This window comes from Triticum aestivum, chromosome 2D, assembly GCF_018294505.1.
Source record: "Triticum aestivum cultivar Chinese Spring chromosome 2D, IWGSC CS RefSeq v2.1, whole genome shotgun sequence".
In the NCBI taxonomy this organism is placed as follows: domain Eukaryota; kingdom Viridiplantae; phylum Streptophyta; class Magnoliopsida; order Poales; family Poaceae; genus Triticum; species Triticum aestivum.
Genome location: NC_057799.1, coordinates 357,090,287 through 357,162,375, shown reverse-complemented (window position 1 = coordinate 357,162,375; position 72,089 = coordinate 357,090,287).

The window sequence follows — 72,089 nt, the reverse complement described above, 5'->3', positions numbered from 1 at the left end:
CTCCGTAGTCGAACTGGGCAGCAGCAGTGTCGGTCTCGTAGTCTACCGGAGAGAAGAGGGGGAAGAAACAGTAAATACAATGCAAACATAAGCATGACGATGCGTGACATGACAATGAACGGTGCTAGGGGTGTCCTAACGCGACAGCAGGTGGTATCGGTGAAGGGGGGGACATCCGGGAGGTATTCCCGATGTTACGCGTTTTTGGACAGACGGACCGGAGGGGGAAAGTTGCTAGTTCGAAGGAGGTGTGGTGGACGAACGGACTGCGTATCCGGATTCGTCTCGTCGTTCTGAGCAACTTTCATATAGAAAACATTTTCATCCGAGTTACGGTTTAAAAGATATGAATTTTCAAAGATTATTTGAATTTCTGGAATTATTTATATTAAGAAAAATGAATTATGACGTCAGCATGAGGTCATGCTGACGTCAGCAAGTCAACAGGTCGGCTGACCAGTCAAACCAGACAGGTGGGTCCAGTGGGACCCACATGTCAGTCTCTGTTATTCTAATATCTATTTAAACTAATCTAACAGTATAATTAGAGGGGTGGGCCCCACATGTCAGTGAGTGATTAGTTAAAATAATTATTTTTATTTATAAAACATTTTCTTTTTCTTTTATTTTTGCGGCGGGGCCCGCATGTCAGTGACTGGGCCTGCCCAGTCAGCAGTTGACTGGGTCAACCCAGTCAACTGGGGCCCGTGGGGGCCACTGGCAGGGGCACTGGGGGTGGCCCCAGGCCTGCCACGTCGGCGGCCGGCGCCGGAGCAACGCCGGCGACCAAACGCACGGCGGCGCGGCTCGGGAGGGGTACGGGTTTCACCCACAGTGGGTTTGCGGGGGCGGGGCTTGGCGCGTTCGGCGCGGCTCGACGTCGCGCGTCCAACGGCGGTGGTCGGAGGGGCTGGAACGGCCGGAGACGACCGCTACGAGCTCGCCGGCGGCGAGGTGCTATGGGTGCCCGACGGAAGCTGCGTTAGAGCGCGCGAACGGCCGAACTAAGTAGCTGGGCGGGGGCGGCATGGTGCGGTCGGGCTAGTGGGCCTACGCCCGTGACCATTTGGTCACCGGAGACCCGCCGGCGGCGAGCTCCGCGGCGTGGCGATCGGGCGCGCGTGGGGGAGCAGCTACGGAGCGCGAGCGAGCTAACGGAGAGGGGGAGGAGATGCGGGAGCTCACAGCGGAGCTGTAGGGAGTGGCAGCATGCTCGGGGAGGGCGCGGGGTAGCCGGAATCGGCGACGAACGACGGCGGCCGTAGGTTGAAGACGAGCTCGGGGAGGCCGGTGCAGAGGCGCTCGGCTCGTTCCCGAGGGCGTAGTCGACGTAGTCGACGGCGGGGAGTCGTTCGGGCACGTCGTCGGGGCGATCGGGGCACGGTGGCCGCGAGTTCGACGGTGAACGGCGGCGAGCACGCGCGGGCAGAGGGGATCGAAGGGGAGAGAGAGGTGGATCTGGCGGGGGAGAGGCGCAGAGGCCGAGGGAGTGAGCGGGGTGAGTGGGAGAGAGGCCCGAGGAGGCGGGGGCCGCTGGCGCCCTTATCCTCTCCGGCGTCGGTGTCGGCGAGGGGGTCGGGCGGGAGCGCGCCCCTGTTTCGACCCGGTCGGGGGAACAGGGAAGGGGGCGAGGGAGGAGAGGTGGGCTGGGCCGGGGTCGGGGGTGCGGGGGTGCGGCCCAGTTTGGGCCGGGGGGGTTCGGTGCAGATGGGCCACGGGTCCAGTGGGGGGGGGAAGGCCTGCTCCTTTTTTTTCTTTTCCTGCTCTGTTTCTGTTTTCTGTTTTTTTTATTTGCTTATTTCCTTTTCTGTTTTATTTCATTTAAAAGTATTTAGGTATTTTATAAAAATGTGTTTTCTCCACCATAATTACCAGTGTAATATTTGGCACCCACTGAACATTTTTGTTTGAGTTTTTGAAAACTTTTATTTTTCACTTTAATTATATTTGAAGTTTGAACTAGGAGTTTGAAAAGGAAGGTGATTCAAATGTGATCAAGCCCTGTTTAGCAACATGATTAGCTTAATCACAGGGAGTTACTGTAGCATGATTCCCAGGGTGTTACATCCAACATGTATAAGGAGATTCCTGACAAGGCCTTGGAGACTCACTAGCTAGGCTCTGTATATTATCTGTCGTCTGGACTAGCCACTATTAACACCATCTTGAGGCACACCTTGTTGCCCAAATCAGGAGATCACAGGATGATCAGAGGCCACTCCATCAATTTGCTTCAGTTGTTTGATGTGCCCCAGAAGTTCAAAGTGATGAGTTTGATTGTTGAGACAATCAAGAGGACAGCTGCAGACCAGAAAAGATCATGTGGGTATGCTCCACATCTCCAGATGCTCATCAACTCCAAGATGGGCATAGGCACATACTTGTTGGATAAAGAACATCTTCCCTTGAGGCCTGACTTTGAGGACAACACATTTGTCATGAATGATGAAGATCCCACATCAGTAGAGGCTCAAGGGAAGAGGGAGAAAGCAAAAGCTGAGAAGGCAGCAAAAATGCCAAGTGTTGAAGAGGCTTCACAAGTCTTCCTCAAGTCTAAGCAAGATCAACTTGGATATCTTATTCAAGCCACCTTGAGGATTGAGAAAGGATTGGCCACCCTGACTCGGAACCAAGAGAGCCTGGAGAGGATCATTGAAACAAAGTTCTATGATCTTGACTTGAAGGTGACAGAGATGCAGACAGCAGTTGAGCAGCTCCAGGAAGAAGCTGAAGAGAGGAAAGGGAAAGCAACCACATATGCTTTTCAGAGAGTGCCTAGGGCACAGAGATCTGCAGCAGTGCCTGTGACAAACACAAGAGCTACTACGTCAGCACCTGCAACCACAGCTTCTGTAGCCCCTCCAGTTGCCACTCCACCAGCTCCAACAACTTCAGCAGATGCATTCGTCCTTGGAGTCCTCTCCATGCCACCTCCCGAAGATCAAGCCTAGAGAGACGCATAGCACTATGCATTTTCAAGATTTTTGGTAACTTGTTGTCAAAGGGGGAGAAAGTGTATAGATCATAGGCTTCTAGAGAGAGAAATTTGCTTCTTTTTGCTATCTCTTTTGCCACTTGCTTGATACTTATTTGTGTGCTTGCTTCGATGATACTCTATGTTTATGTGTGTGAGATACTTGTATGGTCATGTGTTTGATCATATCATACATTAATGCTTGTGCTTGAATGATGATATTATTTATCTCTCTTGTATGATCATTCACTTTGCCTTGGTGATGAGTGCATATTTTGTATTCTATCATTTTGAGCGCTCCACCAAGATGTATGTGACATGGAAGAGTAACCCATGATCCTAATCGATTGTGCATTTGCATTCAAAAGCAAATTTTAAATAAGGCACAAATTTATGGGGAGCTCTTGCTTATCACATACTTCTCAAAGCGACGATATATTTCAATCTTATTATCATTTGTCGAAGCTTTGATCTATATGTTGTCACCAATAACAAAAAAGGGGGAGATTGACAGTGCAACTAATCCCTACGTGGTTTTGGTAATTCTTAACAACATATAGCTCATTGAACTAATACCCTTTCAAGATGATCATTTTAGAAATTTCAATGATTGGATGGCATGGACTAGAGATATGGACCCCTCAAAATGCTAAGGACACATACTGGCTCATGCTCAAGACTCTACATTTTCATTTTAGTGATCCAAGGTCACATTGAGTCCATAGGAAAAGCCAATACTATTAAAAGGGGATGAGGTGTTGCTTAATGGCTTGCTTGCTCAAAATGCTTAGTGATATGCTCCAAAAGCCCTCAACCACTTTCTCATATCCATATATGTCCCAAACCAAAAGTAAAACTCAGCCCCACCGAATTGATCTATCCAGCGCCACCGAGTTCATTTGACATAGCCATAGCCAGAAATCCTAATCAGTTCAGTCTCACCGATAGGGATCTCGGTCTGACTGAGATGGGATTGCAAACTCTCTGTTTCCCTTCGTAACATTTTGGTCTAACCGAGATGAGCGATCGGTCCCACCGAGTTCGCAATGCAAACTCTCTGTTTCCTCTTCGTAATGTTTCGGTCTTACCGAAATGAACGATCGGTCCCACCGAGTTTGCCTGACCAACTCTCTGTTTGCCTATTAAAGAAATCGGTCTCACCGAGTTCATGTGACCGGTCTCACCGAGATTACGTTATGCCCTAACCCTAATGAAATCGGTCCCATCGAGTTGACATGTCGGTCCCACCAAAAATCCTAACATTCACATTTTAAACTAAATCGGTCTGACCGAGTTTGACTATTCGGTCTCACCGAGTTTGGTAAATTGTGTGTAACGGTTAGATTTTGTCTGGAGGCTATATATACCCCTCCATCCTTCCTCCATTCGAAGAGAGAGCCATCAGAACATGCCTACACTTCCAACATTCATTTTCTGAGAGAGAACCACCTACTCATGTGTTGACACCAAGATATTCCAATCCAACCACAAGAATCTTGATCTCTAGCCTTCCCCAAGTTGCTTTCCACTCAAATCATCTTTCCACCAAATCCCAATCTGTGTGAGAGAGTTGAGTGTTGGGGAGACTATCATTTGAAGCACAAGAGCAAGGAGTTCATCATCAACACACCATCTATCACGTTTTGGAGAGTGGTGTCTCCTAGATTGGTTAGGTGTCACTTGGGATCCTCCGTCAAGATTGTGGAGTTGAACCAAGGAGTTTGTACGGGCAAGGAGATCGCCTACTTCGTGAAGATCTACCCTAGTGAGGCAAGTCCTTCGTGGGCGATGGCCATGGTGGGATAGACAAGTTCCTTCTTCGTGGACCCTTCATGGGTGGAGCCCTCCATGGACTCGCGCAACCGTTACCCTTCGTGGGTTGAAGTCTCCATCAACGTGGATGTACGATAGCACCACCTATCGGAACCACGGGAAAAATCTTCGTGTCTACATTGCTTTTGCTCCCTCCAAACTCCTCCCCTTTACCTTCATATGCAATGATTTACATTCCGCTGCTATACTCTTAGAATTGCATGTGTGGGTTGATTTCTTGACTTGTGATAAGTGCTAAAATCTGCCAAGACTTAAAATTGGGAAAAGGCTAGGTTTTTATTTGGTCAAGTAGTCTAATCACCCCCCTCTAGACATACTTTCAATCCTACACTTACGCACTTGTGCATCCTGTCAAAAGTCCTTGTTCCGAGGCCCCGCAGTACTTCAGCATTTGCCCTTTCCGCCTGGGCGTTGCTTCGTGGATGTGCAACAGAAGCAAAATAGATCTTGCTGCCGAGGTTTTGGATGTAATGCATGAAGGTGCGGCTTGTGAACTGCGTGCTGTTGTTGGTGATGACTCTGTTTGGCACACCAAAACGACAAACTAGTCCCTTGAAGAACTTGACGGCTGATTGTGCTGTCACCTTTCTCACTGCTTTCACTTCTGGCCACTTCGTGAACTTGTCGATCGCAACGTACAAGTACTCAAAGCCCCTGACAGCACGGGGAAAGGGGCCCAGTATGTCGAGCCCCAGACCGAAAATGTCCGGGAAAGAGGGATCGTCCGAAGAGCTTGAGCTGGCTGATGGAGTTTCTTCGAATGGAACTGACACGCTTCACACTTGGTTACTAGTGCAGTTGCATCCTGAAGAGCAGTGGGCCAAAAGAAACCTTGCTGGAATGCTTTGCCGGCCAGGGCTCTTGATCCTATGTGAGCCACACATGCCTCCATGTATCTCTGCCAACAGCTCCAGTCTGTCCTCCCGGGGAATGCACTTCAATTCCACGCCGTTCGACCTTTTCCTGTATAGGACGTCGTCCACAAACTGGTACATGCCAGACCGACGAGCCACTTTCTCCGCTTCTTCCTGTTCCTCAGGGAGTTCCCCCGTTTGGAGGAACTGAACGGTGTGTTGTGCCCATGCCCGAGCCTGAGGCTCGACGGCAAGGACTAGAGGCATGTCTTCTGCCATGGGAGCAGTTGCCTCTACGGCAAGGGCTTGAGGCCCTGCCGGAGCCTGTCGCTCCCCGACAAACTTGGTGTCCCCGGCAACATCCTTGCTGGCAGCTCCTGGGAGCTCAGCGGGAAAGTACTTGTCGGGGCCTGACTTCCTTCGCTTGTTCTGTCCTGCCGATGGTTCAGCGGATGGCTGAGTCAATTGGAGCACAAAGGTTCCTGGTTCCACAGGTAACTTGAGGGCAGCATGTTTTGACAAGTCATCAACAATGATGTTCTTTGCTCGAGGAACATGCTCTGCTTGCAGACCATCGAAACGCTCTTCCAACCTTCTTACTGCATCTACATAAGCTTCCATCAACGGGCTCTGATAATCCTTGTTCACTTGCTTCATTACGAGTTGTGAATCTCCACGGACGACCAATTTTCTGATTCCAAGGTCTGCCGCGATCCTGAGACTGGCGAGCAGCCCTTCATACTCCGCAGTGTTGTTCGTCGATCTCTCTCGGGGAAAGTGCATTTGGACTACGTACTTGAGGTGCTCTCCGGTGGGCGCGATAAGTAGCACACATGCACCAGCGCCTTGCAGCGAGAAAGCCCCATCAAAGTACATAATTCAGACGTGGCTTGTTTCCTTGCCGGGGAGAGTGGTCTCTTGAATTTCTTCGTCAGGCGTTGAGGTCCATTCTAAGATGAACTCCGCCAAGGCTCTGCTCTGGATTGTCGAAGTGCTTTCAAACCTGAGATCAAAGCTTGACAGTTCCAATGCCCACTGCACAATCCTTCCGGTTGCATCTGGGTTGTGCAAAATCCGTTGCAATGGGAAGTGAGTGATGACGGTGATCTCATGTGCTTGAAAATAATGACGCAGCTTCCTCGAGGCCATAAGGAGGCAGAAGAGCATCTTCTGTACGCCAGAGTATCTTGACCTAGCCCCTTGCAAGAGGGAGCTGGCAAAGTAAACTGGGTGCTGCATCATCTTCTTCCTCTGTATCACTTCGTTTGCTTGCGAAGATCCTGCCTTGCCAGCACCAGACTCTGCCGGTGGTCCTGCCTTGCCAGCACCAGACCCTGTCGGGGGGAGCTCTGGCTCGTCATCCGACAGTCTTGCCAGTACTACTGCTTGATTCGTTGCCGCTAGATACAGCAGCAACGGTTCTTGCGGTTTAGGCGCGACTAGTATTGGCGTAGAGGGAGGTACCTCTTCAAATCCTGCAGCGCCGCCTCGGCCTCCGCGGTCCATTCCATTGGCCCTGCCTTTTTCAAAATCTTGAAAAAGGGGAGGGCGTGTGATACGTCTCCGTCGTATCTATAATTTTTGATTGTTCCATGCCAATATTCTACAACTTTCATATACTTTTGGCAACTTTTTATACTATTTTTGGGACTAACATATTGATCCAGTGCCTAGTGCCAGTTCCTGTTTGTTGCATGTTTTTCTTTGGCAGAAAATCCATATCAAACGGAGTCCAACCGGGATAAAAACCGACAGAGATTTTTTTTGGAATATATGTGATTTTTGGGAAGAAGAATCAACGCGAGACGATGCCCGAGGGGGCCACGAGGCAGGGGGCGCGCCCCTGAGCCTCGTGGCCACCCTGTAAGGCGGTTGGTGCCCTTCTTTCGCCGCGAGAAAGCCAATATCTGGATAAAAATCGTGTTCAAATTTCAGCCCAATTGGAGTTACGGATCTCCGGGAATATAAGAAACGGTGAAAGGCCAGAATGAGGAGCGCAAAAACAAAGAGAGACAGAGAGACAGATCCAATCTCGGAGGGGCTCTCGCCCCACCCATGCCATGGAGGCCATGGACCAGAGGGGAAACCCTTCTCCCATCTAGGGAGAAGGTCAAGGAAGAACAAGAAGAAGGGAGGCCCTCTCCCCCTCTCTTCCGGTGGCGCCGGAACACCGCCGGGGCCATCATCGTCACATAGTGAATACATGAACACCACCGGGAACAAAGCATTAACACATAGTGAATACATGAACTCCTCAAACTATGGTCATCACCGGGAGTGGTCCCGATTATTGTCACTTCGGGGTTCCCGGATCATAACACATAGTAGGTGACTATAGACTTGCAAGATAGGATCAAGAACTCACATATATTCATGAAAACATAATAGGTTCAGATCTGAAATCATGGCACTCGGGCCCTAGTGGCAAGCATTAAGCATAGCAAAGTCATAGCAACATCAATCTCAGAACATAGTGGATACTAGGAATCAAACCCTAACAAAACTAACTCGATTACATGATAGATCTCATCCAACCCATCACCGTCCAGCAAGCCTACGATGGAATTACTCACGCACGGTGGTGAGCATCATGAAATTGGTGATGGAGGATGGTTGATTATGACGATGGCGACGGATTCCCCTCTCCGGAGCCCCGGACGGACTCCAAATGAGCCCTCCCGAGAGGTTTAGGGCTTGGCGGCGGCTCCGTATCGTGAAACGCGATGAATCCTTCTCTCTAATTTTTTCCTCCCCGGAAGTGAATATTTGGAGTTGGAGTTTAGGTCGGTGGAGCGTCAGGGGCCCACGAGGTAGGGGGGCGCGCCCTAGGGGGGCAGGCGTGCCCTCCACCCTCGTGGATAGGGTGTGGGCCCCCTGACATGGCTTTTTCTACCAGTATTTTTCTTATTTTCCAAATAGATGTTCCGTGGAGTTTCAGGTCATTCCGAGAACTTTTTGTTTCTGCACATAAATAACACCATGGAAAGTCTGCTGAAAACAGCGTCAGTCCGGGTTAGTTCCATTCAAATCATGCAAGTTAGAGTCCAAAACATGGGCAAAAGTGTTTGGAAAAGTAGATACGACGGAGACGTATCACTGCTAGGGAGACAAACCGGATGTTTTTGAGAGTCATTTATTTCTGTTGTGTGCTTTTATAAAGTTTAAAAACAAAAATAATGTGCCAAGGTTTGCGTTTAGGATGTTTTCATTGCTTGTTGGTTTGTGCGGTGCAAGACAAAAACTTTGGCTGTAGTGTGCGATTTTACATTTTTTACTAGAATGTCGAACGGTTCTAAACTTTTTGCACAGTCTTTCTATACAAATTTTTTATTTTTGTTAATTTTTCAGAATTTTTGGAGTACCAAAAGTATGGTGAATGTTCAGATTACTACAGACTGTCCTGTTTAAGACAAATTCTGTTTTTGATGCATAGTTTGCTTGTTTTGATGAAACTATCGATTTCTATTAGTGGATTAAGCCATGGAGAAGTTATATTACAGTAGCTACAATGCAAAAACAAAATATGAATTGGTTTTCAACAGTACTTAGAGTAGTGATTTGCTTTATTATACTAACGGATCTTACCGAGCTTTCTGTTGAGTTTTGTGTGGATGAAGTGTTCGAAGATCGAGGAGGTCTCGATGTGAGTAGAAGGAGGAGAGGCAAGAGCTCAGGCTTGGGGATGCCCAAGGCACCCCAAGTAAATATTCAAGGAGACTCAAGCGTCTAAGCTTGGGGATGCCCCGGAAGGCATCCCATCTTTCTTCAACAAGTATTGGTATGTTTTCGGATTCGTTTCGTTCATGCGATATGTGCAAATCTTGGAGCGTCTTTTGCATTTAGTTTTCACTTTTATTTTATGCACCATGCTGGTTTGAGATAGTCCTTGGTTGAGTTATAGAATGCTCATTGCACTTCACTTATATCTTTTGAGTATGGCTTTATAGAATGCTTCATGTGCTTCACTTATATCATTTGAAGTATGGATTGCCTGTTTCCCTACATATAGAAAACCGCCATTTGTAGATTGCTCTTTTGCTTCACTTATATTTTTTAGAGTGTGGGCATATCTTTTATAGAAAGTATTAAACTCTCTTGCTTCACTTATATCTATTTAGAGAGACGACAGGAATTGGTCATTCACATGGTTAGTCATAAAATCCTACATAAAACTTGTAGATCACTGAATATGATATGTTTGATTCCTTGCAATAGTTTTGCGATATAAAGATGGTGATATTAGAGTCATGCTAGTGGGTAGTCATGGATTGTAGAAATACTTGTGTTGAAGTTTGTGATTCCCGTAGCATGCACGTATGGTGAACCGTTATGTAACGAAGTTGGAGCATGAGGTATTTATTGTTTGTATTCCTTATGAGTGGCGGTCGGGGACGAGCGATGGTCTTTTCCTACCAATCTATCCCCCTAGGAGCATGCACGTAGTACTTTGTTTCGATGACTAATAGATTTTTGCAATAAGTATGTGAGTTCTTTATGACTAATGTTGAGTCCATGGATTATATGCACTCTCACCCTTCCATCATTGCTAGCCTCTTCGGTACCGTGCATTCCTCTTCCTCTCCTCGAGAGTTGGTGCAAACTTCGCCGGTGCATCCAAACCCCGTGATACGATACGCTCTATCACACATAAGCCTCCTTATATCTTCCTCAAAACAGCCACCATACCTACCTATCATGGCATTTCCATAGTCATTCCGAGATATATTGCCATGCAACTTCCATCATCATCATATACATGACTTGAGCATTTATTGTCATATTGGTTTGCATGATAGTAAGATAGCTAGCATGATGTTTTCATGGCTTGTCCATTTTTTATGTCATTGTTACGCTAGATCATTGCACATCCCGGTACACCGCCGGAGGCATTCATATAGAGTCATATATTTGTTCTAGTATCGAGCTGTAATATTGAGTTGTAAGTAAATAAAAGTGTGATGATCATCATTATTAGAACATTGTCCCATGTGAGGTTATCAAAATAAAAGTGGCCAAAGAAGCCCCCCAAGAAAAGAGAGAGAGAGGCCAAAGAAGCCTACAAAAAAAGGAAAAAAGGAAAAAAAATAAAAAAAGAGAGAAGGGACAATGTTACTATCCTTTTATCGCACTTGTGCTTCAGAGTAGCACCACGTTCTTCATATAGAGAGTCTCTTGAGTTATCACTTCCATATACTAGCAGGAATTTTCATTATAGAACTTGGCTTGTATATTCCAACGACGGGCTTCCTCAAATGCCCTAGGTGTTCATGAGAAAGCAAGTTGGATGCACACCCACTTAGTTTCTGTTTGAGCTTTCATACACTTATAGCTCTAGTGCATCCGTTGCATGGCAATCCCTACTCCTCGCATTGACATCAATTGATGGGCATCTCCATAGCCCATTGATTAGCCGCGTCGATGTGAGACTTTCTTCCTATTTGTCTTCTCCACACAACCTCCACCATCATATTCTATTCCACCTATAGTGTTATGTCCATGGCTCACACTCATGTATTGTGTGTAAGTTGAAAAGGTTTGAGAACATCAAAAGTATGAAACAATTTCTTGGCTTGTCATCGGGGTTGTGCATGATTTGAATACTTTGTGTGGTGAAGATGGAGCATAGCCAGACCATATGATTTTGTAGGGATAACTTTCTTTGTCCATGTTATTTTGAAAAGACATGATTGCTTTATTAGTATGCTTGAAGTATTATTGTATTAATGTCAAATGATAGACTATTGCTTTGAATCACTCGTGTCTTAATATTCATGCCATGATTAGATTACTTGATCAAGATTATGCTAGGTAGCATTCCACATCAAAAATTATCTTTTTATCATTTACCTACTCGAGGACGAGCAGGAATTAAGCTTGGGGATGCTGATACGTCTTCGTCGTATCTATAATTTTTGATTGTTCCGTGCCAATATTCTACAACTTTCATATACTTTTGGCAACTTTTTATACTATTTTTGGGACTAACATATTGATCCAGTGCACAGTGCCAGTTCCTGTTTGTTGCATGTTTTTTGTTTCGCAGAAAATCCATATCATACGGAGTCCAAACGGGATAAAAATTGACGGAGATTTGTTTTGGAATATATGTGATTTTTGGGAAGAAGAATCAACGCGAGACGATGCCCGAGGGGGCCATGAGGCAGGGGGAGCGCCCTAGGGGGGTGGGTGCACCCCTGACCCTCGTGGCCACCCCGTAAGGAAGTTGGTGCCCTCCTTTCGCCGCAAGAAAGCCAATATCCGGATAAAAATCGTGTTCAAATTTCAGCCCAATCGGAGTTACGGATCTCCGGGAATATAAGAAACGGTGAAAGGCTGGAATCGGGAGCGCAGAAACAGAGAGAGATAGAGAGACAGATCCAATCTCAGAGGGGCTCTCGCCCCTCCCATGCCATGGAGGCCATGGACCAGAGGGGAAACCCTTCTCCCATCTAGGGAGAAGGTCAAGGAAGAACAAGAAGAAGGGGGGCCCTCTCTCCCTCTCTTCCGGTGGCGCCGGAACGCCGCCGGGGCCATCATCGTCACCGCAACCTACACCAACACCTCCGTCATCTTCACCAACATCTCCATCACCTTCCCCCATCGATCTGCAGTGGTCCACTCTCCCGAAACCCGCTGTACCCTCTACTTGAACATGGTGCTTTATGCTTCATATTATTATCCAATGATGTGTTGCCATCCTATGATGTTTGAGTATATTTTCGTTGTCCTATCGGTAATTGGTGAATTGCTATGATTGGTTTAATTTGCTTGTGGTTATGTTGCTGTCCTTTGGTGCCCACCATATGAGCGCGCGCATGGATCACACCATAGGGTTAGTTGTATGTTGATAGGACTATGTATTGGAGGGCAAGAGTGACAGAAGCTTCAACCTAGCATAGAAATTGATGCATACGGGATTGAAGGGGGACCAATATATCTTAATGCTATGTTTGGGTTTTACCTTAATGAACGTTAGTAGTTGCGAATGCTTGCTAATAGTTCCAATCATAAGTGCATAGAATTCCAAGTCAGGGATGACATGCTAGAAGTGGCCTCTCCCACATAAAACTTGCTATCGGTCTAATAAAGTAGTCAATTGCTTATGGACAATTTCGCAACTCCTACCACCACTTTTCCATACTCGCTACTAACTTTATTGCTTCTTTACCTAAAACAGCACCTAGTTTTTATTTACGTGCTCTTTATATTCTTGCAAACCTATCCCACAACACCTACAAAGTACTTCTAGTTTCATACTTGTTCTAGGTAAAGTGAACGTTAAGCGTGCGTAGAGTTGTATCGGTGGTCGATAGAACTTGACGGAATATTTGTTCTACCTTTAGCTCCTCGTTGGGTTCGACACTCTTACTTATCGAAAGAGGCTACAATTGATCCCCTATACTTGTGGGTTATCAGCGCGCTCAGCAGATTTGGAGATGAACCTACTCAAAGCAGCAACGCGGCCAGCAAGCCGACGCACGTCTTTGACTCGTCTTGGTGCTTTAACCTGCTCAATCGCCTTGATCTTGTCGGGGTTCGCCTCGATCCCATGTTGAGACACAAAGAACCCGAGAAGTTTGCCGGATGGGACACCGAACACACACTTCTTAGGGTTGAGCTTGAGGTTGATCTTGCGCAAATTTGCAAATGTTTCTTCCAAATCTTGCACGTGTGTTGCCTTGTCCTTGGTTTTGACCACTATGTCATCCATATAAGCTTCCATATTTCTATGGAGCTGAGGCTCAAAACCAATCTGAACCGCTCTTGCAAACGTCGAACCAGCACTTTTCAACCTGAAAGGCATTCGTATAAAACAATACGTATCACATGGGGTGATAAAGGCGGTCTTCTCTTCATCTTTCTTCGTCATAAAGATTTGGTGGTATCCTGAATAGGCGTCAAGGAACGACAACAGGTCGCACCCGGCAGTGGAGTCCATGATCTGGTCAATGTGCGGTAAAGGGAAAGGATCCTTTGGACAGGCCTTATTGATATACGTATAATGAATGCACAACCTCCATTTCCCATTTGCGTTGCGCACCACCACCGGTTTGGCCAACCATGTTGGGTGGAGCACTCCTCTGACCAAGCCTGTCGCTTCCAACTTCCTAATCTCCTCGATGATGAACTCTTGCCGCTCCAAAGCTTGCTTCCTGACCTTCTGCTTGACGGGCCGCGCATGAGGATAGACAGCAAGGTGGTGCTCAATCACCTCCCTGGGAACACCGGGGATGTCAGATGCTTTCCACGCAAACACATCGACATTTGCTCGCAGGAAGGCGACGAGCGCGCTTTTCTATTTGCTGTCGAGGGCGAAGCTTATGGTGAAAGCTCCGCCCATGCCATCCTCCTTGATGGGCACCTTCTTGGTCTCTGGTGGTGCTGCCTTGAATTTCTTGCTCTTGCCGGTGGAGCTCTCTGGCACGTCCTCGATGGGAACGCAGCACTCCGAGGAGGCGCCTTTGCTGGAGTGGGTGCAAGAGGCCTTGCTGGGGCCAGAAGCCTTGCAGGCGACTGAGGCCTTGATCTTGCGCAAATTTGCAAATGTTTCTTCCAAATCTTGCACGAGTATTGCCTTGTCCTTGGTTTTGATCACTATGTCATCCATGTAAGCTTCCATATTTCTATGGAGCTGGGGCTCAAAACCAATCTGAACCGCTCTTAGAAACGTCGAACCAACACTTTTCAACCCGAAAGGCATTCGTATAAAACAATACGTACCACATGGGGTGATAAAGGCGGTATTCTCTTCATCTTCCTTCTTCATAAATATTTGGTGGTATCCTGAATAGGCGTCAAGGAACGACAGCAGGTCGCACCCGGCAGTGGGGCCCATGATCTGGTCAATGCGCAACAAAGGGAAAGGATCCTTTGGACAAGCCTTATTGATATTTGTATAATCAATGCACAACCTCCATTTCCCATTTGCCTTGCGCACCATCACCGGATTGGCCAACCATGTTGCGTGGAGCACTCCTCTGACCAAGCCTGCCGCTTCCAACTTCCTAAGCTCCTCGATGATGAACTCTTGCTGCTCCAAAGCTTGCTTCCTGACCTTCTGCTTGATGGGCCACGCATGAGGACAGACAGCAAGGTGGTGCTCAATCACCTCCTTGGGAACGCCGGGGATGTCAGATGCTTGCCACGCAAACACATCGACATTTGCCCGCAAGAAGGCGACGAGCGCGCTTTCCTATTTGCTGTCGAGGGCGGAGCTTATGGTGAAAGCTCCGCCCGTGCCGTCCTCCTTGACGGGCACCTTCTTTGTCTTTGGTGGTGCTGCCTTGGATTTCTTGCTCTTGCCGGTGGAGCTCTTTGGCACGTCCTCGACGGGAACGCAGCACTCCAAGGAGGCGCTTTTGCCGGAGTGGGTGCAAGAGGCCTTGTCGGGGCCAGAAGCCTTGCCGGGGAACTTTGTATGTACTTGCGCAAGGAGTCGCCATCCTTCTGGGGGATGAGATGCAAATCACTTGCCTGGCCAGGAGCTTGGTGGCCTCCGGTAAAGACGCCAACAAACTCGTGGCACAGATTCGACCAAGAGGGGATGGAATCTACTGGCAGGTGCATCAACCACGACCTGAAGTTGGGCTTGAGCACCAATGGGAAGTAGTTGGTGAGCACCTTGCCGTCCCGAGCCCCGGCAGCTTGCATCGCAATGGCGTAAACGCTCAGGAACTCGGACGGATGAGTCTTGCCGTTGTACTTCTCCGGGACCTCTGGTTTGAACGTGCGGGTAGTGGGCCACTGGAACCGCCGCAGCTCACGGGTAAAAGCTGGACAACCTACCTTGTAAGGCAAGTCACCAGAATCCCCCGGCGCAGGCCTGTACGCAGTGGGCCCTGCACGCCTATCAGATTAATGGCGTGCTTCCCGTCACCGCTCGATGGTAGTTCGAGCGTCCTCTTTAACCCGCTCCTGAAGAACTTGACGTTGGTCGCGATGAGCTCGTGGATCGGACGATGCCGTGGATCCATCATCATGGGCATCGACCCGCTGAGCTGGCGACCGTTGCTGTCGTGGTGGAGGGGAGTGCACCATAGTTGCGGCGCCTCCGGCCCGTCTGCCATCAGCACGCGCCGGCTCGATGGACCGACGCAGCGAAGGGCCCGCCACTTGGTATCGATCTTTTTTGGCGTGGCCAATAAGGCTTTGGATAGCAGCCCTCCACTCTTCTTGCTTCTCCGCAGCAGGAGGGAAGTCGAGGAGTAGCTGCGCTCACGCTAATGCTTGTGCTGGCGTAGGTGGCAGCGACAAGCGCGAGGAACGGGAGGTGCTCGGACTTCTAACCATGTTAGAAGGAGCGTCGTCACGGTTCCATGGCCACGCGCCATCTTGACCAGCATCTTGGCGTGCATGCCAGCCCTGCACATCTCGAGAATGATGCAGAGGGCTCTTCCCACGATGGTGCCCGAGGTCACCAACATCGTGGCGCTACTCGTCGCGCACGACCTGGGAGGACCGCGGCGCGGGCGCCAGCGGGGGTGTCTTGGAGCTCGCCGCGCCGCCCGTAGGCAGCACGGCTCCGCCCTTGGAGGTCCCTGCGTCGCCCGTAGGCGGCACGACTCCGGTCTTGGACGCGACGGCGTGCGGCTCGTCGTCTCGGGCATGAATGATGCTGCTCGCCTGGCTTCGGTTGCCAGAATGTTGTGGATGCTCGTGATCCGCACCTCCGCCACCATTCGCGACTACTCCGTCGCCTGTCCGTGCTGGCACGGGCAGATCGGCTCCAGACGAACCGATCGCCGTGATCCCCTTCTTCTTGGGAGCCATGGTGATCAAGGAAATAACGTGCTAACCGCTAGATCAGGTTTGGAGAACCTGTCTTCCCCTACCTGGGACGCAAAAGATGTCGGGGAAACGACACCTACGGGATCCCGTGGATCCCTTCTACGGTTTAGCAGGGAAGAGGGGTGTGCAAAGAGCAGGTCTAACGATCAACACGATGGGTTTTTACCCAGGTTCGGGCCCCTCAGTAGCGTAAAACCCTAGTCCTGCTTGAGTGTATATTCTGTGTTCTTGAGCTTCGGCTAGCTACTATGCACGCAAGCTGGGCCAAGAGGTTCAAAAGTCTAAATCCTTCTCCAGTACGCCGTGGGCCTCCTTTTATATGTCCAAGGGGTTGCCACAGTGGCACACATGAGGTGTAAAGTAGCTACAGTGTCTATGTTTATCACCGGCGTCTGAGGACAAATGCATTAAATGCGCTCCTTACGTGCCCCCTAGCTTTATAAGGGACGGGAATAGAGCACGTCCCGTCCGTTGCCACCCCGCCTCGACTTGACGTGCGTCCAGGACGACGAGGCATGCAGTGCCAAGTTGGCTGGCCAGCTGTTGCGCTGGAGAGGTGGCAGGATCTTCACGAAGATCTGCATGCCACCACGCAGGTGCTTGCTAGGCTGGCAGGCCACTCGCTGTGCTGGGGTGGTGGCGGAACCTGGCCAGGCACGAATCTTGCCGGGCCTTGTACTCTGCCCCGGCATGGACCTTGCCGGGGGCTTCGCAATTCATCCTGGCAAGGATCTCGCCGGGGGCTTCGCGAGCCACCCTGGCAAGGATCTGCCGGGGCCTCTGCTTCTGGTCTTCTATTCTCTAACCACTGGCTTGACTGCTTCTCTAGTGATCTTGTTTTTATCCTTGATCATCCTCTTCAGGCCTTGCCGCAGGTGTGGCTACGACTGTCCGTGCACAAGTATGAGGTGCTAAAGGCCTAGAATTTAGTATGCCGACACATACTAGGCTCATTGGTCAGATCCACATAGCACTATATGGTCAACACAAATGACATTGAGTGTTAACTTAAAGGAGGGCCCACATGTTAGGGTCCCATCAACCCCTCGTCCACCTTCTATCCTCCCATGCCGCACCTCTCTTTCCCGCATGCACCGGCCGTCATGGGTTGCCGTCGCCGCCGCACACCGTCCGCGCAGACTCTACTACTTCTTGTCGGCGACTTCCTCTAGCGACGGGCCCGAGGCCACCCACCGCATGCGTTGCGCCCGTGGGCTGCCGAGACGGTGTCGCCGCCCCTCTGAGCAGCGGGGCCCGAGCTGCTCCAGCTAGTGCTGACGCTCAACCTCTCCTGCTGGTGGGAGGTGGAGATGAGGACATGCGGCCGTCCCACTCCTCCCGGTCGCCGCTGCCCCGCACGACCATGCTCACCCTCCCGTTGCCCCACCCGATCCACGAAGAGGCGGTAACACATCGATGGACAGGTAACAGGACAAGGCCACTTCGCCATCGTCTCACTGCTCTTCGCGCGACCATGATGGCCACCCCATGATTATGCCCCTACGACCTTCCCTATCGTCCGACCACCACCTATGTGCCTATGTAGCTGAGGTGTTTGATGGAATGCCCTCAAAGAGAAGAAGTAGGTCTGAGAGAGATGACCGTGCTAACGCATGGGCCCACCGTCCAACTTAACGATCAACAAACTGTGCGGCCAATATGTGCCATGTCAACGCTTATGGCGGGCCTGGTAAGGCAAAAAGTGGATTAATTTGCCCCAAACGGGCATTAGTGTTTATTGATAAAATTAGTAAGGAATTAGGCAGATATTTTGGGCGCCCAAGAAATGTGGTAGAAAATCCGGAATTAAACTTAGAATGTGGTGTTTTTTTTTGCAATTCAATCTACGCGAGTAGGCTGGTTTATTGTCAAATGTTCGTATCAGGCCTTGTTTCTTATTATTGCTTGAGGCCACAATGTTTAGAGATAGGGGGAGGGTTATCTATTATGGAAACTCACAAGGGCACGCATGCATATGCGCCATCCATTTTCGTTATGATTGGTGCATTAGTTTATGTCATTAACCCTTAATAGTTGCACTGTGGTCCATGTATGCCAGCTTTTGGTAGAGTTGCATGCATCACCTACCCCACCTCTCATGTTTTTTTATTTTATCTTAAAAATGAATCTATTGTATTTTTTGAACCAAAAGTTTAAATTATGTTTCATTCGCATATTTGTGATCATTGCAATGAGTCTTTCGAATAAGACCAATTTTGAATACATTAAGACATTTCTTTTTCAATTTTACCAAGTTTCTGATATTAAAACTTGTTAATCATAATATTAAGTTTTACAAAGTTGTCATTCGTTCTATCAAGTTTTACTAGTTAAAACTTTCGGAAGTTTTTAAAAACTTTTCAAAATGTTGGAGCCCTCAGATGGTTTTAAGTTTTAGTTCTATTAAGTTTCAACTGTTAAAACTTAGCAAAATTTTAAAAACGTGTCAAATGTACTCAAAATTTCTCTTCTAATAAAATGTATTCCAAATTGGTCTTATTTCGGTGCCCTAGTCACAAGGAACACGAATATGGAAACATAATATAAGTTGGACTTTCAATTCAAAAGATATATTAGAAAAATATATGGTAGATAGGGTGGGTGAGACATGCACTCTTCGTCAAAAGTTATACCAAAAGTTGCATGCATGCAATAATTAAACTCTAACCATAAAACCACTTCCCGGATCTTCGCGTAATCATATGGCTACATACATGTGTGCTTGATGGTGTCCCAGCTAGGGGCCTCTCATCATGACAACTCCTAGCCTAGTGAGCCGGACCGAGGACCCCATGTCGGTTCCGCCCTGGCCAGTTAGGACAGCCCATGATGATTACAACGGATAATCGGAAGACTTGATGTATATTCCAAGATGACGGATCCCCGGAGGACTATGCCTCCATGTACATAGATGAATAGGATCATGTAACCCTAGGACGCCCCGGTACCTATATAGACCGAGGGGTCCGGCTCGTAGACAACACATTACAATCTTGTGGTGGATTACCTGTACGTTGTACACCCAAACATAATAATACAATCTTGTGGTGTATTATCTTCTCGGAGATCTCAAACCTGGGTTAAACCTTGTGTCCTTGTTACCCTCGTTCCAACACATCTAGCTTAGGATCCCCTACCTCGAGGTCTACCAGATTTAACTCCGCCAATGGTGGCCCATGCTGGTCTTGCTGGGTGATCATCGTGGAACAACGGGAGTCAAGATCAACGAGCGCGTCGGGGCCAGAGCCACCTTTGTTCCCAGCCAGATGTCCGCCTTCGATGGCGTCTGATACGTCTCCAACGTATCTATAATTTTTGATTGTTCCATGCTATTATATTATCAATCTTGGATGTTTTATAATCATTTTATAGTCATCTTATATCATTTTTTGGTACTAACCTATTGACATAGTGAGAAGTGCCAGTTGCTGTTTTTTCCATGTTTTTTACATCACAGGAAATCAATATCAGACGGAGTCCAAATGCCATGAAACTTCACGGAGATTTTTTATGGACCAGAAGGAAGATATTGGGCCCTGGTTGCACCTGGGGGGAGTCCCGAGGAGGGGACAACCCACCAGGGCGTGACAGGAGGCCCAGGCGCGCCCTGGTGGGTTGTGCCCACCTCGGGTGCTCCCCAGACCACCTGTTTGCTCTATAAATACCCCAATATTCCAGAAACCCTAGGACGGTCGACGAAATATTCATCCAGCTGCCGCAGAGTCCAGAACCACCAGATCCAATCTAGACACCATCTCGGATGGGGTTCACCACCTCCATTGGTGCCTCCCTGATGATGCGTGAGTAGTTCTTTGTAGACCTTCGGGTCCGTAGTTAGTAGCTAGATGGCTTTGTCTCTCTCGCTGAATTCTCAATACAATGGTCTCTTGGAGATCCATATGATATAACTCTTTTGCGGTGTGTTTGTTGGGATCTGATGAACTTTGAGTTTATGATCAGTCATATCTTTTTATATCCATGAAAGTTATTTGAGTTTCTTTGATCTCTTATATGCATGATCTCTTGTAGCCTCATATTTCTTCTCTAATATTTGGGTTTTGTTTGGCCAACTTGATCTATTTATCTTGCAATGGGAAGAGGTGCCCGGTAGTGGGTTTGATCTTACAGTGCTTGATCCCAGTGACAGAAAGGGAACCGACACATATGTATCGTTGCTACTAAGGATAAAACGATGGGGTCTATCTCTACATAGATAGATCTTGTCTACATCATGTCATCGTTCTTATTGCATTACTCCGTTTTCCCATGAACTTAATACACTAGATGCATGCTGGATAGCGGTCCATGTGTGGAGTAATAGTAGTGGATGCAGGCTGGAGTTGGTCTACTAATCTTGGACGTGATGCCTATATAGTGACCATTGCCTGGATATCATCATGAGTATTTGAAGTTCTATCAATTGCCCAACAGTAATTTGTTTACCCATCGTTTTCTATTTTTCTCGAGAGAAGCCACTAGTGAAACCTACGGCCCCCGGGTCTTCTTTCTCATATATTTGCCTTTGCGATCTACTTTTCCTTGCATTTATTTTCAGATCTATTAAACTAAAAATACAAAAATACCTTGCTGCATTTTATTTCTATTTATTTTATTTGGCGTTCGATATATCAATTTATTATAGCCTTCTCCTGTCCATGCACCGTTTCTGGCGCCGTACCCCGGAAGGGATTGACAACCCCTTTAACACGTCGGGTTGCGAGGTGTTGTTATTTGTGTGCAGGGGCTGTTTACGTTGTGTTGCTTGGTTCTCCTACTGGTTCGATAACCTTGGTTTCATATCTGAGGGAAATACCTACCATTGCTGTGCTGCATCATCCCTTCCTCTTTGGGGAAATACCGACATAGCTTCAAGCGACATCAAAAGGAATTTCTGGCGCTGTTGCCGGGGAGGATCTTCAACATATTCCAGGATCCTAATCACAAATCTCATCTCCTTGCTATTTACATTATTTTCCATTTGCCTCTCGTTTTCCTCTCCCCCACTTCACAAAAAATTGCCGTTTTATTCGCCTCTCTTTTTCCGTTCGCCGTTTTCTTGCCGGATCTGTTTTGTGTGTAACCTAGTTTGCCGTTACTATGGATAGTTCTTCCTCTATCGTTTGCACTCCCGAGAATGAGGTTCTTAACTTTAAAAAAAGGGGAGGAGAAAATTTAAAATATGCTTGGTATAGAATTTGCAATGCTCATAATAGATCTATCTGTAAGCAATCTACCATTGTTCTTCTTCGCTGTTTTTATGTCGGCATCACCACTTGGTATAGATTCGTCCTTCATACGATTACCGGTGGAAATTTCTTTATGTGTCCCTCTCTTGATGCTTTTAATGCTATGGAAAATTTAGTGGGATCACCACCTCTCATGATTAATGAAACAATTTTGACTCTTGAGCATGTTATGGAAAGACTAGATGCTACTGAAAAGAATATGCTCACCAAAGATTATATGGAGATTATAGATAAAAAGATGCATAATTTTGCCACTAATATTGGGTCAAAAGCGGGAGATGTTTTTAAGTTGTTAAAAGAAAAGGGTACCGCAATCCATGAAAGAATGGAAGAAAGTCCGTCACGGATTGATAAATTGGAAGAAATCTTTACTAATCTAAGCACGCCTTTTTCCATTATACTATCAAGAAAACTCCCGTAAAAAGTAGAAGAGCCGCCAGGAACAAAGGTGCAACTTCTAGTGATAGCAATAAAGGAGATCTTAAGACTATTAGTATCCACCCAGATTTTGTTGAAGTGATAAGAGATCCTTTTTGCAAGAATGAATTCTTCCAATTTATCCTAGAAGTATTGTTATTGAAAATCTTTATGCTAAATCTCTTAAGGATCCTAAGTGTTTGATTGAAGAGTTGGACAAGGGTGACAAAACTTAGATCCTTGCTGTATGCCTAGCTAAGGGCGTAAAACTATAGCGCTTGTTGGGAGGCAACCCAATGAATAAATTTTATTTTTGCTTTTTGCTTTTTGCTTTGTGTTCTTGAGTGTTTACACAATTATGCTACTGTTATGATTGTGTTTTTTGTGTTTTAATTAGTGTTTGTGCCAAGTAGAACCAATAGGATCTTCTTGGGTGATAGTTATTTGATCTTGCTGAAAAAGAAAGAAACTTTGTGCTCACGAAAATAATTGTTAAAAATCACCAGAACGTGATAAAATGCCAATTATTTTTGCAGAATATTAATATACAAATTACCCAGGTCGTCCTAGTTTTTCAGAATTTTTGAAGTTCAATAAGTATTCTAACAAATCAGATTGCTACGGACTATTCTGTTTTGACAGATTCTGTTTTCTTTGTGTTGTGTGCTTATTTTGATGGCTCTATGGTTTTCTTTGATGAGTTTTTTCCATAGCAAAGTTGGAATACAGTAGATATAATACAAAAACAAAATAAGAATTGGTTTGATACAGCACTTATAGTAGTGATTTATTTTTCTTACACTAATGGATCTCACGAAGGTTTTGTTGAGTTTTGTGTGATTGAAGTTTTCAAGTTTTTGGTTATCTTACGATGGATGAAGGAAGGATGGAAGAGCCTAAGCTTGGGGATGCCCCGACATCCCAAGCTATTATCCAAAAATGAGCAACCAACTAAGCTTGGGGATGCCCCCGAGTGGCATCCCCGCTTTCTTCCAACAACTATCGGTATTTTACTTGAAACTATATTTTTATTCGTCATATGATATGTGTTTTGCTTCGAGCATCTTGTATGATATGAGTCTTTGCTTGTTTTTTTGTGTGTTTTAATTCATCAATCCTTGCTGGAAACTCTTATTTGTGAGAGCCAAATTTATGTCATGACTTGTTAGAATTGCTCTTTATGCTTCACTTAAATTTTTATGAGCAATGGACTTGCTCTAGTGCTTCACTTATATCTTTTTGAGCATGGTGTGCTTAGTTTTTTTTGAAGAAATGCTCTCTTGCTTCATTTAGATTTATTTGAGAGTTAGTAAAATTTTCAATAAATTCTTTCTTGCTTCACTTAAATTATTTTGAGAGAAAGAAGAAAAATTATGATCATGATCTTCACTTATATTTGTTTGAGCTTATGAAAAGCAACACATGAAAATTAGTATCAAAGTGATAGATATCCAAGAAGGATATATTAAAAACTTTCATGAAGATCATTGGACAAAATAAACTTGATTCTTAGTAATAGTTTTGAGATATGATGATGTCATATGTGAGTTATGTTGATGAGTAATTATGCTTTAGTAAGAATATTGGTGTTAAGGTTTGTGATTCCCTATGCAAGTACGAAAGTCAATAGTCATGCAATGGAAATTATCCTACTTGTGGTGCATTATTCGGTGTTATTTATGCTTAATGCCTGCTTATGAGATTATCCGTTTCTTGGTTGGTCGCTTCCCAACCTTTTGCTAGCCTTCAGTTTGCACCAAGTATGACCTCTACTTGTGCATCCAAAAACCTTTAAACCAGTTTTGCCACATGACTCCACTATATCTACCTATATGCGGTATTCTTTTGCCGTTCTAAGCAAATTTGCATGTGCCATCTCTAATTTTCAAAATAAACTTCTCTATTGTGTGTTTGTTTCGCTCGCGGAGCGGTTACGGGTGGCTAATATTTTCCATGCTGGATGTGTTATTCTCATGATGAGTTTTTATTCACTTGTCATTGCACGAGAGTAAGGAAAAGGTCTTAGGGATGCCCAGTCCCGAAATGCAAAAATGAATTTACTTTATGTTGTCAAATAATAAATTCCTTGGAAAGTGTTGGTATGGAGGGCACCTGTGGATACGGTTAGCCATGGAAAGTGAAAGTATGGTGGAAAAATGAATAAACTTTATTTTCTGTTTGGGAACCGCCTATGGCATATCTAGCATGGAAAGTGTTGGGAACTCTAAGTCGTTTTCGTTGGTGGGATGGATACACCTCCCAAAATGTTTTTATCTCTAATTTTTTTGCTTTGAGTTCTGGCACCTCTACAAATCCCTACTTCCCTCTGCGAAGGACCTTTCTTTTACTTTATGCAATTTTTATTTTTGAATTTGAGTCTCCATCTTCTCTTATAAAAGGACCAATTAGGAGGGAATATGATCATACTTAAGTATTGGGTGTAGCTAATATTCGAGTGTATTTCATGAATGGATCAATGTTTGAGCATGATGGGCTAGGGATAACTTATTTTAGCGTTGATATTTTGAAAGACAAGGTTGCTTGTTGATATGCTTGAGTATTAAAATTATCATGTCAAAACTAGACTATTGCTTTGAATCACATAAAAGCCCAAATGTCCATGCTATAAGGAAAAGAATATGATATTACATGTAAGGCAACATTCCACATCAAAGATTATGTTTTTATCACTTACCTACTCGAGGACGAGTAGGAGTTAAGCTTGGGGATGCTGATACGTCTCCAATGTAGGTATAATTTTTGATTGTTCCATGCTGTTATATTATCAATCTTGGATGTTTTATAATCATTTTATAGTCATTTTATATCATTTTTGGCACTAACCTATTGACATAGTGCCAAGTGCCAGTTGCTGTTTTTTCCATGTTTTTTACATCGTAGGAAATCAATATCAGATGGAGTCCAAATGACACGAAACTTCACGGAGATTTTTTATGGACCAGAAGGAAGATATTGGGCCCTGGTTGCACCTAGGGGGAGTCCCGAGGAGGGGACAACCCACCAGGGCGCGCCAGGAGGCCCAGGCGCGCCCTGGTGGGTTGTGCCCACCTCGGGTGCCCCCGGACCGCCTCTTTGCTCTATAAATACCCCAATATTCCACAAACCCTAGGACGGTCGACGAAATATTCATCCAGCTGCCGCAGAGTCCAGAACCACCAGATCCATCTAGACACCATCTCGGATGGGGTCCACCACCTCCATTGGTGCCTCTCTGATGATGCGTGAGTAGTTCTTTGTAGACCTTCGGGTCTGTAGTTAGTAGCTAGATGGCTTTCTCTCTCTCGCTGAATTCTCAATACAATGGTCTCTTGGAGATCCATATATGATATAACTCTTTTGCGGTGTGTTTGTTGGGATCTGATGAACTTTGAGTTTATGATCAGTCATATCTTTTTATATCCATGAAAGTTATTTGAGTTTCTTTGATCTCTTATATGCATGATCTCTTGTAGCCTTGTATTTCTTCTCCGATATTTGGGTTTTGTTTGGCCAACTTGATCTATTTATCTTGCAATGGGAAGAGGTGCCTGGTAGTTGGTTCGATCTTACGGTGCTTGATCCCAGTAACAGAAAGGGAACCGACACGTATGTATCGTTGCTACTAAGGATAAAACAATGGGGTCTATCTCTACATAGATAGATCTTGTCTACATCATGTCATCGATCTTATTGCATTACTCCGTTTTCCCATGAACTTAATACACTAGATGCATGCTGGATAGCGGTCGATGTGTGGAGTAATAGTAGTAGATGCAGGCTGGAGTTGGTCTACTAATCTTGGACGTGATGCCTATATAGTGATCATTGCCTGGATATCGTCATGAGTATTTGAAGTTCTATCAATTGCCCAACAGTAATTTGTTTACCCGCCGTTTGCTATTTTTCTCGAGAGAAACCACTAGTGAAACCTACGGCCCCCGGGGCTTCTTTCTCATATATTTGCCTTTGCGATCTACTTTTTCCTTGCATTTATTTTCAGATCTATTAAACTAAAAATACAAAAATACCTTGCTGCATTTTATTTTTATTTATTTTATTTGGCCTTCGATCTATCAATTTATTACAACTTTCTCCTGTCCATGCACCATTTCTGGCGCCGTACCCCCGAAGGGATTGACAACCCCTTTAACAAGTCGGGTTGCGACATGTTGTTATTTGTGTGCAGGGGCTGTTTACTTGTATTGCTTGGTTCTCCTACTGGTTCGATAATCTTGGTTTCATATCTGAGGGAAATACCTACCGCCGTTGTGCTGCATCATCCCTTCCTCTTTGGGGAAATACCAACGTAGCTTCAAGCGACATCATCGTCACCAAATCGGATGGCCACCTCAACCAAGTTGAGTCACTCACTCAGGGTCGGACCATCAGGTTCTGCAACATGGAGTGCACAGCGGATTGTGGCGGTGACCTACTCTTCACAAACTGGGTGTTGTGCCTAGCTGAGCATCAGCATGAGCCGCTTGGCCCAATCCCGATGTTAGATCAGGCTCAGGATTAATGTGAGAATCGTCTCTTAGGGTTGACCTCAAATCTGACACCGAAGCCGCTCCCCATGGCCCAGATGCCAGATCAGGTTATGGCTGAGAACGAAAACCCGAGGACAATGTAAGGTCATATCTCGGAGCCGTTTCTCCCGGTCGTGATATTGGATAAAGGTCGGGAGGAACATTTTGATTCTTTTCCGAGGCTGATGTTGGATCAGACCTCGAAGCCGTCTCCCCTATCTCCGCATCAGGTCGAGGTCAGGAAGAGCATGAGAAATTTCTTCTGGACGAGATTTTGGATCGGTTTTGAAAGATCGCAACATCGGAGGCCCCGATCTTGGTGTACGATCGGATTTGGGAGTCCGGGGATAAGTCAGATTTTTTGGCCTACCCACCACCCATCTCGCTACTAACATCGAAAACCTAACCACGTCCTCGAAGGTGCCACCAACGAGGTCGAGGACACGGAAGACGAAGTCCACGAATCCACTTATAGCCCGCGAATAGCCACGAAGCCTTCTGGCAGATGGACGGCAACCTTGACCTATGACATATATATGGAGGACACTCCCAACTACGGTAACACGGGAGGAGGCAGCGATGACGGTGATGGCCACGGTGCCAATGGCAACAACAACCCTGACCCTCCACATGATAATCTGGCCGGAAGCGATCTCGGCCTATTCGACGAGGACATGCTCAATCAGTAGCTCGATGGCCCGCGTCATGATGCATTAAGGCCTTCTTCGGATAGGTAGTGTGGCCGTGTTGTGCGGGTCTTTGCTCGATTTTCCTTTAATGAACCGAGTTTGTATCGGTTTTTGACAAATTTTCCTCATGAACCACTCTACCTCTCCTTAATGAATAAGTAAAGCTCCTGCTGGATGCTAAAACAACCGGTAGGATTATATCTTGTAAGGCTTTTTCTACGACTAACTTTGCATTTACTTTTAATCAAGAAAACTTTATTTAGTCTTACTTAATTTTTTCCGACCGGGAAGATTATATCCATGTTACAACATGTACAGTCGGACTTGGCAAATACGACCCAATATACATCCGCGGACGCGGCTGTCGGTGGGAACGACACCTATGGGGTCACTGGGATCCCTTCTATGGTCGGCGGGCGTGAGGTTGGGCAAAGAGCAGGTCTGACAGGAAGCACACGGGTCGTTTACCCAGGTTCGGGCCGCGAAGATACGTAATACCCTAGTCCTGCTTTGGTGGATGTATTGAGTGTTCTTGTGTTCTTGAGCTAGCTACAGGGTGCAACTTGCCCAAAAGAGCCGAATCCCTCTCCTGGTCGCCTCGGGCCTCCTTTTATAGGCAAAAGGGGTTGCCACAGTGGCACACAGGAGGTGGAAAGGTCTACAGTCGATAAGCTTATCCTCTGGGACCATCGGACAAACGCATTTAATGCGCTGCCAACGTGCCCCCCTTGCTTTATCGGGGATGCCAAGGAAGCACGTCCCAGCTATCGCCTGGCCTCGACACGCGTCCGAGCTGATGAGGCATCGCGGCGCCACGTTGGCTGTCTGCTAGGCTGGCGCGGTGGTGGAGCCTTCATGAAGGGCCGCATGCCACCACGCAGGTGCTTGCTGAGTCGGTGTAGAGGCCGCTCGTCGCCACGCAAGTGCCTGCCCAGCTGGTTGAGCTAGCAGCTGCTTGGGGACGGTGGTGGAGTCTTGGCTGGCGCGCGCCTGGCAGTGGCCCTGTTGATGCCGTCGGCAAGGGTCTTGTCGGGGGCCCGACAAGGGTCTTGCCGTGGCGTTGCAGTCGTCCCCGGCAATCTGCATGCCACCACAGAGGCGCCTCCCGAGCCTTGGTTCCAATGTGGTTGGTTGGGTTGGAAACCGTGGGCTCAAGGGTGGTTGCTCCGCTGGCATCGGGCAGGCTGCCCCGGCAAGGCTCTTGCCGGGGCTGCGGATGCTGCCTCGGCAAGGATCTTGCCGAGGGAGTCTACCTCGCCCTCTTGCCCTCCTGTGTTTCTGGTCTTGGCGTTGCCTTGGTTGTCTTGTGCTTTGGCTTCTCTCCGGCTTCCCTCCTCTGCCCTGCTAAGTGTGGCCGTGGCACGTGGCTCTGACTGCCCGTGCACAAGTAAAGGGGTCAAAAGGAGAGCCCCTACTTTTGTACGCCGATAGGAGCCCTTGGGTCTGGGCCACACATAAGCGCGACGCGTTGTTGGGCCAGGCCGAGAACGGTGCGCGGGCAGGTGGGGCGGATTTCCACCGTAGTAACTGTTTCGTCTACTGCGCTTCTGCACGACCCGCGTTGAACGCGCGACGTGGAGGGTCGTGTGTGACGTGGGGGTCATGCGTGGGGCGGTTTCCGCACGCATGCGTCACATCGTAGTAAAGAGGCGGCTCGCGCCTTCCCCATAAGAAGAGGGAGGCGCAGAGGCGCGGCTCATTTACTGAGCGGACTCGGGTCGTGGTCTTCAAGGCGCCCGGGCCCCACGATCACGGGGTGGGGAACGGTCGCATCACCCATCCCTTCGATTCTGCTTGCTCGCCACGTGTCCCTCATGCAGGTGGCAGGCGGTGGAGGCGGGAAACCGGGTCGTCGCCGATTGGGGCAGCTGGTCGGTCCTGATTCCCTGCGCTCCCGATGACCGGATTGGTTGAGTGGGGCGGCCGGGCCTTGACCCCGCCCCTTTATAAGAAGGGGGGAGGGGATGGCGCTCCCACATTCTTCCATCGTCCATCTTCTTCTACCTCCGCTCCTTTCTTCCATCTGCCATGGCGAGAGGGGGCGTCGGCCCTTCAACGGTGGCAGCGAGGGTCGCTGCTCGACAGCGCGTCCCTCCTTCCCAAGAGCTCGCGGCGGTGGATCCTGCCACAAGAGGAAGGGGGAGGGGGCGAGGCCGAGGTCGCCATGGCACTCGGGGAAGAGGTGGACGGCGAGGCGCACCGGCCCCGCCTCCGCCGGCAATGCCTCCCCCGATGGAGGGCCACGTCGGGGACCAGCCCCGTGAATTCTTCATCCGGCTGCTCCGGCCACCGCATCGTCATCTTCGTCTCCCTATCCCATTTGCTCGGGAGATGGAGCTCGATTCGCCCCAGACCCTCAGGTTGCACATGAGGGGTTGCGGGAACGGCGGCACGCGGGTCGACGTCGACTTCCCCGCTCCTCACGTCATGTACCTCCGTCGCGGATGGAAGATGTTTGCTCGCATCCACAGCCTGACGCTGGTGCTCGTCCTCTACTTCAAGTTAATGGAGGGCGGCCTGCTCTCCGTCAAGGTCTTTGGAGATCTTGGAACTCGCCTAAAGTGCTGCGTGGAGAGCTCCTCCGACGATGAAGATTCCTCCTCGAGCGGGAGCGACGAGGAGGACAGCGACAGCGACGACGAGGGAGTCGAGCGGCGGGACGCCGACCCTGACTCCGACTGACCGCGTCGCCCTCCCTCGGCCACGCGCCCTGCCGAGGGCCTTCCTCGTCAAGCTCTCCATCGGCGCGCTCCCCGTCGTCTCCTTGGGCGGCTGGCGTAGGTGGGCCGGAGAAGGCGAAGAAGGCGGGTGGCGGCCGTCAAGTCGGAGTACGCGGGCACCGACGCCTTCATCGCGTATTGTCGGCCCGCTGCCTCATCTTCCAGCTCCTCTCCTGGCACCAGGATGCTCTCTTGGTGCCTTCTGCTCCTCGCACCTCGCCTAGGCACTCTTTTTGCCCTCCCGCTATCTTGTTCCACCTTTTGAGGAGAGGGACAAGAAAGGGATTACGGGCATGTCATCTCTTTTTAGTTTGTAAGCCTGCGGGCACTTGTTAGATTTAAAATTTGTAATCCCCTTGCTCATGTTTTTCATCCCGTATGAACTGTACTTGTATGGGACGTTTTTAATGAAAAAGGGTGCTTGCCGGGTTTCTTTGTGCGTGAGCGAGGCCCATGCCAAGGGATGAATCCTAGTTATTTTTAAGATAAACATTGTCGCCCGGCAACAGGGCTTGCCGTCCCCCCACTTCAGTCGACCATTCTCACGCTCTTGGCGGAGGCAGGGGTGAAGTAGAGTTAGGCCCCTCGTTCATTTTCTTGCCACCGCGACTACGACCAAGTTCCGACCCAGGGGATAGCTCTTGGGTACAGGACAAGGGGAGCACGGTGGTTTAAGAATATAAACGAGGTTTCACATGTCCCATTTCCATACGGAAATGCATAACAGGGGATGAAAGACTTATCTGAATCCGCAGCCCCCGGCAACCTTGGCTTGCCGTGGTTGGATCCTTGTGTCTTCAGCCCCCGACAGTCTTGGCTTGCCGGGGCCGGAGCGCCGGTTCGTTCTCTTTCTTCCAAGTGGCTCAGCAGAAGTGTCCACGTGCCCTGCGAACCAAAGAGGACAGAAAGATGCACACTCGACCTCTAGGCTAGGGGTTAGTCGCCGCTAAGCACTATCAACCCTAACCGAGGGAAAGACTTAACCTAGCATGCATACTATAACTTAGGGCGCCAGCGCTTCATTTATTTATGCTCAGGGTCTGCGCCTGGCTTTGTATAGAGGGTTACATGCCTTGCCGGCAAAGCTTGTACAAAAGGTGGCTTGCCGGGAGGCCCGGCAACCGCGCCTTATGGGTAAAACTTGCGAAGATGTTCGATGTTCCAGGAGTTGCTCACTGGGACAACATCTTCGGTCTCCAGGCGGACTGCGCCGGGCCTGGTGACTCGTATTACCCGATAAGGGCCTTCCCACTTCGGCGTCAACTTGTTGGAATTCTTGGCCGATTGAACGCACCGAAGAACAAGGTCGCCTTCCTCAAAACTTCGGGCATGAACCTTGCGGCTACGGTAGCGGCGCAAGGCTTGCTGGTAGCGTGCTGCTCTCACAGCCGCCCAAAAACGATCTTCCTCAAGGAGCGTTGCGTCATTTTGTCGCAATTGCTCTTGCTCAAGCTCGTCGTAAGCGAGCACTCGAGGTGACCCGTATACGAGTTCCGTGGGGAGAACTGCTTCTGCCCCGTATACCAGGGCAAAGGGTGTCTGGCTGGTGGCTCGATTTGGCGTCGTCCTGATCGACCAAAGAACCGCCGGCAACTCATCAATCCAGCGCCTTCTGCTCTTGTGCAGCCTATCAAAAGTCTTTGTCCTCAGGCCTCGCAACACTTCAGCATTTGCCCTCTCTGCCTGGCTGTTGCTCCGTGGGTGTGCCACGGAAGCGAAACAGACATTGCTGCCGAGGTCTTGGATGTATTGCATGAAGGTGTGGCTTGTGAACTGCGTGTCGTTGTCGGTGATGACTCTTTTTGGTACACCAAAACGGCAAACTAGCCCCTTGAAGAACTTGACGGCTGACTGTGCTGTCACCTTCCTCACTGCTTCCACCTCCGGCCACTTTGTGAACTTGCTGATCGCAACGTACAAGTACTCAAAGCCCCCGACAGCGCGGGGAAGGGCCCAGGATGTCGAGCCCCCAGACCGAGAATGGCCAGGAAAGAGGAATTTTTTGAAGGGCTTGAGCTAGTTGATGAAGCTTCTTCGAATGGAACTGACACGCTTCACACTTGGTTACTAGTGCCGTTGCATCCTGGAGGGCAGTGGGCCAGAAGAAACCCTGCTAGAACGCCTTGCCGGCAAGGGCCCTCGACCCTATGTGGGAGCCACATATGCCTCCGTTTATCTCTGCCAACAGCTCCAGTCCTTCCTCCTGGGGAATGCACTTCAATTTCACATCGTTCGGTCTCTTCCTGTACATGACGTCATCGAAGAACTGATACATAGCAGACCGACGAGCTACTTTCTCCGCTTCTTCCTGCTCCTCAGGAAGCTCCCCTGTTTGGAGCAATCGGACGGTATGCTCTGCCCATGCCGGAGCCTGGGGCTCGACGGCAAGGACCAAAGGCATTTCTTCTTCCAAGGGAGCGGTCGTCTCTACGGCCAGGGCTTGACGGCCTGCCGGAGTCAGTCGCTCCTCGGCAGGCTCAGAATCCATGGCAACACCCTTGTCGGCGGCCCCCGGGGCCTCAGCGGGAAAGTACTTGCCGGGGCCTGATTTCCTCCATTTGTTCTGCTCCGTTGATGGTTCGACAGATGGTTGACTTAACCGAAGCAAAAAAGTACCTGGTTCCACAGGTAGCTTGAATGCAGCGCGCTTTGACAAGTAATCGGCGATGTCGTTCTCCGCTCGGGGAACGTGCTCCGCTTGTATACCGTCAAAGCGCTCTTCAAGCTTCCTCACCTCATCTACGTAGGCCTCCATCAACGGGCTCCGATAATCTTTGTTGACTTGTCTGACGACAAGCTGCGAATCACCCTGACGATGAGCTTCTTAACCCCGAGGTCTGCCGCGATCCTGAGACCGACAAGCAACCCCTCGTACTCAGCAGTGTTGTTGGTGGACATCTCCCTGGGGAAGTGCATCTGGATTACATACTTGAGGTGCTCTCCGGTGGGTGCGACGAGCAGCACACCAGCACCGGCGCCTTGCAGCGAGAAAGCCCTGTCAAAGTACATGATCCAGTTGTGACTTGCTTCCTTGCCGGGGAGAGTGGTCTCCTGGATTTCCTCGTCAGGCGTTGAGGCCCGTTCTGCAATGAACTCCGCCAAGACTCTACTCTGGATTGTCGAAGTACTTTCAAACTTCAACCCAAAGCTTGACAACTCCAAGGCCCACTCCACAATCCTTCCGGTTGCGTCTGGGTTGTGCAGTAGTCGTTGCAACGGGAGGCGGGTGACGACAGTGATCTCGTGGTCTTGGAAGTAATGATGCAGCTTCCTCGAGGCCATAAGGAGGCAGAAGAGCAATTTCTGCACACCGGAGTACCTTGACCTAGCCCCTGCAAGAGGGAGCTGACAAAGTAAACCGGGTGCTACATCATCATCTTCTTCTGCACCACTTCACTTGGCTGCACGGGCCCCGTCCCGATGGCGTCAGACTCTGCCGGGAGCCTTGCCTTGCCGGCACCAGGCCCTCCCGGGGGAATCTCTGACGTGCCATCTGCCGGTCCTGCCGTTGCCACTGCCTCTTCGTCGACCTCCCTCTGCGCCATCAGCGCGACGCTGACCACTTGATTCGTCATCGCCAGATACAGCAGCAATGGCTCTTGTGGTTTAGGCGCCACCAGTACTGGTGTAGAAGAGAGGTATTTCTTCAGATCCTGCAGTGCTACTTCGGCCTCCGGGGTCCACTCCATTGGGCCCGCCTTTTTCAAAATCTTGAAAAAGGGAAGGGCGCGCTCGGCAGACTTGGAGATGAATCGGCTCATGGCGGCAACGCAGCCAGTGAGCCGACGCACATCCTTGATCCGCTTGGGCGCCTCAATCTGCTCGATAGCCTTGATCTTGTCTGGATTTGCCTTGATCCCACGCTGCGACACAAAGAACCCGAGAAGTTTGCCGGACGGAACGCCGAAGACACACTTCTCAGGGTTCAGCTTGAGGTTGATCTTGCGCAGGTTGGCAAACGTCTCTTCTAAGTCTTGTACAAGAGTTGCCTTGTCCTTGGTTTTGACCACTATGTCATCGATGTAAGCTTCCATATTTCTATGTAGCTGGGGCTCAAAACCAATTTGGACCGGCCTTGCAAACGTCAAGCCAGCACTCTACAACCCGAAAGGCATCCGTAAAAAGCAATACGTACCACATGGGGTGATGAATGCTGTCTTCTCTTCGTCTTCTCTTGTCATGAAGATCTGGTGGTAGCCTGAGTAGGCGTCGTGGAATGATAACAGATCACACCCGGCTGTGGAGTCAACAATCTGGTCGATGCACGGCAATGGGAAGGGGTCCTTAGGACAAGCCTTATTGATATCTGTGTAGTCAATACACAGCCTCCACTTCCCGTTTGCCTTGCGCACCACCACCGGATTGGCCAACCACGTCGGATGGAGCACTCTCCTCACCAAGCCTGCTGCTTCAACCTTCCTGATCTCCTCTGTGATGAACTCCTGCCATTCCAAAGCTTGCTTCCTGACCTTCTGCTTGACGGGTCGCGCATGGGGGCAGACAACAAGATGGTGCTCAATCACTTCCCTGGGAACGCCGGGGATGTCAGATGCTTGCCATGCGAACACATCGACATTCGCCCGCAGGAAAGTGACGAGTGCGCTTTCCTATTTGCTGTCGAGGGTGGAGCTTATGGTGAAAGCCCCTCCCGTGCCATCCTCCTTGACGGACACCTTCTTGGTCTCTGGTGGCGCAGCTCTGGATTTCTTGCTCTTGCCGGTGGAGCTCTCTGGCACGTCCTCGATGGTAGGACAACACTCCGAGGAGGTGCGCTTGCCGGAGTGAGTGCGAGAGGTCTTGCCGGTCTTCTTCTTCCCTCCCGGGGCTTCAGCGGCAGGAGCAAGTGCCTTGGCGGCAGCTGCTGCAACTGCTTCCCAGTAGAGTAGGTCGGCGCAGATCAACGCATCCTTCTTGTCGCAGGGAACGGTGATGATGGTCATCGGCCCAGGCATCTTCAGCGTGTTGTAGGTGTAATGCGCCGCCGCCATAAACTTGGCTAGTGCCGGGCGGCCCGGGATCCCATTGTAGGGCAAAGGGATCTCGGCTACATCGAAGACAATCCTCTCCGTCCTGTAGTTCAACTCGCCTCCAAACGTCACAGGCAACGTGACCTTCCCCTTCGGCTGGCTCCTTCCCGGGTTGACCCCTTGAAACGTGCCCGTCTCCTCGAGGTCTCCGTCAGGAATTTGTAGCCTTTTGATCACAACGGGTGAGATTAAGTTCAGACCGGCCCCACCGTCAACCAGAATCTTGTTCACCTTGAGGTTGCGTATCGTTGGTGAAACCAACAACGGCAAACACCCGACCGCAGTTGTGCGATCAGGGTGATCCTCGGTGTCAAAAATGATGGGCGTGCTGGACCACTTCAGCGGCTTCTGAGCGTCGAACGATGGCTCCGCTGCTGTGATCTCACGCACCCACTGCTTGAGCTGGCGGTGAGAAGTGTGCAGCGAGGTGCCACCATCGACGCACATGGCCTCCGTAGCCTTCTGAAACTCTTGCTTCTGGGCTCGTCGTCCTCGTCATGATCGTCGTCTTCCTACTTCTTGTCATGGCCCCGAGCGGGTCTCTCTTGTTGGTTATCCTTGCCGCAGCGGCCTCCTTGGCCGCCACGCTTCTTGCCGGATCCTTCAGCACCATCCTGACCCTTGTCCTTGTCCCGCCTCTCATACTCGGCCTTTTGGTTTTCAGCAAGCAGCTCGACCTGTCAGCAGTTCTGGAGGTCATGGCCCTTGGTGCGGTGGATCTAGCAATACTGCTTGTCGGAGCCTCCTGGCTTGTCGGCAGCTGCCAAGGCCCGACAGGCGGCGCACCCGGCAATCTCCTTGCCGGGGTCGTCTGCCTTGGCCTTCTTGGCAGTGCCGGTGTCGTCGGATCCCTCGATGGCAAGCACGGCCTTGCCCCTGCGTTTCCTATTGCGACGCCGACCCTTCTTCGTCGAGGCGGCGGTGTCTTCATTAGTAGAGTCGGTTTCCACGCCGGGGTACTTCCTTCCCTCTTCAGCCCGGGCGCACCTATCGGCCAGAACATAAAGTTCGGCCACATCCTTAACCTTGTTCATCGCCAGCTCTTCACGCATCTTGCGATTGCGCACATTCTGATGGAACGCGCTAATCACAGCGGCGGGATGAACATCGGGGATGTTGTACTGCACCCGGCTGAACCTCTGTATGTACTTGCGCAGGGTTTCCCCTTCCTTCTCGGGAATGATATGCAAATCACTGGCCTGGCCATGAGCCTGGTGGCCTCCTGTGAAGGCACCAACGAGCACATGGCATAGATCCGACCAAGAAGAAATGGAATCCGCCGGCAAGTGCATCAACCAAGACATGACGTTGGGCTTCAGTGCCAATGGGAAGTAATTGGCAAGCACCTTGTCGTCGCGAGCTCCAGGAGCTTGCATCGCGATGGTGTAGATGCTGAGGAACTTTGAACGATGGGTCTTGCCATTGTACTTCTCGGTGACGTCGGGCTTGAACGTGCGGTGGGACGGCCACTGGAACTGCCGTAGCTCACGGGTAAAGGCTGGGCAACCCACGTCGTAAGGTAGGCTGCCGGAGCCCCCCGGTGCTGGGTGGTCCATGGCGGGTCCTGCCCGCTTGTCCGACTGGTGGCGTGTATCGCGTCGGCGCTCGATGGTGGTTCGAGCGTCTTCATGGGCTCGTTCTCGAAGAACTTGGCGAAAGTTGCGTGGACCGTGGCGCGCTTAGACTTCTAACCACGTTAGAAGGAGTTCTATCACGGCCCAGCGGCTGCGTGCCATTTTCGCCAGCACTTTGGCGGGCATGCTGGCTTCCTTCATCCCGCAGATGATGCACCTGGCTCTTCCCACGGCGGTGTCCAGGGTCACCGGCGTGGTGACGCTGCTCGTCGTGCACACCCTGGGAAGAGCGTGCTGTGGGCGTCGGCGTAGGCGTCTTCGAGGTTGCTCCGCCGCCCGTAGGTGGCACATCGACACCCCTGGAGGGCCCCGCGCCGCCTGCGAGGTTGCTCCGCCGCACGAAGGACGCCGCTCGCCAGGCTCTGACTGCCAGAGCGATGCTGGTGCTCGCGGGCCGCGGCTCGAGTTCTGTCCGCGACCGGCCAGCCGCTCGCCCGCACTGGCACGGGCCGTTGGGCTCCCGACGAGCCGATCGCCATGATCGTCTTCTTCTTGGGAGCCATGGCGATGAAGAACTGCTAGGCTAACTGCTAGACCAAATTCTCACAACTGCGCCCCCTACCTGGCGCGCCAAAGATGTCGGTGGGAACGACACCTATGGGGTCACTGGGATCCCTTCTACGGTCGGCGGGCGCGAGGTTGTGCAAAGAGCAGGTCTGACAAGAAGCACACGGGTCGTTTACCCAGGTTCGGTCCGCGAAGATGCGTAATACCCTAGTCCTGCTTTGGTGGATGTATTGAGTGTTCTTGTGTTCTTGAGCTAGCTACGGGGTGCAGCTTGCCCAAAAGAGCCGAATCCCTCTCCTGGTCGCCTCGGGCCTCCTTTTATAGGCAAAAGGGGTTGCCACAGTAGCACACAGGAGGTGGAAAGGTCTACAGTCGATAAGCTTATCCTCTGGGACCGTCGGACAAACACATTTAATGTGCTGCTGACGTGCCCCCCTTGCTTTATCGGGGACGCCAAGGAAGCACGTCCCAGCTGTCGCCGCCTCGCCTAGCCTCGACACGCGTCCGAGCTGATGAGGCATCGCTGCGCCACGTTGGCTGGCTGCTGGGCTGGCGCGGTGGTGGAGCCTTCGTGAAGGGCCGCTTGCCACCACACAGGTGCTTGCTGAGTCGGTGTAGAGGCCGCCGTCGCCACGCAGGTGCCTGCCCAGCTGCTTGAGCTAGCAGGTGCTTGGGGACGGTAGTGGAGTCTTGGCTAGCGCGGGCCTGGCAGTGGCCCTGCTGATGCCCTCGGCAAGGGTCTTGTCGGGGGCCCGGCAAGGGTCTTGCCGTGGCGTTGCAGTCGTCCCCGGCAATCTGCATGCCACCACAGAGGGGCCTCCCGAGCCTTGGTTCCAATGTGGTTGGTTGGGTTGGAAACCGTGGGCTCAAGGGTGGCTTGCTCCGCTGGCATCGGGCAGGCTACCCCGGCAAGGCTCTTGCCGGGGCTGCGGAGGCTGCCTCGGCAAGGATCTTGCCGAGGGAGTCTACCTCGCCCTCTTGCCCTCCTGTGCTTCTGGTCTTTGCGTTGCCTTGGTTGTCTTGTGCTTTGGCTTCTCTTCGGCTTCCCTCCTCTGACCTGCTAAGTGTGGTCGTGGCACGTGGCTCTGACTGCCCATGCACAAGTAAAGGGGTCAAAAGGAGAGCCCCTACTTTTGTACGCCGACAGCGGCCGGGCACATCCCTCACATGTCATGCCCAACAGCGACACACCTCGGTTCCAAACTCTCAATTTCATGAAAATCCTTGCACGTCCATCATACACGTGAATGTCGCACATAAATAACAAAGGTTGGTAGGGAAAATACATAGTTTGAACATAAAACTTATTTGAAGTGCACAAACATTAGTTCTTTGGTTGCCATTGTAGGTCCACATATGCTCCACAAGATCACTGAGTAGCTGTGCGTGCACCTAATGATCTCGAAGATTCTGATGCATCTGCAGAAAATTCCTATGATGATGTGCATCTTGTTGTTCTGGTGGATTTGTTCTCCAGGCACCTCAAAATCAATGATTTGGGCTACCCCTTCACAATCATCTTCGACAGTCATATTGTGTGAAATGACACATGTCATTAGCTGCCACAAAGTCTACGATTCCCACATCATTGCAGCTCCACGAACAATTCTTCAACAAGCCTGGAGCACTCTGAATGCCCCTCTCCAGATCCTTCCTAACTGCCTATTGCGTTGTTGCAAAGTGGCTTCGTTTGTTGCCTTGGGGTTCAGATATGGTATTCACAAACGCCGCCCACTGATGGTAGATAACATCGGCAAGATAGTACTCCATGTTGTAGTCGTGGCCGTTGACAATGCAGTTGCACTGCGGCGATTTCCATTACAAAGTATCCTGAACATGGGAGATAGCAGAAGCAGATTGATGTCGTTGTGAGAACTAGACATTCCAAAGAATGCATGCCAAATCCATAAGTCATCTGATGCCACTGTTTCCAGTGTGAGGGTGGCCTCTTTAGTGTGACATTGGTACATCCCGTGCAAACCTTTGGGGTAGTTCTTTCGTTGACAATGCATGCAATCAATAGAACCGAGCATACCTGAGAAACCTCTTGCCTCTCCAATAGCCAACAACATTTCGGTATCCTACACTTTCGATTCTCTCAGATACTCTGGTCTAAATACTTGCACCATGGCGCGGGAAAACTTGATAGTGATCTTCAGGCATGTGCTCTCCCCCATCCGGACCATCTCACCAACGGCATGAACGGTGGTACCAAGGGCAAGAATTCTCAAGGCAACCGTGCATTTCTACTTAGCAAAGAATGATAGTTGTCTGCAACAATCCCTGGTGAACTTGAAGTAGGGATTGTGTGACTCCACTCCCTCCACCACGCGCAAGAACAATGGTTTGCGCATTCGGACCGTCGATGAAACCATGATTCATCAGGGAAAGTTGGGCTGGGAGCAAAGTAGTTGTAGAGTAGCCGTGCTCCAGAGACCCTATCCCGGTTCAGAGCTCTTCTCTCTTCAATCGAGCCCTTGAAGTTGAGAATGTGCTCCACATCTCCCCGTCCATTTCTCGTTGGATGCTCATGATCATAATCATCTCGGCTTCTTCGTCCAAATCCGAAGAATCGAAGAACTCATTTTGAATCATTTCACCAAGCTTTGTCGGTCCATACTCCTCATCCGACGAACCATCCAAATCCATCGTTTTGCCTACGAAATAATAATAATAAACAGTTCGGACAATGTATCGAACACATAAAGGGCAGGTTGCAATCCGAGAGTTGCCGGACATACCGCAGTGGCGTCCGTGCCGGTGATGATGTCCACGAGGGCGAGAACAGATGGGAGGACTGGGGGGGAGAGGGGTGCTAGCGGCTCAGTACGGCGGCGGAGCTTGGGGAGGGCCGACGAGGAGGAAGGAGAAAATAGGAGATTGATAATTCGAATCGGCTAGCTCGGGAGGGGATATTTGGTGCAATTTAGGATAGGGTCCGTCTGTCTGGTCCGACGTAGCAGACGCGCTCGGACCTCCCCATATCCGCCCCTGATTGGGCTAGATATTATGGTTTTCGGTCAGACCAGTCGTTGAGGGCCGGTATGAGGAGCCCGTCTGAGTCGTGTTTTTTTAGCCGGTCAGTGACTGGGATGTTCGCCCAGGCATATATAAGGTGGGTGTGAGGCGCCCGGCCGTAGAAGCTTTTATGTTGTTTTGTTATTTCTATGCTTAGAAAATGCCACGCATCAAAGGCCATAGGTGCTTTGGCCGTAGAAGCTGGCTGCTTGGGCACCGTGGTGGTGCCGCGGCAGGTCAAGCGGCGGCGGCTGGATCCTTTTGGTCTAGTCTCCGACAGAGAAGGCGGCGATCCGTGCACAAGAAGCTGGATGGAGTTCTTCGAACAAATTTGGGTGAAAACCTGCTCTTCGCTAGATGCCAAGGCTGACGATGGCGGCGCTCTTCGGCGTCGTTTCCTTCTTGAAGGCATCGCCGTGGAGAAGTTCTAGAGCATTATCTGCTACCTCCGGGGGAAACCCTAGATCGAAAGATGGCGGCGCGCTTGTGTCGTTTCCCCCTTGGGGGCGTTATTCTCGGAGGTGTACACGGGCTCGAGGGACCAGCGGACCGCATCTTTCGTGGAGCGGTGCTTCATCCTAAACATTAAGGGCGATGGATCCTGACGGCGTGGCGCAGTGCAGATTCGGCGTCCGATGTGCGGGGGTGGACTCGCGCAGGAGGACGATGCCGTCTGGCGTCGTGGTGGCGTCGATGGCAATGAGGCCTGACTCGGTCGATGCATCTGTTTCTGCTCTGAAGATGGATTGATAGAAGACGGTGGTGTTGGGCCTTGCAGGGGTGCACATGTGGTGCGCACTGTGAGTGCGCCGGACTGGTATGTGACCCAGTCTCGATATGTGGCTAGGCTGGAGCAACCCGCTGTAGATTTTAGGCTTTGGTGGGATGTGTGTTTGGTATTAGACTCGGACATTCGGCACCCTTTCATCAAGAGGATAGGTGTAGCAGCAGGTGTTGCCAGTATGGTTGCTTCAGGCGAACTGATGTATTACTTCATAAGGTCTCTGTGAATAATTAATAAAATGGCTGCATGCATCGTCCAAACGCAGAGACCGGGAGTACATCCTTCTTTTCAAAAATAAAATAAAAATGAAAGGGCATAGGTTACTGCAAGTTAACACGAGACGGAAGAAATCCGAAGCGTGCATGCGCATCCTTGTGACTTTGTGAGCTACACATCCTCTAGGCCAGAACACGTGCGGTGCGCGCATGGCTCCTAACATCAGGATCTCGCAGATATCCGATCACTGACAAGCCTGCATATGGTGATGTCATCTCCTCCCCAAAAGCGGGCCTGCAGCTTTAGGCCTTTACCCCATCCTATGCATGCAGATTGCAGACGCGCGCGCGCGCGCGACGCGATGACCTCATGCGGTGGCGCAGTCCGGCCGTTAGCTAGTAATTCTTTCGGCCGGGGTCACCTCACGTAGTCCCCATCTTTTTCTCGCCACTATGGTATGTTTCTCTAGGAGAACGCAAGGCCGGCGCGCAGAGATCCCTAGGAAACATCAAAATCACGCATCTTTTTTTTGCTGCGCCTCTGCTTCTCTGCCCTGCGAGGGGTCAAATGTTTCCGCTTCCATCGATGGAAAACTAGCTGAGTGTGAGTGAGTGAGTGACTTAACAGCTTGAGGCAATGTAATCTCTACCAGTTTGGGTAACAACATACATACTACATTACTTACCATATGCCTCCTATAAATACCTCAATGTTTCCCCCGCAAAAAAAACCCTCAATTTTTAATCTAAAACGCTTCAGGTGCACCAACTTAACGGACAGGGTTGACATGAAAATTCATGTGTTTGGATCCGAAAGGTAGCTAATTTTCACATTCTTGAAATCGTCGTATGTTCCTATGAAATTCGACAAGACCGGTATTTTTTTATTTCACTATTAGATTTTGATGCATACAATCCCTTAGGATACGTAATCCACTAGTATAAAAAAACCGTCGTATGTATACCGAGGATAGGTCATATGGTTAGCTTCTTTGTGGTGGAACCTAACTTGACACTCGTGCTCGCATTTTTTTGGATTTATTTCAGCCTTTTCGACGATGTTCGTTCAGTTGGAGGAGATGTCCCCGTCGACCACGAGACGCCTATGATGACTTCGTCAATCTTCAGATGTTGTGCCGGCTCAGTATTTCAAAGGTACTCATAGATATAGGGTGTGCGTGCATGCTTTCATAGGAGTGAGTGTATGTGACTATCTACGATTGTATGGTGTTAAAAAAGTTTAAAAAAAATCCATGTGAGACGTATTCCGATACGGTTTGGTTAACCTTCACGGAAAGATAGTAGTGGATGGCTACAATCTTTTTAAGACAGTTTTGCTACCACCTCGGATGGATGCCTATCCTCGAACTACCTTGGATAGGGGGACTATATGTCATATTTTTGATAAGTACTCTCTCCATCTCAAAATAAGTGTCTCAACTTTGTATGGACATTAATATAAAGTTATATTAAAGTTGAGACATTTATTTTGGTGCGGAGGGGATAGTTCCTAAAATAAGTCCGGTTTATTGTGATTGCTAGAGAAACAAGTTTTAGTAGGATTTTCCTAGTAGAGAATTGCGAGGCCCAAGGAGCTTGAGGCAGGAGTAGGCATATCATGGGATCAGAGGAAAGCCCTCTTTGAAATCAACCACATCAAACCGTATCTTCTCTGTCCATAAATCATCGACGGTTTCACATGGTTGAAATCGTCATATGTGCCTAGGAAATTCAACAAGACCATTTTTTTATTTTTCTATTAGAATTTGTTGCACACAAACCCTTAGGTTACATAATCCACTAGTATGAAAAACCATAAGAACCAGTGTTTTGAGACGGTTTGGTTAACCTCCATGAAAAAGATAGTAGCTAAAGGCTACAACCTTTTCAAGATAGTTTTGCTAACTGTCGGGGCTGAATCCGGCAGATCTCGGGTAGGGGGCCCCGAGCCGTGGATCTTAGCTGGATGGTAACAGGACAGAAGAGGGACACGATGTTTACCCAGGTTTGGGCCCACTCTGTCGGCGTTCTGGGAACGGGGGTCCCCAGACTTGCCTGCCTGCGGCCCGCGGCGTGGCTCCGCCAGCGGCCCCATACGGCTCATCTTCACCAGCAAACATTTGAGACATTCGCGAGGGGCCAAGCCTCGCGAGGAGGACGACACAAGACCTCCTCGGGAGCGGCCTCACCAGGCTGGCTCGCGAGGGGCGGAGAGATCAAGGCAAGGGACACCTCGCGAGGTTCAAGTGACGCAAGCCATGACAACCAAGGCCAGGCGGGCGCCAGCATACGCAGTGTCCTCGTTTCCTCTTTGCTGCTAAAGGGGCAAGCGCAGGAGAGGAGTCCCGAGGCATCAGGCAAAGGTTTCCATATCGGTGCAACGAGACCAAGACCAGCAGGACGGCAGGACGGAGGTCACCGTGGAGCCCAAGACGGCGTCATCACCAGAGCCTTTGGCAGGTGAAGACCACATTTAGTCAGGATAGCTTGTACTAGTTGTCTCCCTTCGAATTTGGCCGTTGTTGGCTTCCTTCCCGCTCAATATTTGGGGAGAGGACCAGGGCCTTTATAAATAGGACTAGCCACCACACTAGGAGGCAACAGATTCAGATCATCCTCACCCACTCAAGTTCACCAAGCACAAGAACACCTCACCTCAGGAGGCAGTTCTTCCCTTGTACTGTTCATCCTCAGCCCAAGAGGCAATCCACCACACCACACCGGAGTAGGGTATTACACCACAACGGTGGCCCGAACCAGTATAAATCTCGTGTCTCTTGTGTTGCAGGTTCGTCGAGCTAGGCTTTGAGATCGCGATGAGGCTCAGGGCGTGATTAGGTAGGGGGATATCTTCGCGCGCACCCCAGTGTTCGAACCTCGAGGGTTTTGCCGGAACCCGAAATCTGACATTTGGCGCGCCAGGCAGGGGTGCGCCGAAGCTTTCCTTCCGTCGATCCGCATCCTGTCGCTTCATCGCGTCCATGGCGGACGCTCGTCAAGCTCGCGCTGAGCGCCGGGCCACCCCAGCCGCCCGCGTTGCTCAGACCGCTCCTGTCAGCGGTCCTCCTCGTCGTTCTCCGTCACCCGCCGCCAACGCCGCCACCGGCCCGGTGGGAAACGAGCAGCAAGCATCCTCGCTGCACCCCTCGGTGCGGCGGGACGGCCGCACCGCCACTCCGTCGCTGACCCCGGCCGGCTCGTCGTCTCACGCTCGTCGGGATTCCACGGACGAGCAGGCCGCGCTGCTCATGGCATATGATCCAAGAAGAGAACTATGTTAGCATATGCCTCTCCCTCATATGAAATTGCAATGACGACTACCGGTCTTGTTAACGATTGCCTAGAACAACTCCGCACACCGACCCATCATTATTCCACACTCGCTATTTATAATATTTAGTAATATATTCTAACTTCATGATAACCGCACCTACTTTTATATTTTAGCTCTCCGATACCATGCAAAGTTATCCTCTTCATACCCACAACGTAGTTTTATTTCTCGTTTCTAGTTGGAAGCAAACGTTCAGTGTACGTAGAGTCGTATCAGTGGCAGATAGGGCTTGAGAGAATATTGATCTTACCTGTAGCTCCTTGTGGGTTCTACACTCCATACTTATCACTTCCACCTTTGGAAATTGCTACGATGATTCCATTCACTTGGGGATTATCAAGCTCTTTTCTGGCGCCGTTGCCGGGGAGCAATAGTGTGGGGTTGATATTCTCGTGTGTGCTTGTTTGCTTTCTTCACTAAGTAGATTTTGTTTTTCCTTTTTGTTTCTGTTCAGTTGTGGGTGAAACATACAAAAAAAATTAAGAATGAAAATACAAAAAATTTACTTGCCTTCCTTGCCTAAAAAGTTTTTCAAAAAGAGAAGTGATTGGAAAGTTATGCATTGAAGAAGTGAGGGTCGACCTTGAGCACTTGTATTCATGCTCACGGAAACAATGTAGAATTTTTCATGGAAGTTTCTCTGTAAATAATTATCTCCTTGTGTATATCCATCGTATTATAAAAATAATGTGCCAAGCTTTGGTTTTAGGATGATTAGATTGCTTGTTTACTATGTGGAGAACAAAAACAGAAACTTTGGCTGTAGTGCCTGATTTTACATTTTTTACTAGAAGGTCAAATGGGTCTGAAACTTTTTGCACATTACGTTTGTACAAAATTTTCAAATTGTCAAATTTATTTCATAATTTTGGGAGTTACAGAAGTTTACTAAACTTCCAGATTACTACAGACTTTCCTATTTTTTACAGATTCTGTTTTTTGCTTGTTGTTTGCTTATTTTGATGAATCTATGGCTAGTATCGGGGGGTATGAACCATAGAGAAGTTGGAATACAGTAGGTTTAACACCAATATAAATAAATAATTAGTTAATTACAGTACCTAAAGGTAGTGATTTGCTTTAGTATACTAACGGATCTCACAAAGTTTTTGTTAAGTTTTTGTGGATGAAGTGTTTGAAGAACGAGGAGTTACCGATGTGAGAAGAATAAAGAGAGGCAAGAGTTCAAGCTTGGGGATGCCCAAGGCACCCCAAGTAAATATTCCAAGGATACTCAAGCATCTAAGCTTGGGGATGCCCCAGTTGGCATCCCATCTTTCTTCTTCAATAATTATCAATATACCTCGGTTTTTGTTTTGTTCACATGATTTGTGTCATTTGTGTTTTTTTCTTTAAGAACCATGCTAGTATGAGATGTCCGTTCATCAATTCATAGAATGATTCATGTGCTTCACTTATATCTTTTGAGTATGACCTTATAGAATGCTCTTTGTGCTTCACTTATATCTTTTGAGTATGGCCTTATAGAATGCTCTTTGTGCTTCACTTAAATCTTTTGAGTATGGTTTTATAGAATGCTTCGTGTGCTTCACTTATATATTTTGAGCTTGGATATTGGTTAGTCAATATTAATTGTAGAATGCTCCATGAAATTCACTTATATCTTTTGGAGTATGAATAATACTATCATCTAAAGCGGGTTTGGAAGAGTGTCAACATTAGGAATTAGTGATCCCACTATTCCGAATGGGAAGAATTTTTCTTATGTGGAGAGTAGAAAAATTTCTATGCTTGTAGATCATGAAAAGAATGATTTATGTGATGGTTATATTTTTGAATTCACTCATGATGCTACTGAAAATTATTATGAGGAATATATGCTTGTAGGAGTAGCAATAATACCAAGTTTCCTCTCTATGTGCTTAAAGTTTTGAAGTTATACTTGTTTTGCCTTCCTATGCTAGTTGATTATTGTTCCTATAAATTATGTGCTCACAAAATCCCTAGCCATAGGAAGTGGGTTAAATTTAAATATGCTAGTCATATTCTTCATGATGTTCTCTTTATGTTTCAATTCTTATCTTTTATGTGAGCATCATTGAAATCATCATGCCTAGCTAAAAGGCATTAAAGAAAAGCGCTTGTTGGGAGACAACCCTATATTTACCCTTACTGTTTTTGTGTGTTTACATGATTAATCTACTGTAGTAATCATGTTTCACAGCTTTTGTTTTCAATAAAGTGCCAAGTAAGACCTTTGGGAAGACTTGGGTGAGAGTTAATGTGATCTTGCTGTAAAAAAAAGAAACTTTGCGCTCACGGGATTAGCTACCATTTTTTTACACAAGAGTGATTTTGAGTTGATTCTTTTTGAAGAAGATTAATAGACAAATTCCTCACGTCCACAAATTTATCTCATAATTTTTGGAGTAGCAGAAGTATGGTTGCTTGTCAGATCATTACAGACTGTTCTGTTTCTGACAGATTCTGTTTTCATTGCATAGTTTGCTCGTTTTCTAGTTTCTGTGGCTTATATTTTTCAATATAAATTGTAGAAATGATATGGTACAGTAGGAATTGTGTGATAAAAATTATGAACCTTGTCTTTGACAGTACCAAAGTGAACGGTTTACTCTTTATCATACTAACCTATCCCGCGAAGTTCCGTTAAGTTTTGTGTGATTGAAGTTTTCAAGCTTTGGGTGAGATATCGATATGAGGAGAATAAGGAGTGGAAATACCCTAAGCTTGGGGATGCCCAAGGCACCCCAAGTTAATATTCAAGAAAGACTCAAGCGCCTAAGCTTGGGGATGCCCCGGATGGCATCCCCTCTTTCGTCTTCAAAACTATCGGTATACCTTACTCGGAGCTATATTTTATTCATCACATGATATATGTTTTGCTTGGAGCGTATTTTCAATTTTACTTGCTATTTGAATAAAATCATTGGATCTGAAATCTTGAATGAAAAAGAATCCTCCCATGGCTAGTTAATTATTTGACTACTCAGTGTTCTTCACTTATATCTTTTTGGAGTAGTTTGTCATTTACTCACGTGCTTCACATATTTCCTGTGAGTAAATGGTTGAATGAATTGAATATCATAAATCTGAATTTATATATGTTTCATATGCTTATACCATGGGGAGTAATGACTTCACACAGAATAAGTATAGGTAGTAAACTTATTGAAAGTTAGCAAACGCAGAATTAGTCACTTGAACAATTCATGAAAGAATATTGAAGGAAGAGAGATTTCACATATAAATATACTATCTTGGACATATTTTGTAATTGTGAGCACTCATTAAAATATGACATGCTAAAAGGTTTATGTTGGACAAGGAAGACAACTTAATGGGTTATGTTTTCCTATATCCGAAACGTTATATTGTCTTGGATCATCCAACATGTTGGGCTTGCCTTTCCCTCTCATTCTAGCCAAATTCTTTGCATCAAGTAGAAATACTACTTGTGCTTCCAAACATCCCTTAAACCAGTTTTGCCATGAGAGTCCACCATACCTACCTAAGGATTGAGTAAGATCTTTCAAGTAAGTTGTCATCGCTGCATGCAATAAAAATTGCTTCTTAAATATGTATGATCTATTAGTGCGAAGAAAATAAGCTTTATACGAACTTGTGATAGGGATGAAATAAAAGTGACGGACTGCATAATAAAGGTCCCTATCACAAGTGGCAATATAAAGTGACGTTCTTTTGCATTAAGATTCTGTGCATCCAACCATAAAAGCTCATGACAACCTCTGCTTCCCTCTGCGAAGGGCCTATCTTTTACTTTTATCTTCTACCCTTATACAAGAGTCATGGTGATCATCACCTTTCCCTTTTTACACTTTTTCCTTTGGCAAGCACATTGTGTTGGAAAGATCCTGATATATATATATCCAATTGGATGTAAGTTATCATGAAATATTATTGTTGACATTACCCTTGAGGTAAAAGGTTGGGAGGCGAATCTATAAGCCCCTATCTTTCTCTATGTCCGGTTAAAACTTTGAACCCATAAATATCACGTGAGTGTTAGCAATTGCGAAAGTTTAAATGATAGTTGAGTATGTGGAGTTTGCTAAATCAAAGCTCTGACATAGACCCTTCCTGAAAATAAGATGAATTGCAATTGTTTGATGACTAAGAGCACTGTTTGTTAGTTTTCAAGAAAGTTTATGATCTATACTTTAACATGTGAATAGCTTGTTACTTGATCATGAAAAGTTTTATTAGATGAGCTACTGTTATGACATATAATGATGCTAGAAAAGGTGATTGAAATTATCATTGATCAAACTTGTGCACCTGCTAGCATTCACACTTCATAAATTATTACTTTTATCATTTACCTACTCGAGGACGAGCAGGAATTAAGCTTGGGGATGCTGATACGTCTCCAACGTATCTATAATTTATGAAGTATTCATGCTATTATATTATCCATCTTAGATGTTTTATATGCATTTATATGCTATTTTATATGATTTTTGGGACTAACCTATTAACCTAGAGCCCAGTGCCAGTTTCTGTTTTTTCCTTGTTTTTGAGTTTTACAAAAAAAGGAATACCAAACGGAGTCCAATTGACGTGCCAATTTTTGATGATTTTTATGGACCAAAAGAAGCCCGTGGAGTAAAAGAGTTGGGCCAGAAGAGTCCCAGGCTGTCCACGAGAGTGGGGGGCGCGCCCACCCCCCTGGGCGTGGGCCCCTGCCTCGTGGACGACTCGAAGACCCCCCTGACGTGAAACCAACGCCAAAAATTCCTATAAATACAGAAACCCCCAGAAAATAACCTAGATCAGAAGTTCCGCCGCCGCAAGCCTCTGTAGCCACGAGAAATCAATCTAGGCCCTCTCTGGCACCCTGCCGGAGGGGGCCATCATCACCGGAGGCCATGGAGGAGGATCCCGGAGGGGCCATCATCGCCATGAAGGCCAAGGACCAGAGGGAGAACCTCTCCCCATCTAGGGGGGAGGCCATGGAGGAGAAAGCACAAGGGGGAGAACCTCTCCTCCTCTCTCTCGGTGGCGCCGGAGTGCCATCGGGAGGGGAATCATCGCCGCAGTGATCGTCTTCATCAACATCACTATCATCATCACCATCCTCATCTATTTTACGCAGTCCACTCTTCCGCACCCCGCTGTAATCCCTACTTGAACATGGTGCTTTATGCCACATATTATGATCCAATGATGTGTTGCCATCTTATGATGTTTTGAGTAGATATCCTTTGTCTTTCGGTTGATTGATGATCTAGATTGGTACGAGTTGTATGTTTTATTTTGGTGCTGTCCTATTGTGCCCTCCGTGTCGCGCAAGCGTGTGGGATTCCCGCTGTAGGGTGTTGCAATACGTTTATGATTCGCTTATAGTGGCTTGCTTGAGTGACAGAAGCATAAACCCGAGTAAGGGGGTTGTTGCGTATGGGATAAAGGGGACTTGATGCTTTAATGCTATGGTTGGGTTTTACCTTAATGATCTTTAGTAGTTGCGGATGCTTGCTAGAGTTCCAATCATAAGTGCATATGATCCAAGAAGAGAAGGTATGTTAGCTTATGCCTCTCCCTCATATGAAATTGCAATGACGACTACCGTTCTTGTTAACAATTGCCTAGGACAATTCCGCACACCGACCCATCATTATTCCACACTCGCTATTTATAATATTTAGTAATATATTCTAACTTTATGATAACAACACCTACTTTTATATTTTAGCTCTCCGATACCATGCAAAGTTATCCTCTTCATACCCACAACGTAGTTTTATTTCTCGTTTCTAGTTGGAAGCAAACGTTCGGTGTACATAGAGTCGTATCAGTGGCAGATAGGGCTTGAGAGAATATTGATCTTACCTTTAGCTCCTTGTGGGTTCGACACTCCATACTTATCACTTCCACCTTTGGAAATTGCTACGATGATTCCCTTCACTTGGGGATTATCACACATCAGCAAAGGGTCCCGGTGGCCACTGTAGGCTGCCGCGCCTTCACTCTTGAGCTGCGTAGCATCGCGTGGCCGGGCAAGTTAAAGCCAGACCTGCCTCCTCGCTACGACGGAACCCCCGACCCTGCGGAGTTCCTGCAGCTCTACGAGCTGAGCATCGAGGCGGCCAACGGCGACGAAAAAGTCATGGCGAACTGGTTCCCCATGGCTCTCAAGGATGGCGCTCATTCGTGGCTCCTGAACCTGCCCCCGGGCTCCATCTCCTCCTGGACCGAGATGCGCGACTGCTTCGTCACCAACTTCCAGGGCACTCGCGACCGCGCTCCGGCCGCGGGTGACCTGTGCCGCATCAAGCAGCAGCCAGGAGAGACCCTCCAGAAGTACATCCAGTGCTTCAACAACGTTCGCCTCAAGATCCCCAAGGTGACGGACAAGGCCATCATCTCCGCGTTTTCTGATGGCGTCCGCGACGTCAAGATGAAGGAGGAGCTCGCCATCCACGAGGAGCTGTGCACGACCTTGGAGCTATTCAACCTGGCGACCAAGTGCACAAGAGCTGAAGAAGGTCGCCTTTCCCTCCTCGAGCTCCCGGCTGCCAACCCTGAGGAGAAGAAGGCCAAGGCCAAGGATGTGAAGTGCAAGGGGGTGGCCGTGCTCGCAGCGGAGCCGGAGACGAAGCGCGGCCGAGACATTCCCGAGTCGTCCAAGAGCAGCCGTCCATTTTGCGCCTTCCACAACATGCACAACCACAACACTAATGACTGTCAAGAGCTCAGGGCCATTCGGGACGGACGCCTCTGTCGACGCCCCGGGCGCAACGACCGGGGGTACGACCGAGGAGGAGGACGTGGCGGAGGATGCTGGGACGATCGTGGCCCATGCCAGGAGTGGCGCGACCGGCCTCGCAAGGATCGCTGGCAGGACCAGCCTCGTGAGGGCGCATGGAGGGATCAGCCTCGCGAGGACTGCCCCCAGGGCAACGCTGGCCTTCCTCCGCTGCCACCACCGCTGAGAAGGAACGACGACCATCATCAGGACGAGGGGGCTGGGGGCTTCCAAGAGCCGCGCACTATCGCCTGCATCTTGGGCGGAGCTCAGGCCCCAGCCTCTCAGCGTATCTTCAAACAGTTTGCTTGCAAGGTGAACGCAGTCCTCCCCAGGCTCGAGGCCACGCGCCCGCTTAGGTGGTCCAAGTGCGCCATCACCTTCAGTTCGGCAGATCAACTCAAGTGTGCGGCCACCACTGGCGCCCTCCCGATGCTTTGCTCACCCGTCATCAGCAACATGCAAGTCACCAAGACCCTCATCGACGGCGGCGCAGGGTTTAACATCCTGTCCGTTGAGATGTTCGACAGCCTCCAAGTGCCATACGATTAGCTTCAGCCTACCAAGCCTTTCTCAGGAGTAACCGACGGCTCCAGCAACCCGATAGGGCAGGTCCGCCTCCCTGTCACCTTCGGGCAGCGCGACAACTACTGCACCGAGCTCATCGACTTCGACGTCACCCACATTCGTCTGCCATACAACGCCATCCTCGGGTATCCAGCCCTGGCCAAGTTCATGGCAGTGACACACCACGGCTACAACGTCCTCAAAATGCCAGGGAGCGGCGGAATCGTCACAGTCCCCTGCGAAAAAGAGATGCGGTGTGCTCCCTCGAGCGCACCTTCGAAGCAGCGTCGATCGAAGACCCCAATAGCAATGCAGCGCAACACCTTCCTGAGGTCGCCCCCAAGAAGAAGAAGCAGCTACTCCGCGCAGGGCCTCAGGAGAGCAGCGCCTCAAGTGGAGCCACGTCAGGATCGGCGCCCGCGCCTGGGGCGCCTCCCTCCCTTGCATAGGAAGGCGCGCCCGGCGCCCTCCTTGGGCAGGGCTCAGGGGCTTTCTTCTGGACCTCCGACCTTACCAACATCATGAGGGAGGCGCTCGGGCACCACGTGGAGGCGTGCTTCGCAGCACGGGTCCCTCAGGAGGACACCGGACGAGGAGCGCCCGACGCTCAGGAGTTCATTGCCAAGACCACTCAGGAACTGCAGGACGCGAGAGCCATGCGCGGCGACCGCCGCTCACCTGGCGGCGCGGCTCCCCATCCAGGCAAGGATGGCAGGCTGCGCGTGTGCATCGACCTCCCAGGGCTCAACAGGGCCGCATCTCAGGAGCTCTTCTGGCCTTCGCGCGTGGGACGTTGCGAGGGCCCACCTCACAGCTACGTTCGCATGCCTTTTGGCCTACCGAGCGTGGCGTCCGTCTTCCAGCGCAACCTGCGGAGCATCCTGGTGGCTCAGGAGGCCAGGCATCACGCAGTCCTGGTGGAGATGGAGACGGTCTTCAAGGAACCGCCTGGACCCCCAGAGCCTACCGAGGCTCAGGGTCACGGTGGCTCGTGAGGAGCAACCCCTTCACCACACGTCTTCAGCTGCCCCAACATTCCTTCAACAACAGAACCAGGTGACATTTTTCAAGTTTATTTACCTGGGAGCGCCCCTCGGGCTGCATCATTCCCAGGCCGCGTGGGTCTGTCCCTGCGGCATGTATCCTTTTATGTCTTTGGCTTACTTTGCTGGGGGCGCCCCTCGGGCGGCACCATCCCCAAGCCGCTCGGGTCCGGCCCAGTGGCAAGTGTCGTTCTTGCATTTACCTAATCCCATTCGCTTTCCATGCATAATCTGTCTATGATTATCACCTGCTTGATTGTCACCTACCACGGGAGCTACACATTCTGGCACGACGCCTGTGCTCGGGTCCGTCCCTGCAGCGCCGACAAATCTGAGTGGTCGAGCTCTGGCTCGCGGCATGCCCCGCGCACATCACCTCACCAGGCCCTCAGTGCCTTCATCTTCTTGCAGGGCGACCTGCGGCAGACCGACAATCATTGCGGCAATCTGTGCTTTCCCTCGTGCTGACCTGTAGGAACCTCCCGAGACGACAGCGGGCGGTACCACAGGCTCCTACTTTTTCTCCCATGCGATTTGCTTGCGCGTTAAAAGGGGGGCTCCTGAGCATCGCGACTCAGGAGCTCTTACTAGCTCTCCAGCCCTCACCCCCTGGCCTTGACCACGGCATCGTGACCTGGCATACCAGTGGCGGCTGAGCTCGCTCGAGGGCCGGGACCTGAGGACGCAGAGCACACAGGAGAGCGTAGAGAAGAGGGGGAGTCTCGCACGGGCCTAGCCTAGCTATCCTACATCGGTCGACGCACGAGTCTGGCGCGACAAAAAGAGCCAGCTCAGGAATGCCAAGATCAGTCTCACGATTATATCAACCCGGCACTACAACATCGGACCCTCACCTGTGGCAGTCTTGTTACGGCAACGTTGCCACCCTCTCCTTCTTCTCGGTAGTCGCTTGAGTGCTAAAGGGGACCTCTTGAGCATCGCGCCTCAGGAGCTCTTACTGGACCTCGGGCCGCTCACCTCCTGGCCTTGACCACAACATCACGACCTGGCATACCAGCGACGGCTGCAGCCTACCTGGGGACCAGTGAGGGAGTCCTGGATTAGGGGGTCCTCGGATAGCCGGACTATATACTTTGTCCGGACTGTTGGACTATGAAGATACAAGATTGAAGACTTCGTCCCGTGTCCGGATGGGACTCTCCTTTGCATGGAAGGCAAGCTTGGCAATTCGGATATGTAGATCTCCTCCCTTGTAACCGGCTCTGTGTAACCCTAGCTCTCTCTGGTGTCTATATAAACCGGAGGGTTTAGTCCGTAGGACAAGAACAACAATCATAGGCTAGCTTCTAGGGTTTAGCCTCTACGTTCTCATGGTAGATCAACTCTTGTAATACTCATATCATCAAGATCAATCAGGCAGGAAGTAGGGTATTACCTCCATCGAGAGGGCTCGAACCTGGGTAAACATTGTGTCCCCCGCCTCCTGTTACCATCCGCCTTAGACGCACAGTTCGGGACCCCCTACCCGAGATCCGCCGGTTTTGGCACCGACATTGGTGCTTTCATTGAGAGTTCCACTGTGCCGTCACGATAAAGGTTTGATGGATCCTTCGATCATCGGCAACGATGAGATCCAGGGTGAGGTTTTTCTCCCCGGACAGATCTTTGTATTCGGCGGCTTCGTACTGCGGGCCAACTCCCTTGGCCATCTAGAGCAGATCGAGAGCTATGCCCCTGGCTGTTAGGTCAGGTTTGGAAACTTAAACTATATGGCCGACCTCCGCGGAGACTTGATCTTCGACGGATTCGAGCCCATGTCAGGTGCGCCGCACAGTCACGACGAGCATGACTTAGCTCTGCCGTCAGACGGTGTTCGGGAGATCACACCTGTGGCTACTCCGACCCTTAATCCGGAGCAGATTGCGCCGTCCGAGGACGGGTGGATGGACCCCGCCACGGGGGCCGCACACACAGCAGCATAGAGTCGAATACTGACTTCACCTCCTACGAGACCTGTGTTGCCGGACCCTTGGATTCGTCCCCGGCCACAGGCTCCGAACCGCTTGCGTCCGTGCCTATCGAATCTGATTGGGCGCCGATCATGGAGTTTTCCTTCGCGGATATCTTTCAGCATTCGCCCCTGGGCGACGTGCTGAATTCATTAAGGTCTCTCTCCTTGTCAGGAGGCCCTTGGCCGAACTATGTCCGGCTCGAGTGGAAAGCGGACGACGAAGAAATTCGTTCCCCACCCACCACCCACTTAATAGCCACTGTCGACGACTTAACCGACATGCTCGATTTCGGCTCCGAAGACATCGACGGTATGGACGACGATGCAGGAGAAGAACAGGAACCACCGCCCACAGGGCGTTGGACTGCCACCTCATCATATGATATATACATGGTGGACACCCCAAAGAAAGCGATGGCAATAAGGCAATGGAGGATAATCCCCTTGAGAAGCAATTTAAGCACCCGCGTCAATGGCGCCGCTCTAAGCCCCGCCATAGCAAAAGCGGCGATACCGGCACAAGAGACAATAACGCTGCGGATAGTGCTGAAGATGAAGACAATCCCCTCCAGCCAGGATTCGAGCGGGAGGATGGGCAAGCTAGCCCTAAGGAACAGGCAGCAGACGGAGAATCAGAGGATGACAATTATATGCCTCTCTCCGAAGACGAGGTGAGCCTCGACGACAAAGAATTTATCGTGCCTGAGGATCCCGTCGAACAGGAGCGCTTCAAGCGCCGGCTTATAGCCACAGCAAAAAGCCTGAAGAAAAAGCAACAACAACTTCAAGCTGATCAAGATCTGCTAGCAGATAGATGGACCGAGGTCCTGGCGGCCGAGGAATATGAACTCGAGCGCCCAACCAAAAGTTACCCGAAGCGCAGGTTGCTACCCCAACTAGAGGAGGAAGCATTAAAGCCTACGCTTCCAGCGTATGATGCGGCTGACCGGCACCTCGTGGCCGAGACAAAGCGGCATATCAGGCCGAAGTCCAACCCGCACCCCGTCGCCAGTTAAACAAAAATACCAAGGCCCGGGGTAACACGCAGGACCTGCGAGACGTATTGGAAAACAAAGCAGGACATACAAGACCGATCTACGGATCACGGGGGCGCACCCCAACACGTGACGACGATCGTCACGCCGGATATACTAAAAGCAAATCCGACAGGGCCGAATACAGCAGACAAGACTCGTATGAACTGCGTCGCGATATAGCCCGGCACAGAGGCGCCGCACACCCCCTATGCTTCACTGACGAAGTAATGGATCACAAATTCCCAGAAGGTTTTAAACCCGTGAACATTGAATCATATGATGGTACAACAGACCCCGCGGTATGGATTGAAGATTTCCTCCTCCACATCCACATGGCCCGCGGTGATGATCTACATGCCATCAAGTACCTCCCACTAAAACTCAAAGGGCCGGCTCGGCATTGGCTGAATAGCCTGTCGGCAAACTCCATTGGCAGTTGGGAGAATTTGGAGGACGCATTCCTTGACAACTTCCAGGGCACCTATGTGCGACCACCGGATGCCAATGACTTGAGTCACATAACCCATCAGCCAGGAAATTCAGGACTCAGTTCCTAACTAAAAAGAACCAAATTGTCGACTGTCCGGATGCCGAGGCCTTAGCGGCATTTAAGCATAACATCCGCGACGAGTGGCTCGCCCGACACCTCGGCCAAGAAAAGCCGAAGTCCATGGCAGCCCTCACGACACTCATGACCCGCTTTTGTGCATGCAAGGACAGCTGGTTGGCTCGCAGCAACAACACATCAAGAAATCCTGGCAATTCAGATGCCAAACATAGCAACGGCAGGCCACGGCGCAACAGACACAAGCGCCGCAACAACGGCGACAACGCCGAAGACACGACAATTAATGCCGGATTCAGTGGCTCTAAATCCGGTCAGCGGAAAAAAGCCATTCAAAAGAAGCAATTCGGGCCCGTCCAGCTTGGACTGCATACTCGATCACTCGTGTCAAATTCACGGCACCCCCGATAAACCAGCCAACCACACCAACAGAGAATGCTGGATGTTCAAACAGGCCGGCAAGTTGAATGCCGAAAACAAGGAAAAGGGGCTGCATAGCGACGACGAGGAGGAGCCCCGGCCGCCGAACACAGGAGGACAGAAGAAATTTCCTCCCGAAGTGAAAACGGTAAACATGATATACGCAACCCATATTCCCAAGCGGGAACGGAAGCGTGAACTGAGGGACATCTATGCGATGGAGCCAGTCGCCCCAAAGTTTAACCCATGGTCTTCTTGTCCGATCACCTTCGATCGCAGCGACCACCCCACCAGTATCCGTCATTGAGGTTCTGCCGCATTGGTCCTTGACCCCATCGTTGAGGGATTTCACCTCACTCGAGTCCTTATGGACGGTTGCAGCAGCCTGAACCTGCTCTATCAGGATACAGTGCGCAAAATGGGTAGAGACCCCTCGAGGATCAAACCCACCAAAACCACCTTTAAAGGTGTCATACCAGGTGTAGAGGCCTGTTGCACGGGCTCAATCACACTGGAAGTGGTCTTCGGATCTCCGGACAACTTCCGAAGCGAGGAGCTAATCTTCGATATCGTCCCCTTCCGCAATGGCTATCACGCACTGCTCGGGCGAACTGCATTTGCCAGATTCAATGCGGTACCGCATTATGCATACCTCAAGCTCAAAATGCCAGGACCTCGCGGGGTTATAACAGTTAATGGAAACATAGAACGCTCGCTCCGCACGGAGGAGCACACTGCGGCCCTCGCAGCAGAAGCGCAAAGCAGCCTTATGAGGCAAACCGCCAATTCGGCGAAAAAGACCCCGGACACCTTCAAGCGAGTCCGGAGTACCCTGCAAGAGGATCGCCAGGCACGTTCAGATGTCTCCTAGCAATTCGGCCTCCGTCCTAGTCCCAGTCAAGCGGCGAAATTTGCGCCGCGTACATAATTACGCACTCAAGATACCATGGGCATAGGCGGAGGCACGACTATGGCACGGCCCACAATGGGGCTCAACCGCTTCAGGACCTGTATACCTTTAACATTTTCTTCCTTTCAGGCCCCTATTCTCTGAAGGCCCTCTCCGATCGTCTGATTATCGGACCCGTCACGGGAAGGAAACACCAAGGAAGCAAGAAGCTTTGACGTACAAGGGAATCCCCAGGTGGTCTCTGATAACGATCGCTATACCTATTTTGCATACCCACAGGCAGCTCACCCTTGGATAGGATATGTCAAATAGTCCTATTTTTTACTTATTGCACTACCTGTATGCATACGCTTTGACGTATCATTTAAATAACAATGTACATCATTAACTCATTATTGCATTCCTTCATCTTTTTTCCCTGTCTGCTTATTTATGACAAATTGCACCCGTACATTCTGATACGTCCAGTGCACCAGGGGCTTCAGTGTACCCCATAACACGGCATGAAAAGTCCGAACACTTTCGACAGTGCGGCACCCCGAACTTATAGCATTATATGCATTAGCTCCGAATCATGTCTTGGGTCAATAGTTGGGTTTGCCCGGCTCCCATGTTTTGTTACCTTACGTTCCGCTATATCGGCTAAGGTAGCGCTAGGAGAACTACTGCGATTGTGTCCCGGTTCTTCTGGACGAGCACCTCAGTAGAGAAAGCCGAAAACTGACTGTCATGATGCGGCGAGAGCTGGTCGTTGTTCGAGAGGTCTCAAATCCTTAAAGATTTTTTCCGCTTCGGGCGAGGAGTCGGCCTTGTCCGATTTAGGCGTACATAGCGCCCCAAGTTCGGCCTTCCGAATACTAGGGGCTTCGCTACAATTTAAAATTGTAGACTTCTATGGCTAAGTGAGAAGTGATAAAGCTTTATAGTCTGATTGCCTGGTTCGTTGTGCTGAACACCTCCTTCGAAGGACCTAAAACTGGGATAAAGAGTGATCAGGTTTATCCCGAACACCTCAGTACTAGTTACATGGGGGCAGAAGCCGACAACTAGCCAACTCTCAGGTTTTATAAACGGCCACACAGAAGGTAATATTTTAAATCAACAAGCGTTATACAGCGCACATGAACTCGTTTTTATCTTACAGGATCACATGAGTACATTCATTCAAATATTACATCCTTAGCACATTCCTCCGCCACAAGGCGAGCACCCTTCAAGACAATGTCATAATACTTTTCGGGGTGGCGATGCTCCTTGCCCTCCGGCGGCCCCTCCTTCACCAGCTTTTCGGCGTCCATCTTCGCCCAGTGCACTTTCACTCGGGCAAAAGCCCTGCGCGCACCTTCAATGCAGACGGGCCGCTTTATGACTTCAAACCGTGGGCAGGCATTCACAAGCCGCTTTACCAGGCCAAAGTAGCTGCCAGGCAGGGGCTCGCCAGGCCACATCCGGACTATGAGACCCCTCATGGCTAGTTCGGCCGCCTTGTGAAGCTCGACCAGTTGCTTCAATTGGTCGCTCAAGGGCATCGGATGTTTGGTCCCAGTATACTGAGACCAGAACAACTTCTCCGTCGAGCTCCCTTCCTCGGCCTGGCATAACTCTGCGGCATCTGATACGCTGCGGGGAAGATCTGCGAACGCTCCTGGAGAGCTCCGAATTCGGGTAAGTAAAAGGAAAGTTTCCTTCACATGCTTGCTTTGCATAATGAATGCCTTACCCGCTGCTATCTTCTTGACCGCCTGAATCTCCTGGAGGGCCTTTTGGGCTTCGGCCTTGGCATTTTGTCCGTTCTCGAGGGCCTTCGCAAGCTCGGACCCTTGCGTCTTAGAGTCACGCTCCAAGGACTCGTATTTCTTGACAAAATCCTACAGCTCTTGCTGAACCTCGCCGATTCGGGCCTCTTGCTTCTCGCGCTCGATGCGCTCCTTGGCCGCTTTGTCTTCGGCCTCGGATAGCGCCTTCTTCAGGGCCGCCACTTTGATCGTGGCCCCTAGCAAAATTCATGACGATCCTATGATCTAACAACCACCTTCTTTTTTCTTTATCAATAAACAAACGGGGTATCATTTACCTTTGTTCTCTTCGAGCTGCCTCTTGGTAAGGCCGAGCTCTTCCTTGGACCGCTCAAGGTCCCGCTTCAGTGCGGAGACCTCCGCCGTGCGAGCGGCAGCGGCCAGCAGCGAAGCCTGCTTATTCACATAGACATATTCTGATTAAGACTCCTGTGATTATTATTTGATCCTCTGTTCGGCCTTTCTTTGCGAACACCAAACAGAGCATCAGGGGCTACTGTCTATGCTGTAACATTTTCTCATAATTTGATCACTTACCTCAAAGCCTGTTAGGAGGCTGGCACAGGCTTCAGTCAGTCCGCTTTTGGCGGACCGAACCATCTTGACCACCGCACTCATGATAGTGCGGTGCTCTTCGTCAATGGAAGCGCCGCAAAGCGCTTCCAGCAAATTGTCTGATGCCTCTAGATGGACAAAGGCCATCGGCACAGACGGCTTGCCCCCTTGGCGAGGGGTCGCCTGACAGAATCCGGAACCACTGGAGGTTCCGGCGTAGTATTCGGCCGGGGGCTAAACTTGCTGCCCCCGACATTAGAGCCCATGGGAGTCTTGCCCCCCATGCGCCCAGCGTCTGGAATGTCGCCTTGGGGCGCCTCCGGAACTGTCTCCCCTTGGTCTAGTGCCCTTTGAGACAACACCTCGACGTCGTCCGTAGGGCGGGGGGAGGAGGCGGTCGGGAGTGAATCATTGTTCATCTTCGACTGGCCCAAAGACTCATCCGAAGAGGATACGTCGATGTGGGCTTTGGATGGACTGCATGATCATGTTTGGCATGATAAGAAGCAATAAAACGAAACATACCAGAACTATTATGGTATCCGGATACTTACGACTTCGCCAGAGGCTTGTCCCTGGGTAACCACTCCTCGTCGCTGAAAGTGGCCGCTGTGGAGCAGTCCGGAAGGAGGTTCCTTCCCTTCTTGGACCCTTCGGCATCCCCAGATGGGGCCGCCTTCCTCTTCTTGTATCCCCCGGCTGGGGGGAGAACTTTCCTCTTCCTCCTCCTCGTTTTCGTGGGAGGCGGGCGCCTCTGTGTTATCGGACGATGAGTTCGATACAACCTTGCGCCGAAGACCCTTCCTGGTCCCCGCGTCCTTCTTCTTGGCCTTCTTCTCCGGCGCCTCATAGGGCGCCGGAACCAGCATCTCCGTTAAGAGAGACCTTGCCGGATCTTCGGGCAGTGGGGCCGGACAATCGATCCGCTCCGCTGTCGCGACCCAGTCCCGTTAAATGGCATGGAGGCTCAGATCCCTCACATGATTATACTGGGGAAAGGAACATCTTATGAGATACAAGGAGCTTACCGGATTGGCAGGGCGCTTTGCGCTGAGTCCGCGATCCTCGGTAAGGGGAGGAGGTACCTCGGCGGACTTGAACAGCACCTTCCAGATGTCTTGGTGCATCGTGTCGAAAAGCTCTCGCAGTGTCTGGTGCTTAGCCGGGTCGAACTCCCACATATTGAATGCCCATCTTTGACACGGGAGGATCCGGCGGAAGAGCATGACCTAGACCACGTTGACAAGCTTGATTTTCTTGCTTATCATGTTTTTAACACAGTTCTGGAGTCCGGTCAGCTCTACCGATGAGCCCCAGGATAGGCCCTTCTCTTTCCAGGAGGTGAGCCGCATGGGGATGCCGGATCGAAATTCGGGGGCCGCCACCCAGTTGGTGTCGCACGGCTCGGTGATGTAGAACCACCCCGATTGCCACCCCTTCACGGTCTCCACATAGGAGCCTTCGAGCCAGGTGACATTGGGCATTCTGCCCACCATAGCGCCTCCACACTCCGCTTGCTGGCCGACCACCACCTTCGGTTTCACGTTGAAGGTCTTCAGCCACAGGCCGAAGTGGGGCTTGATGCGGAGGAAGGCCTCGCAGACGACGATAAACGCCGAGATGTTGAGGATAAAATTGGGGGGCAGATCATGAAAGTCCAGCCCGTAGTAGAACATGAGCCCGCGAACAAATGGGTGGAGGGGAAATCCCAGCCCGCGGATGAAGTGGGTAAGGAATACAACCCTCTCGTGAGGTTCTGGAGTAGGGACGATCTGCCCCGCCTCTGGGAGCCGGTGCGCGATGTCTGCGGCCAGGTATCCGGCTTCCCGGAGCTTCGTAATGTTCTCCTCCGTCACGGAGGAGACCATCCACTTGCCTCCCGCTCCGGACATGTTTGGAGTGGTTTTGCAGAGAAAATGCGAACTTGGGCGGTGGAGCTCGAGTGCGCGAGAATAGATGGGCAAGGAAGAAGAAGGCGTGGGTGAAAAAGAGGAGTCCTCGTCCCTTTATAAGGACGGTAGAAACTGTGCGCCTCCCCACTTGCCTGGTAAACTCGCTTATTCCCCAGGCGTCGTGGTTGATGGCGCGGTTGGGTTACCCACACCCGTATTGATGAGAACCCCGTGATAAGGGGACACGATCTCTGCTTCGACAAGGCGTGCCAGGAAAACCACCTCGCAATATGTGCAGTAGCTGGTTGAGAAAAACGGTTCGAATAACGACCGGGCCATGGCGTGATGTCACGCTATGAAAGTTGTCAGCAGATTAGATTTGTGGAATATTATACTCTCTACGGTGGTATGTGGAATTTGTTTTGCAGAGCCGGACATGATCCTTGTGTTCAAAATCTTCTATGGAGTATTTGGAGGAGGAACCCGCCTTGCAATGCCGCAGACAATCTGCGCGCCGGACTTATCGTCATTGAAGCCTGGTTCAGGGGCTACTGAGGGAGTCCTGGATTAGGGGGTCCTCGGACAGCCGGACTATATACTTTGTCCGGACTGTTGGACTATGAAGATACAAGATTGAAGACTTCGTCCCGTGTCCGAATGGGACTCTCCTTTGCGTGGAAGGCAAGCTTGGCAATTCGGATATGTAGATCTCCTCCCTTGTAACCGACTCTGTGTAACCCTAGCCCTCTCCGGTGTCTATATAAACCGGAGGGTGGACAAGAACAACAATCATAATCATAGGCTACCTTCTAGGGTTTAGCCTCTACGATCTCGTGGTAGATCAACTCTTGTAATACTCATATCATCAAGATCAATCAGGCAGGAAGTAGGGTATTACCTCCATCGAGAGGGCCCGAACCTGGGTAAACATTGTGTCCCCCGCCTCCTATTACCATCCGCCTTAGACGCACAGTTCGGAACCCCCTACCCGAGATCCGCCGGTTTTGACACCGACAACCGGGGCCTGTCGGTGTAGAGCACCAAGCTGCCGTGGGGTTGGAAAGGGGGGACTGAGCCGAAACAAGACATGCGCTCGCCAATTTTCATAATAAGGATAATATGAACAAAAGACATTGCGGGTTCTTTACACCCCCCATGGGGTTCGTTTTGATTCCTCGCAGAGAACAAAAGAGGGGAGTTCCTAGGAGCCCTATCTACACGCGCCAGCACAGGCGACGCCATCATCAACAGTGGGCCATGGGAGGCTGGTGCCAACCCCATCCAGATCAGCGACGTCGACGGCCGAACGCCGCGGCCTTGCTCCGGGCCCGGCGAGAGCTCGAAGGCACGTAGCTGTTTTCATAGACCTCGGGAGAGTAGCTGGACTCCCGAGTGCCACCGCTGCTGCTGGAGGAGCCGCTAGACAAGACAGCGGCGCGCCTGGCGCAGGCTGCTGTGCCATCCCGACGACCCCCTCCAGGGCAGCACTCCAGGCGGCGGCCTTCCTCGTCAAAGACCTTGAAGAACATCGTGGAGGTGCCGTCGTACCTGAAGTGGATGGTGAGGGCGCCTTTCGCGTGGCAGACCCAGGCAACCTCGCCCCAACAGCGGGTTGTGAAGATCTTGCCTGGGGAGACGGTTTCGACCTCCGCTGCAGTAGCCGGGGCGTCGCAGTCGGTGTGCTGCAGCCAAAGCTCCAGGGGGCCCCTCGGCGGCATCTCGGCGGAGAAGAACTATGGGAAGCGGATCCAAGAGCGCGGGGGCATCGCCGCCCACATCATGAGCTCGTGCGAGGAGTCCGCGGCGTGGACTCCTGGGGCGACAGCGTGCGTCACCGCGGCGCGGCGACCGCGGCCCTGGCGCGGGTGGCGGCGCTCATCGCCTCTTCCTCCAGAGCCCTCAGCTTGGCCGTATAGAGGCAGCGGGTACCCGGGAAGAGGTCGCTCGTACCAAGGCCTCGTCACCTCTAGCTTCACGACCACGTCATGGCGGTGGCTCGGCCTCTTCTTCAGCGGAAGAGGCCCGGGCTCGTCGCAGGGGGTTTTCCCCTTCTCTACGGCCGAAAACCTTAGAATAGGCGCCATGGGAGTCGCCACTGGCAATGGAGCGAGAAGGAAGAAGAAGCGAGCGGAGCAAGAAGAGATGAGCAACGGGGGCTCCGCCTCCCTCCTCATTTATAGCAGGAGAAGGCCAACCGGCGATCCCCACGATCACAGGTAATGATGGTTTTTCCTTGCATGCAGCAGGGACTCGTCAAGTCCGGCATTTGCCGAGGCAGCATGGGGAAGCGGAGACGCCCACGTCCAATCAATCGCCATGCGTCGACCAAGGTCGCAGGCTGTTGGGGCCCGCGGCGCTCCGCACTTGCCCTTTGGCTTCACCTCAAAGCCAAGTCTGAGCGCGCCTTGGGCCCGGGGGCTACTGTCGACGTTCTGGGAACGGGGGTCCCCAGACTTGCCTACCTGTGGCCCGCAGCGTGGCTCTGCCAGCAGCCCCGTACGGCTCATCTTCACCAGCAAACATTCGAGAGCTTCGCGAGGGGCAAAGCCTCGCGAGGCGGACGACACAAGACCTCCTCGGGAGCGGCCTCACCAGGCTGGCTCGCGAGGGGCGGAGAGATCAAGGCAAGGGACACCTCGCGAGGTTCAAGTGACGCAAGCCATGACGACCAATGCCAGGCGGGCGCCAGCGCACACAGTGTCCTCGTTTCCTCTTTGGTGCTAAAGGGGCAAGTGCAGGCGAGGAGTCCCGAGGCATCAAGCAAAGGTTTCCGTATCGGTGCAACGAGACCAAGACCACCAGACAGCAGGACAGATGTAACCGTGGAGCCCAAGACGACGTCACCACCAGAGCCTTTGGCAGGTGAAGACCACCTTTAGTCAGGATAGCTTGTACTAGTTGTCTCCCTTCGAATTTGGCCGTTGTTGGCTTCCTCCCCGCTCAATATTTGGGGAGAGGACCAGGGCCTCTATAAATAGGACTAGCCACCACAGTAGGAGGCAACAGATTCAGATCATCCTCACCCACTCAAGTTCACCAAGCACAAGAACACCTCACCTCAGGAGGCTGTTCTTCCCTTGTACTGTTCATCCTCAGCCCAAGAGGCAATCCACCACACCACACTGGAGTAGGGTATTACACCACAACGGTGGCCCGAACCAGTATAAATCTCGTGTCTCTTGTGTTGCGGGTTCGTCGAGCTAGGCTTTGAGATCGCGGTGAGGCTCAGGGCGTGATTAGGTAGGGGGATATCTTCGCACGCACCCAAGTGTTCAAACCTCGAGGGTTTTGCCGGAACCCGAAATCCGACACACTCGAGGAGTTAAAATCCCACGTCCTGGTTTGAATGTATTGATGTGATGGGGTACAAAATACAAAGTAATCTACCTTGATATTGTATGAGAATGTCTCTAAGCTCTACCTATGGAATAAACCCCTTGACTTATATAGGGACCGGGGATACTTAGGGTTACCTATAGGTCGGCTACATCAAGGGACAATCTTGCCGACGATTTGAACATGACTTGAATTGTATGCCAAGTCTTTGGAGGATTCCATCTTGAGTACGTCGTGATTCATGGAAAACATGGCCCTCATACGTCCATTTCGCATCATGTTTTCCTTGTTGGGTAACGTAGTATTTCAAAAAAATTGCCTACGATCACGCAAGATCTATCTAGGAGAAGCATAGCAATGAGCGGGGAGAGCGTGTCCATGTACCCTTGTAGACCGAAAGCGGAAGCATTTAGTAACGCGGTTGATGTAGTCGAACATCTTCGCGATCCAACCGATCCAAGTACCGAACGTGCGGCACCTCCGCGATTAGCACACGTTCAGCTCGGTGACGTCCCTCGAACTCTTGATCCAGTTGAGGCCGAGGGAGAGTTCCGTCAGCACGATGGCATGGTGATGGTGATGTTGAAGTTACCGGCGCAGGGCTTCGCCTAAGCACTACGACGATATGACCGAGGTGTGTAAGTGTGGAGGGGGGCACCACACACGGCTAAAAGATCAACTTGTGTGTGCTAGGGTGCCCCCCTCCCCACGTATATAAAGGAGGGGAGGAGGAGGCCGGCCAACAAGGGGCGCACCAGGGAGAGGGGAGTCATACTAGGACTCCAGTCCTAGTAGGATTCAGCCCCACCCTTTTTTCCTTCTACCAGAGGGGGGAAAAGGGGAAGGAAAGGGGGGTGGCGCCCCCTTCCCAAGTCCAATTCGGCCTCCTACCTTGTGGGGGACGCACCAGCCCCTTGTGGGCTGGCTAGCCTCCCTCCTATGGCCCACGAGGCTCATATCTTTCCCCGGGGGGTTCCGGTAACCCCTCCGGTACTCCGGTATGTATCCGATACACTCCGAAACCCTTCCGGTGTACGGATACTACCTTACAATATATCAATCTTTACCTCTCGACCATTTTGAGACTCCTCGTCATGTCCGTGATCTCATCCGGGACTCTGAAGAAACGTCGCTCATCAAATCACATAACTCATAATACAAATCGTCATCGAACGTTAAGCGTGCGGACCCTACGGGTTTGAGAACTATGTAGACATGACCGAGACACATCCCTGGTCAATAACCAATAGCGGAACTTGGATGCTCATATTGTCTGCTACATATTCTACGAAGATCTTTATCGGTCAAACCTCATAACAACATACGTTATTACCTTTGTCATCGGTATGTTACTTGCCCGAGATTCGATCATCGGTATCATCATACCTAGTTCAATCTCGTTACCGGCAAGTCTCTTTACTCGTTCCGTAATGCATCATCCCATAACTAACTCATTACTCACATTGCTTGCAAGGCTTATAGTGATGTGCATTACCGAGAGGGCCCAGAGATACCTCTCCGATACACGGAGTGACAAATCCTAATCTTGATCTATGCCAACCCAACAAACACCTTCAGAGACACTGCTACCACTTGAGCACTGCGTGTGTTTTCCCTTGAAGAGGAAAGGGTGATGCAGCAAAGTAGCGTAAGTATTTCCCTCAGTTTTTGAGAACCAAGGTATCAATCCAGTAGGAGGCCACGCACGAGTCCCTCGCACCTACACAAACAAATAAATCCTTGCAACCAACGCGATAAGGGGTTGTCAATCCCTACATGGTCACTTACGAGAGTGAGATCTGATAGATATGATAAGATAATATTTTTGGTATTTTTTGATGAAGATGCAAAGTAAAATAAAAGGCAATAAAAATAACTAAGTGTTGGAAGATTAATATGATGGAAAATAGACCCGGGGGCCATAGGTTTCACTAGTGTCTTCTCTCAAGAGCATAAGTATTTACGGTGGGTGAACAAATTACTATTGAGCAATTGACAGAATTGAGCATAGTTATGAGAATATCTAGGTATGATCATGTATATAGGCATCACGGCCGAGACAAGTAGACCGACTCCTGCCTGCATCTACTACTATTACTCCACACATCGACCGCTATCCAGCATGCATCTAGAGTATTAAGTTCATAAGAACAGAGTAACGCTTTAAGCAAGATGACATGATGTAGAGGGATAAACTCATGCAATATCATGTAAACCCCATCTTGTTATCCTCGATGGAAACAATACAATACGTGCCTTGCTGCCCCTACTGTCACTGGGAAAGGACACCGCAAGTTTTAACTCAAAGCTAAGCACTTCTCCCATTGCAAAAAATATAAGTGAAGTACTAGAGCAAAAACTGTATAACTCAAAAGATATAAGTGAAGCACATAGAGTATTCTAATAATTTCCGAATCATGTGTGTCTCTCTCAAAAGGTGTGTACAACAAGGATGATTGTGGTAAACTAAAAATCAAAGACTCAAATCGTACAATACGCTCCAAGCAAAACACATATCATGTGGTGAATAAAAATATAGCTCCAAGTAAAGTTACCGATGGAAGTAGACGAAAGAGGGGATGCCTTCCGGGGCATCCCCAAGCTTTGGCTTTTTGGTGCCCTTAAATTATCTTGGGGGTGCCATGGGCATCCCCAAGCTTAGGCTCTTGCCACTCCTTGTTCCATAATCCATCAAATCTTTCACCGAAAACTTGAAAACTTCACAACACAAAACTTAACAGAAAATCTCGTGAGCTCCGTTAGCGAAAGAAAACAAAACACCACTTCAAAGTACTGTATTGAACTCATTCTTTATTTATATTGGTGTTAAACCTACTGTATTCCAACTTCTCTATGGTTTATAAACTATTTTACTAGCCATAGATTCATCAAAATAAGCAAACAACACACGAAAAACAGAATCTGTCAAAAACAGAACAGTCTGTAGTAATCTGTAACTAACGCAAACTTCTGGAACTCCAAAAATTCAGCCAAAATAGGAAGACCTAGACAATTTGTTTATTGATCAGAAGCAATTAGAATCAATATTTTATCACGTTCTGGTGATTTGTAACAATTATTTTAGTGAACAGAAAGTTTCTGGAATTTTCAGCAAGATCAAATAACTATCATCCAAGAAGATCCTATAGGTTTAACTTGGCACAAACACTAATTAAAACATAAGAAGACATCTAACCAGAGGCTAGATCAAAGATTTATTCCTAAACAGAAGCAAAAAGCAAAAAAAAAACTAAAAATAAAATTGGGTTGCCTCCCAACAAGCGCTATCGTTTAACGCCCCTAGCTAGGCATAATAGCAAGGATAGATCTAGGTATTGCCATCTTTGACTTTCAGTTTTTTAGCGGAATCTAGCTCGAATCCGGGAGGTTCTTTACGTTTCCCTTCATATTCAGAAATTTGTAGATCTAAAGAATCCAACCGCTTATTGCAAAGGGTAATCAACATATTCATGCGGTGAAGATTTCCACTAACACCCTTAAGAGGTTCAAGAGATTTTTGTAAAATTTTCGTTACTTCGCAAATTTTCTCAAAAACTTGCGTTTCTTCCTGTGTATGATGAGGCCCCTTTTGTTGAGGTAGTGTTCCCACTATACCTTCTATAACTTCAAGCGCAATACTGGGATCAATTTCAATAAAATTGCCTTTGGCAACGCAATCCAAGAGTTGTCTATGAGACATATTCAGTCCAACATAAAAATTGCGAAGCAGAATTCTAAGGTTTACTTCAAAGTTACAATTATGATAAGACTCCATCATTCTAAACCAAGCATCTTTTAAGTTTTCTCCTTGTCTTTGTTTGAAGTGAAAAACTTCAAACTCAGGAGACAACGGAGTTGATAAGGGCTAGCCATGACGACAAAGCGAGCGGTAAAGAGGCGAACGGAAAAGAGAGGCCGAATAAAACGGCAAGGGTGAAGTGGGGGAGAGTAAAACGAGAGGCAAATGGCAAATAATGTAATGCGGGAGATAAGGGTTTGTGATGGGTACTTGGTATGTTGACTTTTGCGAAGACCTCCCCGGCAACGGCGCCAGAAATCCTTCTTGCTACCTCTTGAGCACTACGTTGGTTTTCCCTTGAAGAGGAAAGGGTGTTGCAGCAAAGTAGCGTAAGTATTTCCCTCAGTTTTTGAGAACCAAGGTATCAATCCAGTAGGAGGCCACACACGAGTCCCTCGCACCTACACAAACAAATAAATCCTTGCAACCAACGCGATAAGGGGTTGTCAATCCCTACACGGTCACTTACGAGAGTGAGATCTGATAGATATGATAAGATAATATTTTTGGTTTTTTTATGATGAAGATGCAAAGTAAAATAAAAGGCAATAAAAATAACTAAGTGTTGGAAGATTAATATGATGGAAAATAGACCCGGGGGCCATAGGTTTCACTAGTGGCTTCTCTCAAGAGCATAAGTATTTACGGTGGGTGAACAAATTACTGTTGAGCAATTGACAGAATTGAGCATAGTTATGAGAATATCTAGGTATGATCATGTATATAGGCATCATGTCCGAGACAAGTAGACCGACTCCTGCCTGCATCTACTACTATTACTCCACACATCGACCGCTATCCAGCATGCATCTAGAGTATTAAGTTCATAAGAACAGAGTAACGCTTTAAGCAAGATGACATGATGTAGAGGGATAAACTCATGCAATATGATGTAAACCCCATCTTGTTATCCTCGATGGCAACAATACAATACATGCCTTGCTGCCCCTACTGTCACTGGGAAAGGACACCGCAAGATTGAACCCAAAGCTAAGCACTTCTCCCATTGCAAGAAAGATCAATCTAGTAGGCCAAACCAAACTGATAATTCGAAGAGACTTGCAAAGATAACCAATCATACATAAAAGAATTCAGATAAGATTCAAATATTGTTCATAGATAAACTTGATCATAAACCCACAATTCATCGGTATCAACAAACACACCGCAAAAGAAGATTACATCAAATAGATCTCCACGAGAGAGGGGGAGAAAATTGTATTGAGATCCAAAAAGAGAGAAGAAGCCATCTAGCTAATAACTATGGACCCGAAGGTCTGAGGTAAACTACTCACACATCATCGAAGAGGCTATGGTTCTGATGTAGAAGCCCTCCGTGATCGATGCCCCCTCCGGCGGAGCTCCGGAACAAGCCCCAAGATGGGATCTCACAAGTACAGAAGGTTGCGGCGGTGGAATTAGGTTTTTGGCTCCGTATCTGGTAGTTTGGGGGGTACGTAGGTATATATAGGAGGAAGGAGTACGTCGGTGGAGCAACAGGGTCCCACGAGGATGGAGGGCGTGCCCAGGGGGGTAGGCGCGCCCCTACCTCGTGCTCTCTTGGTTGATGTCTTGACGTACGGTCCAAGTCCTCTGGATCACGTTCGTTCCGAAAATCATGTTCCCGAAGGTTTCATTCCGTTTGGACTCCGTTAGATATTCTTTTTCTGCGAAACTTTGAAATAGGCAAAAAACAGCAATTCTGGGCTGGGCCTCCGGTTAATAGGTTAGTCCCAAAAATAATATAAAAGTGTATAATAAAGCCCAATAATGTCCAAAACAGAATATAATATAGCATGGAACAATCAAAAATTATAGATACGTTGGAGACGTATCAAGCATCCCCAAGCTTAATTCTTGCTCGTCCACGAGTAGGTAAATGATAAAAACAGAATTTTTGATGTGGAATGCTACTTGGCATAATTTCAATGTAATTCTTCTTAATTGTGGTATGAATATTCAGATCTGAAAGATTCAAGATAAAAGTTCAATATTGACATAGAAATAATAATACTTCAAGCATACTAACTAAGCAATTATGTCCTCTCAAAATAGCATGGCCAAAGAAAGTTCATCCCTACAAAATCATATAGTTTAGTCATGCTCCATTTTCGTCACACAAGAATGCTCTCATCATGCACAACCCCGATGAAAAGCGAAGGAATTGTTTCATACTTTAGTAATCTCAAACTTTTTCAACCTTCACGCAATACATGAGCGTGAGCCATGGATATAGCACTATGGGTGGAATAGAATATAATGATGGGGGTTATGTGGAGAAGACAAAAAAGGAGAAAGTCTCACATTAACGAGGCTAATCAATGAGCTATGGAGATGCCCATCAATTGATGTTAATGCAAGGAGTAGGGATTGCCATGCAACGGATGCACTAGAGCTATAAATGCATGAAAGCTCAACAAAAGAAACTAAGTGGGTGTGCATCCAACTTGCTTGCTCACGAAGACCTAGGGCATTTGAGGAAGCCCATTGTTGGAATATACAAGCCAAGTTCTATAATGAAAATTTCCCACTAGTATATGAAAGTGACAAAACAAAGGACTCTCTATCATGAAAATTATGGTGCTACTTTGAAGCACAAGTGTGGTAAAAGGATAGTAACATTGTCCCTTCTATCTTTTTCTCTCATTTTTTTGGGCCTTCTTTTTTTATGGCCTTTCTCTTTTTTTTCCTCACTTGGGACAATGCTCTAGAAAATGATGATCATCACACTTCTATTTATTTACAACTCAATGATTACAACTCGATACTAGAACAAAGTATGACTCTATATGAATGCCTCCAGCGGTGTACCAGGATATGCAATGAACCAAGAGTGACATGTATGAAAGAATTGTGAATGGTGGCTTTGCCACAAATACTATGTCA